This window comes from Schistocerca americana, chromosome 1, assembly GCF_021461395.2.
Source record: "Schistocerca americana isolate TAMUIC-IGC-003095 chromosome 1, iqSchAmer2.1, whole genome shotgun sequence".
NCBI classification, from domain to species: Eukaryota; Metazoa; Arthropoda; class Insecta; order Orthoptera; family Acrididae; genus Schistocerca; species Schistocerca americana.
The window spans coordinates 550,087,199-550,159,287 of NC_060119.1; the positions used below are offsets into that span (position 1 = coordinate 550,087,199).

Genomic DNA, 72,089 nt, shown 5'->3' on the forward strand with positions numbered 1-72,089 from the left:
CAATTGATTTTACACCTCCATCAGGCCATATTAGCTTCCCTTGCTTCCGGTTATTTTGCAGACATCTGCAAACGTTCTGCTGAGTGCTACAGACCATAATCTGTTTAAATACACGCCATCATCTCTTAGGCAGTTTTCACACAGGAATTTGTTTGGATCCATGAAAACGGTCCCAAGATGATCAAACTGTTCTTTGACAGCATATTTTATTTGGAAGATATATTTTCCTTTCACTGACTTCCTTTTTATGATTCTTTTAAGTATCAGTTGGGAACCAGCAGACACACACCTTCACAAACGAATCGTTTTTTTTTTTCGATAATAATTTCTTCTTCACTGCTGCTTCTTAATGAATTTGTTCCAACATGTATAAAGACAACGCTGAAACTAGTCTTGGTTTCAGAATCCCGTTTTGAATTCGTCTGTTTTGAGATTACCATATTTTTAAAATATTTGCCGAGTTGTTGTGTTCTAATTCTTCGATTTTGCAGTTGGGGGGACAGCAATATTTTTCAGCAGCGAATCATCAATTATTAGACACTCAATTTCTTTCCCTTGCATAGCTGTGGTCTTGTCTTTTCTTTTTCTGTATGCCATCATTTTCCATTTACATTTATCTACAGGTTTTTGGTTTGCTGAGTTTGTAGTAACATCGGAAACGCTGGCAGTGTTGGTTTTAACGTTCATAGGCGCACTAGTATTTTCGCGGACTTGCTTTTCCGCTTGATTTTGATCACACACACACACACACACACACACACACACTGGATTGCTTTTCGTGTATTAATTTATCATTTTTTGTTTTGTTTTTTGTATTTCAATGTCACTTTGTAATTGCTTTGCAGTTTCACTTTTCGAGTCCACTGCACTTAAAACATTGGCAGTTTCGTCACGCAAAAAGCCGTGCCATGTCAATGGAAAAACACAACTGATGAATTTCAGATTTACTTTCGCTGACTTTTCGCGTCACCATAAGTTGCACTTTATGCACGAAAAACCTTTCATCACTCGATTTTCACATTCTCTACACGAAGAGCTGATTATTTTTTCCTTTTGAACAAGACCGAGTTGTCACGACACTTTTCTCTAGGTGCGATCTTGAATTTTGTTTGTAAAAAACACTTGACTAAACTTTGCTCTTACTTAGTAAAAGAAATCTTGATTTACAGAACACAGCATTTGTAAATATTTCGCTTGTCGTCTGCTTTCTGCTGAACATTGTTATTCAAGGATCCTTGCTGTTAATTTTTGCGACCATCTTCTTCCCCATGTACAATCATACTCGATTAGCTATGTTCTTTCTCGTAAGTACTTACAGGCGTCTAAAGCTAGCGAAATGAGGGATGCTCAACTACCGGACCTACCGATAGATGGCTCTACCAGCTGATTACTGTCGTCTGTATTGCCCGCCATATTCGAATTTGGCAAGGAGTTTCTCTCGGTCTGTACGGTGTATAAGGAATTACGGATTATCGAAATGGTGATTTCTTGTTCCGCTTTCAATTGTACGAAGCGATGGAGTAAGGAGAGTGACTTACCATTTCACAGGTAATACGACTACCGATACAATACGATAAAAATACAGACTTAGTGCGTTTGCTAATTCGATGTTTTTGAATAGGTTTCCTCTAAAGCACCCGGAGCTACTAAAGACGTGGATTACTTCCGTGAAGCGGAAAGATTTTAATCCTACGTCTTGCAGTTTTCTTTGCGGAAACCGTTTCCGACAAGATGATTACGTAGTGAGCCCTGGAACGTGGAAGGTACGTTTGAAACCCGAAGCAGTGCCATCAGTTTCCGAAACATTTGATGCACCAAATAAACAGCCACGACGACATGTTGTTAGGATTTTTAGTGACAACGATGATTCTACATTTGAGGTAGCTAATTACTTTCCTTGCTGTGTGTGCGCTTTTTACTTTTGTGAATTTATTTCGTACGCTACATAGGTCTAAGCAATGTTGTAATACAGGTCCATATTTTTGTTTTTAGCGTTCTGTCATGGAATCCGTGCTCGATTTGCCGATTGCAGACGCTACTGATTGCGTGAAGAATGTTATCAATGAGAATTCTTCCGTGGAAACCATGTCCCACTTATCCAATGCAGAAGCTGCGAATTGTGTCGAAAACGTTAGTATAAAGATGTTTTCACTCCCCCAACGTTTTCTTATAATATTTTTTCATCAAGCCTTGAGTTATTTCAATCGTATATAACGAAATTATTTCCTTATTTAGAGTGCAGTTGGTTCTTCAGTAATTGATTGTGGTATACACTCGAAAGTAGAAATGGAAGACAAGGCGACCGAAACTTGCATTTTTTTTTTTCTCAGACATTGTGCACGAAATAAAACGTAAACTGAAGTGTGTCCGTGAAAAACTTCGAAGAAGAAAGTGTTTTCCATGGATGACATCGTAAGTTCATTGAAGGAGAAGGGGCATCTTCCTGACAAGTTACATAACTTCCTCAATCATCAGAAAGGAACACAAGTGGAATTAGTGTGCAATTTAGTGAACAACTCTGTCTCATCAAAGGGTAATAGATACACAACAAATGTGGAAATGTTTGCGATGACTGTGTATTTTTATTCACCAGCAGCATATGAATACCTGAAAAAATTAATGCCTCTGCCCAATACATCATTGATTTCAAAATGGGTGGCAAGTGTAGTCTGTGAACCTGGCTTCTTAAAAGATGTTTTCAAGTACATTGTAAGGGACCAGTTCAGCGATTCATGTCTAATTGTAGACAGTATGGCAATTAGGAAGCAAGTAGTTTGGTACCAAGGAACTAAGCAGTACACAGGTTTTTTAGACTTTGGTGGGGAAGTGCCTCAGTAAAAGAAGTAATAGAGCCATCTGAGGTTCTGGTTTTCATGCTTGTCTCTATTAAAGGCAAATTTAAATGCCTGATTGCATATTTCTTTATCAACGGTGCCCAGGCAAATAATCAGGGCACACTGATAAAATCTGCTTTAGAGAGGCTGCATAGTTCTGGCATTAGGGTTTGATGTGTTACCTGTGATGGCTGTAAGGTAAATATAAGCACTTTACGTTCACTTGACTGTACTTTAAATTTTTCCAAGGGTGATTTTAAAAGCTACTTTCCTCATCCTGTGGAAAAATACGATGTTTAGTGTATCTTGGACATGTGTCATATGATTAAGTTTGCCAGAAATGCTCTAGCAGAAGTATCTGCTATTGAGTCTCCAACTGGCATTATTAGATGGCATTTCATTGAGCAACTGAACAAGGTACAACAAGAAGAAGGTATGACATTTGCCAACAAACTCTCAGGACAACATATAAGTAGTGTAAATAGAAAAATGAATGTTTCATTAGCTGCACAGACTTTTGAGTTCTAGCGTGGCAGATAGTATAGAGTTTTTTAGGAGGGTTGGTGATCTGAATTTTAAAGGAAGTGAAGCAACAGTAGAATTTTTGTATTATATTGATAGGATTTTTGATATTCTGAACTCCAGAAATCCATTAGGTAAAGGGTATAAGAGCCCCCTGAGACTTGACAACAAATCTTATTGGCTTGGTATTTTCAGACACTGAAAATTGTATCAAAAGCTTAAAAATCATTGGTGTTCCATTGATGCTCCATGCAAGAAATGTTAAGTCTGCATTGGAATGTATTTATCTCTATGCTTTTCCCAATATGGCCAATAAAAATGCATTTGTAAATTTTGCTAACTGGGGAAAACTGTTTAAAACAAGTGACTGCGTGTACTCTGTTGTAGAATACTCAGAAACTGTTTCAGATGTTTGTGACTGCTGGGGATATGTGTCAGAAATATATACAGGCCAAGACTTTGCATTGTGTTAAAATTAAATTTGTAGATTACCCATTTCCTGCTCCTGCTCATGATTACCATTACGAAATTGGGATAGAGGATTTACATCAGACTCAACTTGTTTGTAAGATTGCATCCCTGTACTCCTGCACATGCTTAAAAACATATGGGAAAAAAAGCCCGCTGAGAAAATTTTAAACAACAAATCAAGTATAAGGCAGAAGTTAAATAAACTCATATTGTTTAACCATGTATAGTGCTCAAATTGGAGAAGATTATGTATTGGGACATTTCATGCAGATGGGTGTGACATTTTGACAGATTTTTTAAAACTATTTTGTCCATAGATTTGTTGTTGTATAATGATGAACTTCAAACGATGAATCACATTGAAGTAAAATTAACTCTTTACATCCTGTGTAGATATTGTAACAAAATTATAATTATTTATTATATAAGCTTATTTTAAGATGTTAGGTGTTACAAAATATGCACTTGCATTAAAAACAGGTGATTTGTGTGAAATTAATGAAAAGAAGTTCTGAGACTTATTTGACAGATAGCTTTCAGTGTGAGAAAATATTTCCCTCAATAACTATGTTAACTTGAATTTTTCACTTTAAGAAAACAGTTTAATCACGGAATGGGTGTGATCTAATGGAGTATGCAGTGGCCCTATGTTTCAAACAGTAATGTTTGTGGATACTCTGAAACATAAGAGCAATAAAATTGTTACTCTCTTAATTCTTGTTTTAATACTTCTTAGAATGAACACAATGTTCCAATTGATCATAAGCATTCTTATTACTTTAGAACCATTCTAGAATAACGGGGCCTGATTCAGGCAAAACCTAATTTTCTTAATTTTGTCTTTATTTTGCTAGGAAGTCTTTCTATTATATTTTCCTGTGTTGAGGGAGGGGGGAGGGGAAGAGAATGCAAATAGTCATATAGAATTATCTTTCTAGCACTACAAAGTACTGAATACAGTGATTACAGTTACACTTGGAAATCTAGGAAATTTAAAAAAATGGTTCAAATGGCTCTGAGCACTATGGGACTTAACATCTATGGTCATTAGTCCCCTAGAACTTACAACTACTTAAGCCTAACTAACCTAAGGACATCACACAACACCCAGTCATCATGATGGAGAGAAAATCCCTGACCCCGCTGGGAACCGAACCCGGGGAGCAGGAAGCGAGAACGCTACCACACGACCACAAGATGTGGATTAGGAAATTTCAGTATTCATGTTACATGCCTAATTTTCATCAACATTTACCTTAATTATACAGTTACACTTTTTGCTGATTTGAACTGTGTACTACATGTTAAAAAGATTTTGTTTGGTCATAGTAATAAAAGCATTTCTTTTTTTTTTTGGTCATGTCCCATATGGAACTGAAATTATCAAGTTACAATGACAAAGGAAGGAATTAACATTAACGAATCTTACTTCACAGAAATTATGTAACAATGGTTACACTTTTTGCAAGTTAACTTTAACATAAACCATTCAGTTTTCCATTAAGAGCGAAAGCAGTTGCATGAGTCACATAAAGAACAAAGTTTCCCATAGGGAACTAAAGAATTTTACATTTGAGTTATTGCAGACCCAAAGTATTGTGATCTTCATACTTCTATTTAAAAAAGTTTGTAACTCAAATTCACAGACATTTTGGAATCTGTACATACATGTGTGTAACAACGTACTTTTCATGTGTCATGTGGAACCTTTAATTTTCTGGTTTAAATATAATTTATTTCATGAATTACCTTTAATACTGACAATGTCTGAATGCAGTATTTGCCATTTAGAAGAAGAAATATTAGTGTACGGAATAACAAACCTCATGAAAAATGCGAGAGATTGTAATGTACCGAACTTGGAATGGCTCTTTATCAATAGCAGGTAAAAAGAAGGCTTCTATTAAATGTTCAACGAAACCAGTCAGTGCCTCTTAATTCACCATAGAGGTGATACAGTAATAAAAGAATTTACTTTTTTCAGAATTTCTGCTAAGTATTAAAAGTGTGAAGACCTATTCAATATGTATTTGCTTTACCAATAACCTGTAGTACAAGCACATGTATAAGCAGATAATTAAGGGAGTCAAGACTTATGTTAAAATTAAAGATACTGACTGGCATTACTTGCTCACAAAACATTGTAGTTGCTGTACAGTTTATGCTGTAAGTGGTGTACCCAATGTGATTCCTGGAGGACATAATATTCTGTTATCCTATGGGAATGCACTGCTGCCACACCTGTTGACAGTAAGTTTTGCTGTGGAATAGTTGTATCAGACGTATGTACCAGAAAACAAATCTCCATTGTGACACCCTCATGTTCTAGGTATGCTATTAGCTATTATTACAGGAATACTCTTCACATGGAGGAAGGAGGGAGGGAGGAAGGGGGGGAGAGAGAGAGAGAGAGAGAGAGAGAGAGAGAGATGGGATTCTGAATGTCTCAGGTTATTACATATTATTTACTGTACATTGTCCAGCAACACTTCTGTTGTTACTGGATAGTTTGTAATTTGGCACTACCTTTGTACCACTGGTATTGGCTAGTGTACTTTTGCAGATAAGAAAATCGACTGGACTAGAATGTCCTGTCAGTATAGGACAAATTCAGACAATATGGAACTTTTTACACTAAATTTGCAATATAATGTCACCCTTGTGTAACACAGATTGTAGCAGCCATTGGGGTGCCTGCGTGGGCAGCTTCTACAGCTTTCGCTTTCAGGTTTGTTTTTTGCTTGGGCCATATCATGACAACCAGTCATCCCAGTGATTGACACCATGTCAAAGACTGGAACCAAGATTCAGAGAAATAAATTTCCATGGTTGTAATTCATAGTGTAATTAATTTTGCTCACTGACATGTTTTGAATTCAATTTTAAAATAAAACCATGGTACCAGTCATTATTTGGGTGGCAGACTGGAAAATTACAGTTTTCAGACACCCCAACCTTAAAATTAACAGCTGTGATCAATGTTATTTTCAACAAGTTCCTTCACTTCCTACATCATCATGGATCAGTCCAATATAATATTATTACTACACTTGACTTCCAAATGATACAAGTTATGCATTTAAGAGGAGCCTTAACGTTGGCCTTTGTGTTTGTCTCATTTAAATGTATTTCTTGTCTCGTATCAAAAACTGAAGTATGTCAAAAACTGGTGCTTCTACCTTATCACTCAATTAAAATACACTGTGTCATATACAGGGGTTAATAAAATCATAGCATTTAAATTTCTGATCAAAGAGAGAGCCAAATTCGTAAGTGAATGTTGCAATTACAGTGTCAGCATATATGGAGATCGGTAGTGCATCACTTCAAATAAAGAAAAATAACAGTTTTTCCGTTTATAACTAAGTAATACTTTAATAGTTCTGTTGTAATTTCTGTTGTCAGTAAAGATACGCCTAAGCAAACGATGTCAACTTTTTTTCAAGACACGTCTTCACTGTTTTCCACACTTGATTTTCCGAATTATACCTGTAGTTAAAAGCTTTGGCAACCAAGGTAATTTGTTGAGCTCCATTGAATCTTAAATAGTATTTTAAAACGGGCAAATAAGTAAAGCACTCATAAAATTAATAGTAAACAATTTATAGGTCAGCTTGTCAAACTTCCAAAACACACTCGAATTTAGGAATTTCATAGCAGAACTGTCACTGTTTTTTCTCACTAGATTAGAAACCCTTCATTATGTTGATGTGTAAATATCTAGAACGTCCAATATAAAAGACTTATCAGGGCGCAGAACGAAAAACATTTTCATCCGTGTTTTGACACTTCGTTTTTCGCCAAACTCAGATATGGCAGACACTCAATGATATGATCTTTGGCCGGCACGCGCTAGAGCCATCTATCGGTAGGTCCGGTAGTTGAGCATCCCTCATTTCGCTAGCTTTAGACGCCTGTTAAGTACTTTGTGATGGCCATGTGAGACGTGGTTGTTTTTATCTTCGCGAGGGCTGGCGGCGATGTAGTGCTGGTAGCAAGTTAATTGCTTGTTTGTGCATGTGACACAGTGGTACATTTTGTATCCTCCTATTGAAATCTGTTGAGAGCAAGCGCAGACAAATACAATGCCACCTCAAACTGCTGAAGTTCCTAAAGAGGAACCAGCTGACACAACTCCTGCAGGAATAAAAGCTGTTCTTTTAGGACCACCGGGCTCCGGCAAGGGCACACAGGTGAGCTTCAAAGTCATTTTTACATATTAGTCGAAAGTCCAAAGTTTGGGATCCATTGTTCTTGGAACTGCTCAAACAATGAAATATTTATTTAATCAAGGAACGATTAGCGTCAGGTCGATATTATCAATTCACATATATTAATTTATACATTTGTAAAATGTGTTATTTGGGATACATGACCAGTGAATATACTAAAAGTGACTCGTTTATTTATGCGGTTTAGACTACGTATCACATTTATTAATACTTTTTTCGAATATTTTTTAAAGTGGTTTCATAATTTCGGCATGAAACGAGCTGCTTGGGTGATTACAAGATTTCTCATTTGGAAGCCATTGTGACAGATACGGCCAACTTTCGACTAGATATTTTATGAAGATAAAAAAGAAAATTTTGGATGCTCAATGGGATGACGGAACACGAAACTAATTTCATGTTGTGTGTCAGCGATGATCCAATTTTACTGTAGAATTATAAATTTAATATGTACTTACGCTATGCTTTCAGATTTTTATTTTTTGCAGGCTCCACTACTTAGGAACAAATATTGTGTGTGTCACCTGTCAACTGGCGATATGCTGCGTGCAGAAATATCCTCTGGCTCCCTTCTGGGAAAACAGCTGAAGAAAACAATGGATGAAGGTGAGCATTTTTATGAAACACATTGAAAATTCATTCGAATCCGAGTATGTATGTTGTTGCAACTGTTGTGTACAGTATGCTAACTCTTCGTGTGTTATTCTACGATATGTCCACTGGTAAATATAATCGCCAATTTCTTTAATGCTGGGCTCAGTATTAGAGTTAACAGACTATGGTTCAGAATTTTACATTATGGAGTTTGTGATGAAATTTTGTGATTGATGAAACCAAGGTTTAAATTTGAATATTGAATGCACTTATCCTACTCTCTTGCCTTTCACTGCCTAACTAAACCTAATAGTTGAATGCAAGGGCATGAAAAGCCAAGTATTCCAACTGGCGATGTTCAGAGATCAGTCTTTCTGCTAGCATCTGTATCGACCTTCATCCATAATCTGAAATGTGATGTTCAGTGTTGAGAGAGAGCACTCAGGGTCAGTGTTAGTTTCGGCCTTTACTCAAGTGGCAAGCTAAATTTTCTTTGCAACTGATTTGGTAAATCGAAAAGAAAGGAGGTGGCATTAGCTCAAAAACCTTTGGAACTACAGTTCAGAATAGGTTACAGAGACGCACATATCTTGCTCTTGTTGTTTAGCTTGTTCTATGGATCATAATTGTGACCTCTTGGGCAGGGGCCCACGTACCCATTACTATACAGAATAAGATACCATAAGTTTTGAAGTAGGAAAACATAGTAGAATAAGCTTGAAACCTCTGAAATTCATATATGGAAATGGTGGAAGAGTATTTATGCTATGGTAGCTTAATAGCTCAACTAAGGAACCTGACATCTGAAGATAAGAAATGACGGGGTATGTGTAGCTCCTCGACAACCTACTAAAAATAAGACATAAAGCAGGAACTATGAAATTCGAAAACAAAACCTATATTCCAGTGGTTATGGCCATCTATGAAATTCCCATGTGTATTGAGTCTGAGGACACTAACCTTCGCATAATCTTTCATGATTAAAAGTTGTGTAAAAAAACTATAAAAGTAAACCCAAATGACAATGTTGAAATTTAATTTGCATTACAGGCAACCTCTGTCAACTATTTCCCAATTTCAAGAATAATTGCTTTACTCTGAAATGCAAAACAAGTAATTCAAACTCGTGTATAAATTACTGGTTGCCAGCTAAAAAACTTATTGTCGGCCTTATCTTTACAGTTTCCCAAGCAGGAAATCTAAAATCTCGCTGTGACTTCCTTAGGAAATTTGCAAATAAAACATTGTCACTTTTCATTTCTCCTACTTTCATTTAGCTATTTCTTTGCATATGTTTTTACCTACAGCCACTTTTGCATTTTCATTTACTGTTGCCTTTTCATCATAATAAACACTGCACAAGCTCCCAAGCAAGTAAAGGGATACATAGCAGGGTTCTCGCGGAGTGAGGCAATGTTTGGCCACGAGAATGCCCATGCATACATGTGTTTTTTCCACAAATGTTTGTGCATGTCCTTTTATTCCTGTGCATCTGCTATTGTGCACAAAAAAGGAGACATGTTGGCATATCTTACGAGTAGTCCAGCAGATACAGTAGTCTTAGGCAGTAAGTTGTTTACATCACTGGATAGGTGGTAAGATTTGCACGACTAAATATCTCACTTCTTTTTGTACCACACTGGAAAAAATGGAAATGAGCATATGGCATTGTTGGCCGGGAGGCCCCACCCGGGAAAGTTCAGCCGCCAAGTGCAAGTCTTATTTCAGTCGACACCACATTGGGTGACTTGCGCACTGGTAATGAGAATGAAATGATGATGAGACAACACAATACGGAGTCCCCGAGCGGAGAAAATATCCAACCCGGCCGGGAATCTAACTCGGGCCCGCTTGCATGGGAGGCCCATTGCCACCCAGCTAAGCAGTACACTAAGGCCGAAGATGGATACAGTCTCACTTCTTCTTCTAATGTTATGGTTACGAATGTTACTGTTTTGAACCTGTGATTGATTCTTTGCAACAAACTTCATAAAGGAGTAACTGTAGGCTACACCACAGGTTATCATTATTACGTACTTCTGTACAAAAAATTCTTTTTTTCCTCAATAATGAGTTACCCCCAGAATATTGTACGATAAGACAATGGGAAAAGTCAGTCAGGTTTCCAACACTTTTGTCTCCAAATTCTGAAGAGAGAAGGAAGATTAGGACTTATCATCCTGTTGGCATAGAGGTCATTAGAGATGGAGCACAAGCTTGGATGGTTTCAAGGGTGGGGAAGGAAGTGATTTAGGAAAATCATGGAACCCCTAAATCTTGGTCAGGTGTGGGTTTGAACGGTCTTTCCAATGTGAGTCCAATGTTCTAACCACAAATTCTGATACTGTCTGTAACACAGAGACTGCAGGCTGGTAATATGTGATTTCCAGTTCAGGTTTTTTTTTTTTTTTCCTTATAAAAATCTAACTATATAAAACATTCTGCTTTATGTTTTCGTCCATCTTTAAGTATTATTTCTAATGGTGTGGTAAGGCCTTGTGCTCTGTTTTGTGTGCTGTCTAAATTCATTGGCAGTTAATTTTCAGATAACCACTTATTAAATTTCAGGGAAATATTATTTATATTTAGGTCCAAAAAATGTGTGAATGAAGGTATTTTCTTTGAAATGTGGTGTCACATGTTGTTAGATGGTGTCTGTGGTATATTTGTGTCTTTCACTTACCTACATCTACATATGTACTCCGCTAGGCACAAAGCGGTGTGACAGAGAGCACTATTTGCGCCAAAGTCAAATTTCTCCCCCTCTTTTCCACTTGCGGATTGTGTGAGGAAAAAACAACTGTCTGAATGCCTCGGTACGAGCTCTAATTTCCCTTATCTTTGAATGGTGATCACTGCGCGATTTGAAAGTTGGTGGTAATAATGTATGCTGTACATCATAGGCGATGATCGGATTGCGTAAATTAATGAGCAGCCCCTTCCATTTAGCGCGTTGTCTTTCTGCAAGTATGTCCCACTTCAAACTTTCTATGAGATTTGTAACATTCTCGTGATGGCTAAATTTACCAGTTGCGAATCTTGCCGCTCTTCTTTGGACCTTCTCAATCTCTTGAATCGGACCCTACTGGTAAGGGTCTCACACAGACGAACAATACTCTGACTGCGCAAACTGAAGTATTGTAAGCGATTTCCTTTGATGAAGGACTGCATCGCTTCAGGATTCTACCAATAACCCTCAATCTAAAGTTCGTCTTGCCCTTTACTTGTTTAATCTGATCATTCCATTTGAGATCATTTTGAATAGTCACACCTAGATACGTGACAGATGTTACCGCTTCCAAATACTGGGCATTTATTTTGTACTCGTACATTAATGGGGATTTTCCCTTCATACACAGTAGTTGCACTTACTAATATTGAGAGATAATTGTCAGTCATTACACGACGCATTTATTTTCTGCAAATCCTCATTGATTTGTTCACAATTTTCGTGTGATACTACTTTCCTGTAGAGTACAGCATCATCGGCAAACAGTCTAATGCCGCTGTCAGTGCCATCAATCAGATCATATATGTAAGTTGTAAAAAGTGGCGGACCTATTACGCTCCCTGGGACACACCTAATGTTATGCTTGTTTCTGTTGAAGTCTTCTCATTCAGGACAACATACTGCTCTCTGTCTGCTAGTAAACTTTCTATCCAGCTGCGTGTGTCATCAGATAGGCCGTAAGCACACACTTTTTGGTGCAGGCGACAGTGTGGAATTGAGTCGAACACCTTTTGGAAGTCGAGAAATATGGCATCAACCTGGGAGCCGGTATCTGGAGCCTGTTGTATATCATGCACAAAGAGGGCCAACTGTGTCTCGCATGACTGGTGTTTCCTAAAACTGTGCTGGTTTCTGCAGATAAGCTTCTCAGAGTCTAGAAAGGTCATTGTGTTGGAACACAAACTATGTTCCATGATTCTACAACAAATAGATCTTGGTGATATCGGCCAGTAATTATGTGCATCTTATTTTCTACCCTTTTTATAGGTTGCTGTGACCTGGGCCTTCTACCAGTCCCATGGAACTTCCGCTGCTCCAATGATCTCTGATAGATGATGGATAACAAAGGTGCTATATTTGTAGCATAGTCAACACTAAACATTATTTCAGCCATCCTTGCGTTTATTCAATAATTGAAAGGGGGAATGGTGCTGCAGTCCTCTACCAAAAACGAGTTTTTGAAAGTAGATTTAGAATTTCTGTCTTCTGTTTATCATCCATTACATTACCCATACTGTCAGCAACAGAAGGTATTGAATTATTTGTAGCGCTCATAGATTTTACATTTGACCAAAATTTTTTGGGGTTATTTTTAGAGTCTGCAGATAAAATATTGCTTTCAAATTCGTTAAAATAATCTTTCATTGACCTTTTGACAGCTGCTTTCATTTTGTATAATTTCTGTTCGTCAGCAGGGTAGTGACTACGTTTAAAACAACTGTGCAAAAGTATCCGCTTTCTCAGCAACTTCCTAATATGTTTGTTGAACCAAGGTGGATCCTTTCCCTCCTCCATATTTTTGCTAGACACACATTTCTCTAAAACGTGGTGGACAATACCTGTAAATTCCGACCAAAGATGCTCAATATCTTTGTGTCCTGTGGTGAATGCTTCGAGATAACTATGAAGATATTCATTAAAGACACTTTTGTTTTCCCAAACAAGAAAATGCTACACTGTTTTTTTTTGTAACTTCCACTGGCATAGAAGCCACGGCGACATTATGGTCGCTAATACCTTCTTCTAAATTAACTTCCTCAAAAAGATCAGGTCCATTTGTCCCCAAGATACCTAATATGTTCTCATCTTGAGTTGGTTTTCTAACCAATTGCTCAAGGTTGTTTGTTGAGAGCGCTCCTAGGATAACTTCTCACGGGTCTTTGCTTCTGCCCCCTGTGATAAACATGTAATTTTCCCAGTCAGTTGATGCCAGATTAGTCTCCGCCTATAACTAATGGATGATTTGGATATTTATTTCCTTTGTACTCAAGACTTTCCCTGAAACATTCTGTGACGTTTGTTATGGTTGCTGTCGGTCTGGAAAAACATCCTAATACAATGGTCACTCCTTGTCTGATTGGCAGCTTTATCCAGAGTATTTCACAGTCCGACCCAGTATCAATCTCAACTGCGTTTAAACAGCTTTCAACTGCAATGAACACACCACGTCCCATATCATCAGTCTTATCCTTCCTAAATATTGTCAAATCAGAGTTCAAAATTTCACTGCTATTTATGTCTGGTTTCAACCAGCTTTTGATACCTAATACAATATTGGCATTACTACTGTTTATTTCGGAGTGTAACTCGGGGATCTTGCTACAGACACTTTGACAACTTACTAACATGAGATTTAGCATATTTAAATCCTTTGGAATGACCTGTTCAGGTGAACTAACAATTTTTACAGTTGGCACACCATCAGTGTCACGAACTGGTAATGTTTTCAGGGCAACAGTTTGTTTCCCGTGGGGAGAAACCTGATCTAAAGAACACCCATGTGCACACTCCAAGTACTGTGCTACCCATGCAGCTGCTTCCTGTGTGTAGTGCACCCCTGGTCTTTCAAGGTGTGTAGTGCACCCCTGGTCTATCAAGGGGCATCCTACAACCTTCCGCCCCATAGTATAGGTTGAGGAATCTGCAACCATTTTAGTCACAGTCAACGTAGCCTCTGGTTTAGATTCAACTTGGGTTATAAAAGTCGTTCATGTGTTTTGTTTAAAACATACCATTTAGTTATTAAAGGTGGTAGTTTAGATAGTTGTTTATTTGATGTGTACGTCTAGTACGGATGGCAAGTCTGTATTGCAATACTATTGTTCTGATTTGGCCAGTCTTGTTATCGTTGCCTTGCATTTTTAAAGTGAAGGCTGTCGTGACAAATGGAACTGTAGTGGACCCAGTCACAACGTGATAATTTGCGTAAGAGTGGTGAAAGCCATTGAATATGTCATAATAATATACATAGTTCCGTCATCAGTTTATCATTTCTAGACGCTCAAATCTCCCCTACATTATAATGTCATTGTCCCATCACCACACTTTGACATTGCTTACTGGTCTCCTGTAAAGGTCTAGTAAACAAAACTACTGTGTGTTAATCACCAGCCACAAGAAGTAACTGACATATTATATACAACTGAAACATATGGGGGGGAAATCCCAGGCATCCTGTACGTAACATATGACATTAACACTTCAAGGAATATTTTAATAGCTAGTGTTGGTCACAAGATCTGAATTAAGTTGGCACTAAGGGTAGAAATATGTCCTGAATTATGGATAGTGTTTTAAGGTTCCCTTAGTGGTAAAATTGCATGTTTGTAGCATACTATAGGAAATAGTCTAAAAATAGTGAACATTGTTCTTCCATGGAGATAAGGATTTAATGGATTCCAAAATGGTAGCTGTGAAACTTGTGAAGATGCAGTACCTCATCAAATAGTATCCACTGCCCAGATACTGGAATCCCATTTAAGACAGATGGGGCTCAAATCATTTTCACAGACTCCTATTATTTTCTGCAGTTTCTTAACTCGCTTGAAATTAATGCTAAGATGGTTTATACAGAAGGATCAGGGCTGAGTGAAAAACTAGCAGACTTACTTACTGACTGATAGTAACTGTGATGCAGACTGAGACACGCGTGCGTACTTTTTGCCAGTTAGAGCCCATAAAATTATACAGTCTGTTACAGATAAAGTGCTCGCTTGAATTTAAACAATAGGTATTCAGACACCACACCTGCTGTTTGCACCTGCTGTATTAGTCTTTCATCTTTGCTCTTTATTATGTGAGCTATTTGGAAAGTAAACTCCATTAGGCTGCTAATAAAGTACTGGTATACTTAAAGCAAATTTATTAAAAGAATCTGAGAACCACACTACTTTTACTACTTATGTGTAATGGCTATTCACATTTAAGTATTTATTATTCAATTGTCAAATTCCTCTGTTTAAAATTCTAATGCCTGGCATTGCACCCAGATTGTGATATCTCCATGAAATTCTTTATCAGAAGACAAACCACTTTAACATTTGCATATTGAAGGAGCCAGGTATGGGCTGTAGGGCAGATGTTAGTGAAGTAAAATATAAGTATTGGATCCCCCCTCTCCCATGCATTTTTCAATATGGCACAGACGCAAACATTGGTCTTTGCTACTGGTCAGTTTGTTACAACAACCAGATTTTCTGCATGGAACTTGTGATATCCTTATTGGTTAGTTACAATCTAATGCAAAGGGATGGAAGAATCTATGTAACATTGTCAGACAATTAAGATACCATAAAACACTAGTTTTACGAATTTTGTTCTCGTCAACTTTCTCTTGCGTTAAGTCCACACACTTCATAGGTTTCATTATTGTCCAACAGTTATAAGATTTTCACCATTAAAGCTGTATTAGATATCACAATTGATATGATTTTCAATTGCAGCACAAGTTTTGTATGGCTGTTGTAAGGAAATGAAAGCAATGTTTTCCCACCATTGTAACTCAGAGTGCACTGACCTTTTGCACAAGGGTCTTGCCCACAAAAAATTATAAAAAGAAAATGGGCCCAGGCTGAAGTGCTCGTGTAGCACACAGCTTAATCTATCAGGAAGTTAGAAAAGTCTATACTGCATTGCAGGTAAAGTTTGCTCTGTTATTGAGATAGCAGGAATCAAGCCTACATATTTGCTGATGGCACTAAGTTTTCTAGTTATTAATCTTTGCTCTTATTTTCTAGTGAACCTATTTTACAATGACATTAAGCAGCAATGTTATACATACTGTCTTAACTCAGTAAATTGAGTTTAATTAATTTATTTATTTCAGGAAAACTTGTAAGTGATGAGCTTGTTGTTAATCTGATTGACACTAATCTTGATCGTCCAGAATGTAAAAATGGGTTTCTTTTAGACGGTTTTCCAAGAACTGTCCCACAGGCAGAGAAGGTAAAAACTGTAAAACTGATTTCCTTAGGCAATGGAGACTGTCCAAATACATGTTGCAAATTTTTTGTCTTCTTTCTGTTAGCTGGATAAACTACTGGAGAAAAGAAATACTGCACTAGATGCTGTTGTGGAATTCAGTATTGATGACAATTATCTGGTTCGAAGAATTACAGGCCGCCTAATACATCCAGCAAGTGGTCGTTCGTATCACGAAGAATTTCATCCTCCAAAAGTTCCCATGAAGGATGATGTAAGTTGAAGATTTGTCTGTGCACTTTTATTGTGAATGCATCCCACTCGATAGTAATAACTTTGTGACTGACTGTTGGATGAGGGGAGAGGATGGATACTGAGTGATGTACAATGTTCTTGTGTCTCTTGCCTAGCATATTAAATAGTTGTGTAGAGACTGACGGGAGGGAGTGGAAGTAGACAGACTTGTAAATTACGTCATCAGTGGTGGTGAGGATAATTATGAAGGCAACAGTGACTGTGAAGCATACATAGATATTGCTGTCACATATTTAACATTTTATTGCAACCACTGGATAAGTGTTCCGTTACAAACAGCAAACATTGTGAAGCAGTTCTTTACTTTTATCAAATTAACTCGAGGTAATTTTGTTGGAAGGGAGCACAGATTACATGCCTAACTGTATTATACTCCCAAGACTCTGAAAAACTTTATTAACATGTTGAACACCAACTAAGAATTATCTTTCACTTAGTGGTGCAGTTCCTGGCACCTACCGCAAATTAATTTGGGCAAATTGTTTCTACACAAATGTCGGCACAAAAACATTAATTAGAGAAGTTTTTGACTAAAGCCACAAGGCACATTTGCTGTTTGTTTATTGATTGTGCTCTTCAAATGAACAAGAGTGTCATCAGACATACAGTTTAAAGGTGGCTGACAGCACTAAAAATTCAAATGTATACTGTAGTACGTAAACTTACTCATTAGTTATCCTTTTCACCCATCTGGTCTCAGCATTATTCTGCAGCACCACTTTTCAAAAGCTTCTATTTTCTTCCTTTCTGAACTGCTTTGCATCCACATTTCACTTCAGTACAAGACTGTACTTCAGACAAATACCTTCAGAGAAGATTCTCAACACCAAAAATTTTATTTTATGCTAACAAACTTATCTTTTTCAAAAACACCATTTTTCATTATGGCCAGTCTGCATTTTATATCCTCTCACTTTTTATAATAGTTATTTATTTTTCTGCGCAAACGATAAAACTCTACTACTTTTCCCAATTCCTCATCACCTAATGTGATTCCCTCGCCTTTGCCTGATTTGATTACCCTTGTTTTACATTTGATGATTTATATTTTCAAGACACTATCCATTTCATAAATCCTCAGTCCTTTGCATCTCTGACACAGAGAAGGGAATTATTGGCAAAACTCAGTTTTATTTCTTCCACTTGACCTTTAATTCTATCTCTAAATTTCTCATAGGTTTCCTTTAGTGCTTGCTCCATGTAGTGATTGAATATTATGGATAACAGGCTGCAGTCCTGTCTCACTTCCTTCTAAACTACTACTTTGACTGTTGTAACCATAGTGCAGCTTTTGTGGGTATCCTTTTGTTCACTGTATTTTATTCATGCCATCTTCAAAATTTAAAGGAGTGTATTCCAATCAGCATTGCCAAAAAGCTTTCTCTAAATTTACAAATGCTATACTTGTAGTTTTGCATGTTCATAAATTCCTCCGGAACCCAGAGATCAAGTTTTGCCGGTCTTTCCATTCACTGTTGCTTCTCTGAAAGGCAGCATCCTTCCAAGCAGTCTCCATACAGAGGAACGAACAGGAAACTATTTTACGGCCGTAATATTTTAGGGTAATTCCACCATTAAAACATACAGTAGAGAAGCAGGAATTTAGGTAGTTGTATAAAAATATCTAGAGTGTGTGCGTCATGGTTATTTAATTTTTGTGAATTAAATCTGCCTATTATACTTAAGTGCGGGCAGTTTTTGCCCCCCCTTAGACATAGATGAGAACTTTTCTCATTAAAATATTTCTCAATGTGGCAGAAAGAAATGCAGTTTCTGACTGTTGGTACCACTGTATTGTTTGCCATTGTTGTTTTGAAATAAATCTCCTTTGTTGTTCGAGCAGTCGTACATTACTCGCAGTTCTAATAAAATGTCTCGTCAGTATCAGAGGTTTCTCACAGATGAAGAGGTGTCGGCTATAATAAATGAAGCAAGTGAAAGTGATGAAAGTGATCCATAAGATGATGATACATTTGTGAGATAAAACAGTGACACAGTAATTGAAAATGAGTCAAGTTCACAAGAGTTCATCCCCTGATGAACAGCATGCAGCTGCTTCCAGCATCATTGCTGCAGCAAAAAGCAGTAGGGAATATATTACTGTGCTTCCAAGGCAAGTACAAAATATAGTGAATTTTCATGAAGGTTTGATTTGTGGAGGCCTTACCTCTAGTGTGTCAGAATCTTTCAAAAAGTTTATAACTCCCAAAATAATGAAGATTATCGTGAACTGTACAAACCAAGAAGCTCGTAATAAGAACTTAAAACTTGCAACCATAGAAGGAATGTACACCTTCATTGGTATTTTGATACTCATGGGCACAAATGAAGACACTAGATGGCCTCTTGAGGACTCATGGCGGAAAGTACTGGGAAAGAATATCTACATAGCTACAGGGAGTTGTATTCGATGCAGAGAACTTCTGTCCCTGATTAGATTTGATGATAAAGAAACAAGAACTGAAAGACAAAAGCAGGATAAGTTTTGCCCCTTTGTTAAGTTTTCGACAAAATTGGCAAAATGTTTGTCAAATACTACATACCAAGTGCAGATTTAACGATCGATGAAATGCTCTCCCTATTTCGAGGAAGATGTCCCTTTAAGGTCTTTATGAAAGACAAGCCTGGGAAGTATGGCATATTGATTAGGATGTTATCAGATGCGCACACCTGGTATGTTCTAAAAATTGGGGTGTATGCAGGGATGGATGAACAACCTGCCGAGAAATGGAGTGCAAAGGCAATTGTTAGATGCCTAGTGAATCCGCTGGCAGGAAGTGGAAGAAATAAAACATATCGTTATTATACATCCATAGACCTAGCTGAGGAGCTTTACAATGATAAGTTAACTTTGGTGGGAACATTGAAGAGTAACAGAAAACACATACCAGAACAGCTAAAGAAGACATAGGGTCGAGATCTATATTCCTCTTAAGTTATTCACAGATCCGAAAACAGGCAATGCACCAGTTACCTTGATTTCATACATCTCCAAACTGAAGCGTACTAAGAATCTCCTACTTCTTTCCACACAACAAAATGATGAGGTGGGTGAGTCGACAGAGGAAAAAAAAGACAAACTCAGTCTCTACTACAATGAAACCAAAGGGGGCAGAGACAGCATTGATCGAATGACATGACATCATTCAGTGAAACGAGGGACGAGAAGGTGGCCATTATTTCTCTTTTCACCTTGATAGATATTGCCTGTCTCAATGCTGGAACAATTTTCGTGATAAACAGCCCAAACTGGAATAAGAAGCAGGATAATGTAAAAAAGCTGTATCTGCTAGAATTAGGTCAACAGCTTTTTAGGCTAGCTGTGGAAGAGGGAACAAAGATCATCATGGGTTTACAAAAGCCTGTCACCTCTGCAATGGAAAGTGTTCTATGGAAAATGCTGTTCAGCATTACTGCAACTGTTCAGTTGGTTGAACTTTATTCAGGAGGAAGATGTCATATCTGTTTGAAGAGTAAACACTCCAAAAAGGAAAAAGACAAGATGACAAAAGTGTCTATAATTTGTTGCAGGTGTTCAAAGTGTGTGTTCCACTAATTCTGCAAAAGCAGTCATATGCAAAGGTTGTGAAATTGAAAGTGGAAGTGAGTAGGAAGGAAAAACTAACGTGTAATTTCTGACTTTGATTTTCTGTTTTCTTATTTGAGGTTTGCTGTTGTATGTTCTTTTATGATTTCTTAATGTAAGTCTGATGTATATGAAAGTGTTAGTTTAATGATAAAAATTTCTCATATTCATTACTTTATTTATTGTATTTGTATGTTATAATGTCCCTGGTAACTATGGAAATTGCGTTGCAACCTAGTAAAGAAATTCCTAGTTCATTAAATAAACAAAACAAACAAAAATGTTAAAAAGTGTAAAGAATATGAGGGCAATTTTTGTCGTCCCCCCCCCCTTTCCCCTCCCCTTCCATGTGACAGATCCAAGCTTAGTGGTGCTAGTGTTAATGGGGAAATTAATGAAAAATTATATCAATGAGTACATAACGTGAAAGAGAATTCCTTAAAGTTTTGTTTAGTGTTAGTAGACTTCAACGTGGGATCCATTTGTCGCCATGCATTCACCAACTTTTCATATGTAACTGTCCCAACCACCACAATGATTCCTTCCCGTAAATAATTGATGTCCCCGATCTTTTCGCTGCACACATTTTTTATGTGACCCCAAAAGAAAAATACCAGTGTGGTTAATCTGGGCTTCGTGGTGGCCAAGGTATGGGGCCAGCCGTGCCTATCCAACTTCCTGGAAATAAAGTGTCAGGAGCTGCACGCACATTGTTACTGTAATGAGGTGGGGTGCCATCTTGTTGGAAAACCACAAGCCCCTTTTCCGTCTAGATGTCGTCCATTTGGGGAAAGATTCACTCTGTCAGTACGTCACAGTAAATATCCCACTTTCTTTCTACAAAAATGAAAGGGCCAATCACTCAATCTTCCATCAAGCTGCATCAGACATTAACTTTGGGAGAGTCGTCACAATTATGCTGAATAACTTAATGAGGATGCCCTGCCCCCCCAAATTTTGCAGTTATTACGATTAACTGTTCCACTAACATGAGATGTAGTCTCATCAGAAGACCTTTTAAAAAAAAAAAAAAAAAAAAAACCATCAATTCTGTGTAGAAAGTCAATAGCAAACTCATACCTTTTGATTTTATCAGTAGGCTTTATTTTACATAACAGTTGCAATTTGTAGACGTGCAACTTAAGTCTTCTACACACATCATCATCATACACAGTACCTTTAGCCTTTAGGCACTCCTAATTGTAGACTACATCTGGCCAATCACTTCTTTGGGCTCCGAACACACGAAACACAGATCTGTTCAACATAAACTTCAGAAGTTCTCGCCCTACCTGGTAATTCTGCTTTTAAAATGCTACCAGTTTCCTTGAAAGGCTTAAGCCAATGACGGATGGTTTTTGCTGTAGGTGGTCCATACCATACTGAGGTCTAAAATTATGTTGCACCGTTAAAACTGACTCACTTTTCACAAGCCAAATAACACACTGCGCTTTCTGTTGCGGAGTACCTATTGTTGAGTTGCTCTGAACTGCACTGCACACGTGGACTGAACTGAGAGAACAGAAGAGAGAAAAAAAAAAAACAGCGCTGGTGCCATCTCAAGGTCAAGGAGACCTGCCAACTGCAGGGGAACGAAACTGTAATAGTTGATGTTTCTAACACCACTAACTAGACTAGTGTTTGTCACTTTGTACAGGATGGGAGTGCCTATATTGTTGGCGACATCCCTAATAGATTTCGGCTTCCCAGTCAGTGTTCAGTTTTTATTGCGGAGCTTTACACTGTTCTCCAGGCTGTCCAATACGTCTGTCACCATAAGCAGCTACAGTATATTATATGCTCAGATTTGCTCAGCTATCTCCTCAACCTCCAAGCTCTTTATCCTGTCCACCCTCTGGTCCACTGGATTCAGGACTGTCTCCACTTGGTGGGGGGGGGGGGGGGGCGTCGTCTGTGACATTCCTCTGGATCTCAGGGCACATTAGCATCCACAGAAACCTTGATTGAGATGATGTGAGAAGTCTATGGTGATGAGTGGTTAAGCTATGCTTAGTATTACAAATGGTCATATGGTTTAAAAATAGTCGGACAGAAATTAAAGATAACCATTGTTCAGGTCATCCTTCGATGCCTACTGTCAATGCTTGTGTTGGGAACATCAATGAAACTGTGTGTGCCAGTCGAAGACTCACTGTCCAAGAGATTGTAGAAGAATGTAACATTTCAGTTGGCCCATGTCGTGAAATCCTGACACAATATCTTGATATGCATATCCATGCTACCAAGTTCTTCCCATGGCTCATGAGTCAAGACCAGAAAGACCTTCACCTTGCAAATTGTGAAGAGCTTTTGTATCGCGTAAATGAGGACAAGATGTTCCTTAAGATGAGACATGGGCTGTGACATTGAGACGTAGGTTGTCTTCACAGTGGGTTGGAAAAGGTTCTTAAAGATCATAAAAAGCTCATCAGGTCAGCTCAAATGTTAAAGCCATTGAAGAATTAATTAATCATGAATTTGTGCCACAGGGACAAACTGTGGATTAATGGTACTATCAGGATGTGTAGTGACACCTGCAGGAAAATGTGAGAGGGAAATGGCCTGAAATGTGGTGAGACAATTCATGGCTTTTGCATCACAATAATGCACCTGCACATTCATCCCTGTTGGTGCATGAGTGTTGCACAAAAAATGAAATTTCTGTGCTGCTTCGTCCTTCATACTCTCCAGACCTGGCCTCAGAATACTTTTTATTTCCAAAATTGAAAATCCTGTTGAATGGACAAAGATTTGCAACAACAGACGAGATAAAATTCGGAAACAGCATTGGGAGCCGCGCGTCAATTGTGTGTGTGTGTGTGTGTGTGTGTGTGTGTGTGTGTGTGGGGGGGGGGGGGGGGGGGGGGAGATAGTATTTTGAAGGAGACAGTGCACAATGAGCAAAAGGTAAGCATAGAAAAATATTGTGGACAAAGCTCTGGAATTTTCTGAACAGACCTAATATAGCTTGAATAAAATAGCTATGTGATGTACAGATTGCATTGATGGAGGTCAGTGTTGCCGCATGCAGCTAGCCACACGTGACCAGGCTCAGAAGCTACCTACAAAATTGGCTACATATGAAGCACATGGAGTTCACCAAATAACTGAAAATAGCTGGTGATTAGCTCCCACCACTCAGCTTGCTGAAACATCAATCACAAGTTATTTTAATCAATCACCGTATAGAAATAGTTGATGGTTTGCAGTGGCAGACTGTCATGTACATGTGCTGCTATTGATGATGTACACAACATTTCTCAGTTCCAAAATTAGTCATTATGAGTCTCAGTCTGGCACACAGTTTTAATCTGCCAGGAAGTTTATCAGTGCACACTGCTGCAGAGTGAAAATTTCATTCTTTTCTAACCCATTATGGTTTATAAAAGTAGTCACTCCTTGTTAACTGATTCTTCTGTCGCTTCTTGGTAGAACAACTCCATCTCCACTCAGAAGGTGAACAAAATTACTTTATTCCTTCTAGTTTTTGCATGTTTTAACAACTTTCATCACGCCCTTTATATGCACTTCACAATATTACAGAATTTAAGAAATTAAAACCCGAAAATCATTTCTGGCATTGTGGGATGTGTGTTCTGTTTACAAACAAATGTTAAATAATCACATTAGCTTGGTTTTATGCAAGGAATTGAATTTTGTATGTTACATCCGTATGCAGATACAGTCGATAGCTTCACACCATTAAGAGAATAATGCTATAGTGCTAATTTAGATTACAGGATAGCTAAATTCTTCCTAGCAGAATAAGATGTTATGCCAGATCTGTGGACATTTAGTGAAAAAATTGTTTTGTAATCAGTTAACAGGTGAACCATTGATACGTCGCTCAGATGATAATGTTGAAGCGCTGAAAAAACGTCTGGAAGCATACCATAAGCAGACGAAGCCACTGGTAGACTATTACAGCTTGAGAGGTTGGTATAAGAACATTTGTTTACTTTTGTGGAGTTTCACTGTGTTAATGTGTAATGGTTAAAAATCTAGAGGTAATCTGGTGTGGATGTGTAGTCTGGTGCAGTATGTAAGGAATCTTATCAGTTTTCATCTACATCTAAGTGATTACTGAGCCATTCACGTTTAAGTGCCTGACAGAAGGTTCAAACTACATTAAAGCTGTTTCTCTAGCATTGCACTCTCAAATAGCAAGCGAGCTCTGATGTCTGTTTTATTACGATGATCATTTCTCCCTAAGTAGGTGGGTGCGAACAATATATTTTTGCATTGGAGGAGAAAGATCATGTGGCAACAGAAAACGTCTGTTTCAATGATTGCCACCCCAATTCACATATCATATCCATGCTACTCTTTCTTCTATTTCATGATAACACAAAACAAGCTTCCCTTCTTTGAACTTTTTCTGTATCATCTGTCAATCCTATCTGGTGCTGAACCCACACCATGTAGCAGTAATCCAGGAGGAGGACAAGCACAGTGTAAGCTGTCTGTTTAATAGATCTGTTTTTTGTAAGTGTTCTGCCAATAAATTGCAGTCTTCGGTTTCGCTTTCCCAACAACATTACCTGTTTGAGCATTCTGCCATAAATTATTTGTTATTGTAATTCCTAAGTATTTAGTGGAATTTATAGCCTTCAGATTTGTATCGTTTATTGCAGAATTGAAATTTTGTGGATTCCTTTTAGTACTCATGTGGATGACTTAAAACAACTTTTCATTGTTGACTCAGTTGCGACTTTTCATACCATGTCATTTTGCAACTGATTTTGATCTTGTGACTTTGTAAGACAGTAAATGACTGCATCATCTGCAAAATAAATAAATAAATCCGAGGCCTGCTCAGGTTCTCTTTTAAATCGTTTATGTAGGTCAGGAACAGCAGAGGGCTTATAACACTTTCTTGGAGAATGCCAACTATACTTCTGTTTAAATCGATTACTTTCCATCAGTTACTACAAACTATGTCCTTGCTGACGGGGAAAGTACAAATCCAGTCACACTACTGAAATGATACCATTGAAACAGACATTTCCTGTTGCCACATGATCTTTCTCCTCCAATGCAAATGGTACCATTTGGTTAGAAGCCATTTGTGAGGAACGGTGTCAAAAGCCTTCTGGAAACCTTAAAAATATAGAATCATTTGACACCCCTTTTTGTGATAGCTCTCATTACTTCATGAGAATAAAGGGCTGGTTGTATTTCACGAGAACAATATTTCCCAGATCTATATTAGCTGTTTGTCATTAAATCTTTTTCGTCAGGGTAATTCCTGTTCAAGCTCTGTATATGTTCCAAAATCCTCTGCAAATGATATGGGTCTGCAATTGAGCAGGTTACTTCTGTTTCACTTCGTGAGTATTGGTGTGATCTGTGCAACTTTGACTCATTACGTACACAGCTTTTGCCAAGTATGAAGCTATTATATTGGCATACTATGAAAGGAAGCTAACTGGTATACAATCTGGGCCGTAAGCCTTATGTTTATTAAATGATTTGAGCTGCTTAATTACCCCAAGTAGATCTACTTCTAAGTTACTCCTGTTGGCAGTTGCTCTTTATTAGAATTCTGAAATATTTACTTTGTCCTCTTTTGTGAAGGAGTTTTGAAAAACTGTTTATTAACTCTGCTTTACTGGCAGTGTCATCAGTAATATTGACATTATCACACAGTTATGGTATTGATTACATCTTGCCGCTGGTGTACTTTCCGTACAACCAGAATCTCTTCATTTGGTCCCATAAACCCTCTCAATTAATCAATCCATTGTCGCAAACCAGTGTTTCCGGTAATCCTTCCAGGGCAAATAACCTTATGAAGACCCGTATGGTGCTTGCTGAGGTGGTAGATTGCAAAATCTCTTAAGGTTTTCTATCATATTGACAGTTTCGTGTTGGGAACTATTAAAAGCATCTCACATTGAAGATCACACTAAATTTTGTGCTTCTGAAAACTTCACCAATCTCATGGGTTTCAGATACTTTTAACATTGGCAAGCTTTTTTCATTGCATTTGCAACAATGTTCTGACCTGTTTTGTGTACCATGGGCAATCAGTACTGCCTCTTTTAATTTATTTGGTGTATATCTCTCGGTTGCCATTGATATTATTTCTTTGAATTTAAACCATATCTAGTCTATGCGTATAGTCAGACTGGAAAGAGTGGCGACTGTTCCTTCGGAAGGCAACAAACAGAATTTTTATCTGCTTTTTTAAACAAATGTTCAGCATATCTGGCACAAACAAATAATAATATAAAACATAATAACTTTAATTAAATGATATATTAACTGACAGTACAGTTCTAAAAGTTTGGTAACTCAAAAAGTTTTTTTTTACATGCCTAATCTTGATACGAGCATAAATAGTGGTGTGGCAGACAGCTGGTATGTTTTCTGATTCTCTGAGTCTTTGGCAGGATTGCAGATGTAACATCTGTGATAGCTGCATGAACACGATAGTGCAGATGTAGATGATGAACTAGTATCTGAACACATGATTTGTGATAAACTGCTACTGGAAAAAACAATCCAGTGGAGAGACCACCTACGGATGGGACTACCTCTCCCAACTCAGCGATCTGAGAGTTTGCAATCCCTCACAATGTTCGTAAAATGGCATTGTAAACCATCTTATTGAAAGATCACATCACAAAGAATTTGTGGCACAGCTTACGCCTCCGGCAAGTCTATTTACAGTCTTGCATTAACTGCGTTCTCTGAAGTATGGGCTATGACACTGTCCTTCAACAATCTACACCACACTTTTGCTTTTGGAGTATGATATTCACACTCTATCACCATGTGGGGAGAGGGGGTTCACTTCACTGTATGCGGCAGTTGTGCATGTTTACCATGCTGGAAGTGCGGGATATAGCCTCATCCCAAAAACAAGTGAAATTGAGGAATGCTTTGTTTTCATTCATTTTTGACAGAATTGACTCTATAAGTACCTTCCGTTGTGACCTGTCCTCAGTCTTGATTTTGTGATGAAACTCAGGTTGTTTGCCTGTAGATGCATCCTTTTATGGATTACATTGTGTACTGTGTAAAAAGGTATCTGTAACTGCCTATTTACTAGGGCTCCACTGGAAGACCATATGAATTATACAGTAGCCTCTGGAACTGTGCACTTGGCATGTTGGCCTGACATTAAAGCAAATATGCATTTCTTGATTGTTACCCAAGTGGGAACATTATTAACAAGCCATACTTGTGCTGAAAATTACATTGCACCAGTTTAACAGGCATTAGCTCTGTGAGAGAGAGCACACAGAACACCTTCTGCTGTAGAGTACACATGCCTACTGACGTGCATTTGTGTGAACAAAGCAGTTATACACATGTCCAAGCGGTACCAACTGCTGCAGGCAAACACGCAGCTATTTTGAGTTATCATACTTGCAGAAGCAAACCACCAATTAGTAACTCGATTACATGTCAAGTTATTGCATTTTATGTTGTAATATGTTTTACCCTGTCACCCTGTATTTTTCGTATATTTTTGGTGGATTTGGATGTTAACGGTATTCAGTCCTGCTATAACAGCCTTATGGTCACTAATGCTATATGCACAAGTAACCAGATACCGGCACACAAGTCACAAAGAAGGAGAGAAATGATGACAGAACAAGGTGGGAAGACCACTTGCAGACGGGACTCGAACCCCTGTCAGTCTAGCAACAAGGCTGACCAAACTTCGGACACAACACAAATGCAAGCCAATAGCAACCTATGCAACAACAAAGTGCAACGAACTTTAGACACAGTGCTATCAACAGGGCATGTACGACCACCGTCCAAATCGAGACCAAAGAAAAAAACCAGTAGTCAGTAGGATGGTGTAGATAGTAACAAACACTGTCAAAGTTCATGACTGACTGAGCAACCGAGGTGTGACATTATCCCAAGGGACACTATAGATCGGTTTAATCACTGGTGAGATGGTGGCACATTCACTAGGCAAGTGCAGCACTGTGGTGACACTGTCCCATATCGTCCATCAAGATCCATTTTCTCTGGCGGGCATTCAAATTCCACATACCTCGATACCATATCCACACCCCCTGAAACTGGTGCATATGGGTGTAAATGCCCCAGATGGTGCCATGGAAGGTGAAACATAGGTACTGGCAAAGGCGCAGTGTAGTCAGCTGTAGGCTGTGGGGAGGAAGTGCGGTCAGCAGTGTCAATTGGAACATCACTGGAGATGGGCATGCCAAGGGGAACCATTGATCCACAGGGATCCAGGGCAGTATTATAATGGGACACCCATGGGAGCAGCCAGGGGTTCTGGCCATTGTCACATTGGCACCAGGAGGCGTTGGAAGAGGGGGTTGGGTTGGGGATGCTTGTCAGAGGCTGAAGCTGATTGTGGTGATGGCGCTTGAGCCCCTTCTGCATTTGCGGCTAAGTAACCCGTGCCACGAGCATTACGCCAGGAGGGATGAGAGTGAGATGAGATGGTGATGGTTTCAGCTGGTGAAGCAATGTCTGAGGCTGCTGACCATGGAGGAGCTCCACAGGGCTGTGATTGTTAAATCGGTGTAGTGCCCAAAAACATAAAGTAAGGTTCACTGTAGTGTCAGAGGATTAGCTAGTGTTCTTCATCTGCTGCTTAAAAGTCCGGACAAGACATTCAGCTTCACCATTGGATGAAAGATGTTCGGAGGGCTACAGATGTGTTAGAGGCCATTAACAGCATAGAATTCCTTGAAGACAGAGGCCGTGAATTGTGCATCATTGTCACAGCCAATGTGTGAGGCAACCCTTTGATGGGCAAACTTGGGCTAAGGTGGTAAGGGTGTCCTCGGCCGTGGTGGATGCCGTGCTTATGACATACGGGTACTTTCAATAATCATCCACAATGAGCAACCACATAGATCCCAAGAATGAGCTTGCAAAATTGAAATGGATGCAGTCGCAAGGGAGGCGAGGAGTAGGCCAGGAGCAAAGGACTGAGGGGCACCTCATGGTGCCATCTGCATGTTGCACAACTAAGGCCCATTTTTTCAGTGTCACCGTTGATAACGACCATTACATTTTGCGACTTGCTGGGTCTTCATATGGAATATTCCCAACTACTCCAGTGGAGCAAACTCAATATCTGATGATGTAATTCTGCCGGAACAATTACTCGATGTGCATCTGTCTCAGTAGCCAAAAGAATGACATTATTCACAGCAGAGTCAGTGAGAAAGGTGTTTCCAATGTAATAAAAAAATTAAACCAAAAGCTGGAGTGTCACTGCCACATTTCAGCTATATGAATTTCAAATAATCAGACAAAGCTCAACCACTTTAGGCACTGACTCCCGCGACCCACTAACATTTAAAATTCAAAACTCAGCACTCAGTGATCTCTTTCAGAGAGAATTAGCATGTTCCCTTTTAAATGATTCTTGGTTTAGTGGCAAAGGAAAAAGCTATCACATTCTCAATAAACTTCTGATTGTTTCTCAATAAATAACTATTGCGTAAGATGACCATTCTGACCATTCTCTTTAATACAGACTACACATTCAGAGCGTCAAACGAGATTTCCAGAATTTACTATAATGTGACACTTATGCCGAAGTCGCACAAAAAATCCTAACCCAAATATCACTAAGTACACCTATGCTTGCGTACACCTATACAACCACAATAATATAACGCAATGCTACTATTCCTTAGTGTGTGCTTTAATCCTCAACAACAAAATAACTAAATGACTTAGCGTGAACATGCCTCTTCACATACACCATCCAAGGAAAATCTCACAAAAATATTGAAATACGGTTCAGCTACCATTGTGTGGCTATTAAGCAACACAATGCACCATTAATCACAGTTAGGAGAAACTAATCTCGCCCCTCAGTAAATCGGAGCTTTTCGTATACCTGGTGAGTCTACATGCTTACCAAAATCAGCGCAATAATCATTTTCTACCCAAGCCAAAAATCTTCTCAAAATACCTTTCTAAATGACTTAGAACTACTTTGAGAGATCCATCCTCATTGCAGACTAATTCACACATAAGTGTGAGCTGATCTCATCACTCTTGAGATAATCCCTCTAGAGGCTCATTACTCAAATGATACTTGGCTACTACTCCTGAAATTCTAAAAGGACAAGCCAAGAACCATTCTCTGCAAACAAATATATCACGCTAATTCTTTCTTTAACAGTAAGCACTTCTTCTTTGCAGTCGTAGGCAAACATTCATAGTGGCCAGCTGCATCATAGTTGTTAGATTTGCCACATGCCCCAATTCAGCAATCGGCTGTATGTTGCAAACTTGCTGACTTGACAGGACACAGCTTTTCTCGACCATCAAGTGTCACACATTTACGTTTTAACAAACAAATTTAAGAAAACTATTTAAGCAACTTAATCTCTTCATTCTTGTAACACATTAAAATCGATAAGAAGTTGAGGTACTTTTTTTTGGGCTGAAGATAGTTTGGTGCATTCAGAACTACCCCTATTCCTGAATACCAAGAGTGCTCCAATACTGTAGGTGGATGCATTGGCTGCCATAATCAATGGACGATTGTGAGAAGAGGCGAGAGGTAGGGTGGGGATGTCAGCATTGTTTTCAATTTGACAAAAGCCTGGTTGCAAGTGGGGTCCAAGTATAAGGGACCACATTTTCATACAACTGATTGAGATTGAGAACATGTGCAACGTGGGCCACCTAGGGTAAGAATTTAGCATAATAGTTGAGTTTGCACAAAAACACTTATAACTCGGGTAAGTTCATCGAATGAGGTAAAGAAGTGGTGGTGTCAATGGTCCGATTAGTAGGCCTGATTCCCTCTTCAGAGAGCCAATGCCCCAAGTACTTCACTCCTGGCTGAAAAAAATCTGCACTGCTCCAAACGATAACACAGGATTGTGAACAGGATGCTGAGGTTTTCTAAATGCTGCTGGCAGAAGGCTCCTGTGACGGTAAGGTCATCCAAGTAATTGATGCAAGCCGGAATATACTGTATCAGTTGTTACATAAATCACTGGAATATTGCAGGGGCTGAGAAAATGCCAAAGGGGAGTCACTTGTACTGACACAACCCAAATGGCATGTTAAGAGTGACAATGTTCTGAGACACCTCGTCTAAGGGTAGCTCAGTGAGGTTGATCTTGGAAAAATATTCCCCTCTATCCAGTTTAGTGAGATAGTCTTCTCGCCAGGGTATAGGATAGGTTTCTACCCGCGATTGAGCATTGATGGTCGCCTTGAAATCCACTAGAAGTTAAGATACCCATTCGGCTTCCGTATGGTGGCTAGGGGCATGTCCCATCTGCTAGACTTGATGGGTTTGACAGCCCCAGCTGCTTGCATACAATAGTTCCTGCTTCATGGCAGCCCGTAAGCCAACTGGAATCGGTCTGGTGCAGTAAAAGAGGCATGGTATCTGGCTGAAGGGTGATGTGCACCTGAAAGTGTAAAGAACACCCCCAAATCCTGTTGAGAGATGAAAACAGTGTGCAGAGGTCAGCCAGTTCCTGGAAAGGGACCACAGAGGAAAGCACCTTGACATCATCTGAGATAGAAAATCCAAATGCCATGAAGGTGTTGAGGCCAAAAATGTTGGTATCCAATGGATAGTTGATTACAAAGAACGTTAAAAGCTAAGTAGCATATTTGTAAATTCCCGTGATAGAGAACTGCTCATGACGAGGAATTGCACAGTCTCTATAGGCCACAAAATTGCACGAGGGCAAGAACAAGTCGTGTGATCCAGTTGCACATGAATCACCTGATTGATCAAAGACATGGTGGCTCCAATGTCCACATGAAAGTGGAAGTCCTGGTGAGATGTGCAAAGCATGAGAAACAATTTCTGCGTGAGTGGATTACTTTGGGGGGGGCTGCTGTCTGCAGCTCGTTTACCGTGCGCTTGTGTGGTCGCGGCGCCATGTGGGGGGGCAAATCGTGGGAGTGCGACATACTCAGCAGAGGTGCCCCTCCTTGCCGCAGTGTGTACAGGACTCCTAGTGGTCTGAACAGTCTGCTTGGGAGCGAGAGGAAAATACACTGGGCATGAAGCGAGCGGCTCCCTTAGCTGTCGTCAAGGGATGGCTGGAGGCTCAGGAATCAGACATCAAATAAAGACAAATCACAATGTTGCTGGAGCGTGGTGGTCATCCTTTGTGTACGACGCTGGAGTGGTGCACACAGTGGTGTGTGAACTGCGACTAGTTGCAGCCTTGTCATGAGTCATTCTTTAGCAGCCTGTGCGATTTTGAATGAATGAGCAATGTGCAAGTTGTCCTCTAATGACAGATTATCCAGTTTAAATGCTGCCATGTGAATGTCTTGTCAGGTGCCAGTTGAACCACTGCATCAGGAATCAAGGAGTCAGCATAGGAAGCCTTAGCAGCCCTTATTGGCATAAGTAAAATCACATTTTTGGCCAAGTCCTTGCAAGTCAGTGACCCTTGAGTAGTATGACTGTACCAGCTGTTTATAATATTGATGAAATTCTAGCCTGTAGGCAACCATATGATACTGCAAGGAATAATAATTAGTCAGTGGAACGCATGTCTCCTGAAAGAAAAGAGCAAGGGGGTCAGACAGAGTTGCCAGTTTTGGAAGGAGAAAAAAGTTGTCGGGCAATAAACAAGACAGAAAGAGAGAGCACTGCAATGAATAGCCTATGACTTGAAACACCATGAAATGTTGCTTCAGTTGATGCAAATGTGTGTCCCAGTCCTCCATAACATCATTGAAAGGAGGAAACAACAGAAGACAGAATGTTGTGTAAAGTCCAGAAGACTCTGGTCCGTATGGCACAGCGGCCTTCTGCACACAGTTTGCCCCGCCAAGAGCTGAAGAGACTTAAAAGTTCATCTGTATCTGCTGCTGGTGCATCAGCTGCTGCTGTTGCTCGAGAGGGCAACCAATTTAGTTTCCAGGCTGTGCAACAACTTCTTTTCCTTATCACCAATTGCTTTATCTGTGGGTAGCGGATACGGGCGCACGTCAGGAAAACAGGAGAGAAACAATTATGACAAAAGGTGGGAAGACCGCCAGCAGATGGGACTCAAACCCACGCTGAAATCGAGCAACAGGGCTGACCAAACAGCAGACCCAGCACAACAAGAGCAAGTCAATAGCAGCCTATCCAGCAACAAAGTGCAAAGAGCTTTTGACACAATGTTATGTAGAAGACCAAAGAGGAAAAACAATATCCAAGCAAAGTCTTCAACTAATAATCAGTAGTATGGTGGGGATAGAAACAAATGTTATCAGGCGAAGCACATGACTGACTGAGTGGTCGATGTGCAGTGGTATTTATGCTGGCCGTCAGGGACACTATGGGTCAGTGTACTCACGTGGCAAGATGGTGGCGCACTCACTAGGTGAGTGCAGTGCTGAGGCGATGCTGCTCTCTATTGTCCAAGGAGGTCCATTTGCTCTAGTAGGCTTCCAACTTCTGTGCTTAGAGGTCAAATAAGTTTTTGCAACCATTTACACTTCAAATGAGCTTCTGATCTAATTGATAAAAAATGCTTTTCTGAGAAAGCATTCAGTATGATTTTGGACGAAGTTTTATGCCTACCACCGACTTAAAACATATATTTTCACCTACATATAAAGGGTAAAGTGAAGTCGCCACCAACTATAATTGTTTGAGTGGAGTACCTATTTGAAATGAGACTAGCTTTCTTTGAAATGTTCAGTGACTTTATGATCAGGGTTGTCAGAGTTGGGGGAGGTGTTGGTAAAAGCAACCAATCGATAATTTATTCCAGTTGTCAAGTAGAACCTTTAACCATTATAACCCACAGTTTTACATAAATTGATTAAATCTCTGTACACTTGCACAGTTCTGAGTGAACAAGAACTATACAAGAGGATATTAAGAACTATTGTCACTGGAATCATTACAGCACCTGTTCTGTCGTACGGTGTTTAAGTAAGGAATTTGACAATGCCCCTAGGAAGTGAATGGAGAAACTAGACTGGATGTAGTATTGACCTTACTTTTCTGTAATACAAGTATTGCAAATCACCGCACCATTTTGCTTGGTGTAAAAAGTATATGTTGGTTACAACATGGGGTGTGTTGTAACCTTGTTAAATCCAGTTGGGTCGCTTAACTGATAGAAACTTAAGCATGTAATCCATACGACCTACATAATAATCTGTATGCCTACCTCATATCTGCATGTGAAATTTTAGTTGTTCAACAAACTTGGGTTAAAATTTTGCCATGGATATTGTCACTAATATACAAATGTGTTTAAGCAAAGTTCCGTAATCCCAGTAAGGATTGCTTTGTCCCACACAGATCTTTACGCATAACTGATGTTGCTTTTGTGTATAATTTTTCCGCATGAGACTGTAATGTGATCACAATCTTTGGCACATATCTTCAGGTATTGATGATCAAATGCTACCATTACATTTGTATTTCTGTATGGTGAGAGTAGTTATATGTGGCATTTCACAAGGAGACAAATGTGTTACGTTGTTGTTGTTGTTGTTGTTGTTGTGGTCTTCAGTCCTGAGACTGGTTTGATGCAGCTCTCCATGCTACTCTATCCTATCTTCTTCATCTCCCAGTACCTACTGCAACCTACATCCTTCTGAATCTGTTTAGTGTATTCATCTCTTGGTCTCCCTCTACGATTTTTACCCTCCACGCTGCCCTCCAATACTAAATTGGTGATCCCTTGATGCCTCAGAACATGTCCTACCAATCGATCCCTTCTTCTGGTCAAGTTGTGCCACAAACTTCTCTTCTCCCCAATCCTATTCAATACCTCCTCATTAGTTATATGATCTACCCATCTAATCTTCAGCATTCCTCTGCAGCACCACATTTCGAAAGCTTCTATTCGCTTCTTGTCCAAACTAGTTATTGTCCATGTTTCACTTCCATTCATGGCTACACTCCATACAAATACTTTCAGAAACGACCTCTTGACACTTAAATCTATACTCGATGTTAAAAAATTTCTCTTCTTCAGAAACGCTTTCCTTGCCATTGCCAATCTACATTTTATATCCTCTCTACGTTGACCATCATTAGTTATTTTGCTCCCCAAATAACAAAACTCCTTTACTAATTTAAGTGTCTCATTTCCTAATCTAATTCCCTCAGCATCACCCAACTTAATTCGACTACATTCCATTATCCTCGTTTTGCTTTTGTTGATGTTCATCTTATATCCTCCTTTCAAGACCCTATCCATGCCGTTCAACTGCTCTTCCATGTCCTTTGCTGTCTCTGACAGAATTACAATGTCATCGGCGAACCTCAAAGTTTTTATTTCTTCTCCATGTTACAATATCAGGAAGAAAGAGAGAACAGCAACAACTTATTTAGCTAATTTTGTTTACCGCAGTTATGGATTAATGTAAACAGTGCTTAATTTATTAGTAGCTGCTATAAACAAAACACTTACTGCTTTTTACTAGCCACATATTTGTCCATCCACTGTCATTGCAGAAGCAGAGTAGTAGCAGTAATTTCTTGCCAAGCTGATTACATCTACGAGCCGTTTTAATTTTAAATCCCATATCTGCATCATTATTTAACAATGTAAAATTGTATCCACAGCTAGATGAAAGCAAGGTTGTGGTTGTAATTTAACTATTTATTAAAATATTGTGGCCCTGTCACAACTATAATTCTAAAGCCATCATCCTGAACGTTTGATTTGGCACAAAAGTTCTTTGCTAAACAGAGCCCTATTGGAGCTTGTGTGACCCAGCCAACTGTAGAATAGCCAACAGTTTTATGTGAACACTGAATTCAGTAAGACTTTCACATTGTCATTGCAAGAGGTAAAAGTGCTGATAAGTCACAAGAAAACTCCTTGGGCCAAATGGAATCAAGCCCATGATATTTGGATTTGTCATCTGTGATTTACCCACAGAGCTAGTTGATCACCTTAGAAATCTGATAACATTAAAACTGAAGAGTTTGGGAAGAGCAGGCTTCCTTAAGTAGGCGGAAGCATGTGCTTTGAGAACATCTGTCTGGTGGTGTAACTTTAACCATTTTCTGACTTCATCTACTGGTCCTTTTTTTCCCCCTCCCCCTCACTTGGAAAGATGACATGCTTCTTATACCAAGTGATACAGAAACTTGGCAAAAAAGGAGCAAAAACTACTAAACTGCACAACATGTAGCCAAATAATTTATGACCAGGTTACTGGATTTACCAGGCATAGAAGTTGAAGTGAATAATCAAGTGATGCCAATGTCTTAGTTGCTGTTTCATATTTTTGTTACGCTGGTAAATTCGTAAAAGGGCTAAAATAGGCTATTGTGTTACCAGTTCGATGACTGTGTTCTTATACAACTCGAAAATCAGTCGCGCAAATAATGGAAGGGGTAAAAAAACATCAACCTGTTTTATCTCCTTCACTCCTCGACTCGATGTTCCGCACACGACTCCTTCCTGTGACAGTGACCCACCCTTCCTGTGGTATATTTCCCATATAGAGGAGGATATTGTCCAAAACCACTGTCTACACCTCTACTCCTTCCATTGTTTGTTTTCCATCTAGGATTCTTGAGTTTCATATTAACAGTGTTATGTTTTAAATGGAAGTTAACCAGCAATGGCAGATGAACTCTTCGTGTATGAAGAGTCATTCTCGTTCTGCCAATGGCATTGTCAAAGAGAGTTGAGGAGTGGGCAGAGGTTCAGGGCAACTTCTTGTCCTTGGTATGGAAAAAAACAACAGCAGCAGGAGATGGTATAACAGGAGTAGGTTTCATCATTAATGGGAAAGAAGGGCAGAGACTGAGTTCAGTTCAGTGCTTGATTATTCTCATGAAAATAGACAGCAAACCAGTGTCAACAACAGTAGTTCAGGTACACATGCCAATGCCACAAATGGAGATCATAATCTAATGATCATGAGTGACTGAAATGCTGTAGTAGAAGGGAAGGAATAGAAGACAGTGCTTAGAGAGAATGTGGGCTCAGTAACAAGAATCAGAGAGGAAAGAGACTTGAATTCTGCACTAAATTTCAGCTAGTAATAGTGAATATGCCATTCAAAAATCAGAGGAAGTGGAGGTATTCTTCGAAAAGGCCTGGAGGCACAGGAAGATTCCAGCTGGAGAACACCATGGTGTGTTGGAGATTCCAAACTGAGATCTTTCAATGAAAGATGTGACCAGGAGCATGTATCGACCCAGATTGCAATTTAATGATGAAAAGTAGATGGAAACTGAAGAGAATCACAGAAGTTGGACAGACAAATGTAGGTATAAGCAGGGTAATCACGAATAAATCATCAGTTACCAAAGGATTACTTCAGTTAGGGGCTGAAAGAAGGAAGTATGGAAATACTTAGGGAAGAATGAGCATACAGCAATAGATGTCATATAGGAACGAAATAAATAGAAAGTGTATGGAATCCGAGGCAAAATGACTGAAGAAGAAATATGTAGAAATTGAAATACAAATTGTTGTTCGAAGGACTGATTCAGCATATAGAAAATTCAATACAACTTTTGGTGACATTAAAAGCCAAGGCATTAACATTAATACTGCAGGAGAAATTTCGCTGTTTAATGCAGATGGAGAGCAGATAGATGATAAGGTACATTGAAGGCCTCTACAGTGGGGATGACTTGTCAGATGGTGTAGAGAAAGAAGTGGCAGTCAATGTGAAAGACATATAGGATCCAGTATTAGTCAGTTCAAGAGAGCCTTGGAAGACTTTTAATCAAATAAGGTGAAAGGCGTAGATCACATACCTTCAGAACTTTTAAAATCATTGGGGAACTAATAACCAAACAACTAGTCAAGTAGGTGTGTAGAATTTATCAGTCTGGAGATGTAACCTCAGACTTTCAGAAAAATATCCACACAACCTAAAGATAGTAAGATCAGTTAAGTGCAACAATTCTTTCAAAATCAGCTTAGCAGCTCATGCAGCCTTGTTACTGACAAGAATAATGTACAGAGGATTGGAAAGTAAAATTACTATTTGTTCATTGTCATGAATGTGGGCTCTAAAGTTCTAGATTAGTTAAGTCAGCCATCTTCGACCCACTAAAAATACGTGCCTGGTTGCTGCCAACATTGCCAATCTAACAGTACAGTACCCACACGTACCGTCGCATCTACAAATTGCTTGTTGTGCTGTATCATGCCAAAGTAGAAAGCCATGCTTGGTGCCACCACTTTGTGGCAAAAACATGGCTTGGTCTTTTGGCTGCACATCTATCCCCATTGGCTGCTGTAGTGCTGGGAAGTGGATGGACCTTGTTCCCTCTGTGCCCTGTACCCCTCTGTATTCATTCAGGATGTTGTCAATAAACTATTTTAGAAATGTCAGAGGAGCATTTCTGACTTTACACTTGACAATGGAAGCAAGACTTAATAAAATTAACCACCTTCATAAGATTTGTCAGCTGTATCCTTGTTTGCTACCTTCTCAAATGGCTTTCCTTTCATGCCTTTCAACTCTTATAACCGTCATCTGCTTTCTGTACAAATTGTAAATAACATTTTGCTCCCTGTATTTTGCACCTACTACCTTCAGAATTTCATAGCGTATTCCAGTCAACATTCTCAAAAGCATCCTCTTTGTCTACAAATGTTTTAAACACAGGTTTGCTTAATTTAACGTCTTCTGAGAGAAGTTTTTGAGTCAGTATTGCCTTTCACGTTCCTGCATTTCTGTTTCCCAAATTTATCATCTTCCTCAAGATTGGCTTCCACCAGGTTTTCCATTCTTCTGTAAACAATTCATGTCAGTGTTTTGCAAGCACAATTTATTGAACTGAATTCAGCAATCTTCACACCTGAGGGCAACTGCTTTCCTTGAAATGGGAGCTACTAAATTTGTCCCCCCCACCCCTCCCCCCCCCCCCACCCCCCGCCCCCTTCCATGGAGAGACAGTGTTGTGGTTCCTGTTCTTAAGCTTGGCAAAGATCTGTTGTCCCACAAAATTTAACTGCTGATTAGCCTGACAAATGTCTGCTGCAAATTACTAAAATGGATGGTGACCCATCAGCTCAGTTGGGTCCTTCAATCTTTGGACTGTTTATCTCCTTACCATTGCAGCTTTTGCGGGTTATTGTCTCCAATTGATCATCAGCTTTGATTAAAAACTGCAGATTAGCAGGCTTTTTCTCAGAGCCGCCATCTTCAAGTTTTCTCCGATCCTTGTAAGGCCTATGACAGCTTGGCACCATCACATTCTCCTTATGCTCCACAAGTAAGGCCACAGGGGCCCCCTTCCACTTTTTATTCACCAGTTCCTGTCCCATTGGTCATTGAGAGTCTGACTCGGTTCTGTCCTCAGCTCTCTGCTGACACAGGAGAATGGCGTTCCACAGGGCTTCCTATTAAGTGTCCCTTCTTTTCTAATCTCCATTAGTGGGCTTGTGGTCTCTGCCAGACAGTTTGTCACCCCTGCTCTGTATGTGGACAATTTCTGTATTTGGGCTAGCTCCCACTCAGTGACCTGCAAAACAGCTCCAGGGTGCCATCCAGTGCATTTCCATGTCAACACTCTTTCATGGTTTCCAGTACTCTCCCCTTAAGTCAAAAGTGGTGCATTTGTCTCTGTATTACAGTCCATCCTGATCCTGAGCTGTACCATGGTGCCCAACGCTTGATCGTGGTTACCCAGTTTAGTTTCTTTTCATCTTTTCGATGACAAGCTTACGAGCGTACTTGGTTGTCCCTACCCGCCATCTGAATGTTGCCCCCCCCCCCAGGGGGTCCACAACTCTTTTGTGGATATGTGCGTGGCGAGCACGGGACCCGAGCCAGTGCAGCTCTTCCCTTTCGGGGCTGCATACCTCCCCTTTCCACACACACACACACACACACACACACACACACACACTCACTCACTGCCAGCCCCTTCCCCTTTCCCTTGGTCCCTCTCTTTGGGAGTGTGTTTTGTGCCTACGTCCAGAGACGGATGCTTGTGACTGTTAGACGTTGTTTCTCTTCTTTTATCTCTCTACTGGAAAGTCTCTGTCCTTACTTTGTCATTCCCGTTTCCTTGATTCTTCTCTTTACCTTCTTCTCCGTTGCGCCGTTTGAGAATTCTTCTCTGCTTTCCTTTTTTTGTTCCTACCTTTCTCTTTCTTTCCTCCTTGTGCATGTCAGGAGGTCGATCCACGCATAGCCGGTGATGGGTAACGTGTAATCCCTTGGCCCAGGTAGACAAGTAGGACACGGACGTACCCCCTGGTAAAGGTCAGGCCCAGGGAGGGGTGATTACCCGAGCTGATACCTTCCGAACATGCCGATTGGTCCTTCTGTCTGTTTCTTGGGAGGTGTAACATTGTAACGTCCTCCTCACTTATCGACCTTAATGACAGTGAAAAATTAAACTGCGTGTACCTAATGGAAATTTGGGAAAAGCAATCATCACCGAAGTTAATCTGTCGGTAAAGAGGGAGGAAAGGGTTACATCTAAATGAAAGGAAAAATGCAAATGAAACTGGTGGAAATTAATTTTGAAAAGGGGTAAAGTTAATAAAGAAAGTAAATGTCCTGCCGTTACCTTAACAATTAACTAGCGGTAATTAGATATTTGAGATTTAGGGGAAATTACGGTCGCCAGTCCTATGGACAATTACTATAGTAACTGAAAAAGAAAGGTTATTACACATATAATTAGCACTAGAAGCGTGGCAACTGAAGGTTGACACGTGTAGTGTGAAAACTGAAAGTTTGTCAGAAGTAATAAATTTCGCTTCACTCTGACTTAATTTAGCAAAAGATTTAATAAAACCGGAAAATCGAAAGTTAATTTAGTGACTGAAGTTAATAGTGAGATTTCTTTCTGAAGCACGTCGAAATTCAGTAAAATACGGTTGTTCTTGGACTACCTCAACAATCATTTCAAAAGCTACTTGAATCTACGCAATTTAGAAATAAGAGATTTAACTTTGAACTTGAATTAAATGATTCTGAACAATTAACAATAGTAAAATTTAGTACGTACCAAGCTGAGCTGGAGTCACAGGTAAGCTAAAATATGCAAACAAAACTCGCACTCTTAATTTGTGCTTGTGTAATCTAAATATTGTAGCCAGCTATGAATACCTTAACTGAACTTTGAAATTAAAGCAGTGAAATCGAATGCTTTTACTTTAATGCTGGCGTTTCAATTTCAACGACACTAGACTTCATTCTGGAAAAGGAAGGGACCCTGCTTGGTAATGCAATTGGGACAATGAGCAACAAATGTTCATGCTAAGTTGCTGTAATTATAGTTACGAAAATGGAACAGTTTGAAAAGCTGAGGCCTGCCATACAGTTCTAAAACTTTACGTGCTTCCAGTCTTCCTTGTTGGTTGATTGAAGGTTTGAAGCCGTCGATTGAGGAGGTGGCGACAGTCACTCATTGTCAGCCGTCGCTGTTGCAGAAGCTGGATGTTGACGCGCCTTCTTCTCGACACGGTCACCAGGTGAAACGGGCTCTTGATGTGCGCCAGCTAATGCTTCCCGTCCGCAACACCGTGTCAGAAACTATCATAGCAAGTCGAGCGCAATTATATGCTGCCCAACCCCGAAAGCGCGGCAACTCGCGGGAGCGTCACACAACACACCTGCTCCACTGCACCACCCCAGCCAGACTCTTTCTGCTCAGCCCGCACTCCACGCGGAAGAGTTAACACTACCAAAGATCCTAAACACTTTCGTTCTCCACACGACCTATCGATGTATTCGTTCGATAGTATAGTTTTCCCTAGGCCAGACCCAGCGTATAAATACAAATAATATTCACAAAACAAACCAATTATACATCGACATAAATGCGTATATATACAAATAGTAAAACAATTACAATATACAAAGACACAGAAATGTTATATCTTCAGGTAACAAAATAAGGAAAAAATTTGCAGTGCAATAGATGGAAATAGGAGGATATGCATTTCCGGCGTCACAACATGAGGTGTGGACAATCACCTAAGGCGGGAGTGCCCTCAGAGAGGGCTCCCACTAGGAAGGAGCTTGCCATCGGAGACGCCGGTAATCGTGGGGGATACTTTCGCAATGGTTTTTCCTACTTCAGCTTCTGCCCACAAGAGAGAGCTAGATGATTCTCAGCCAAGGGCAGTTCTTCCGTCAGTGCCAAAGTTCAAAGTTGTTTCTCAGTCTGATGAAAGTCAAGACTTCTCCACAGTCAACCTTTCATTATTCAGAAAGGTGTCGACAGAATTGGAGGTCCTTTAGTCTTGTTCCCGGTTACGAAATGGCACCTTGTTGTTAGAAACAGACATGCTACACACCTTCCCTGTCCGAGTGGAAGTGCACCGTACTTTACATTCATTGCGCGGGGTGGTTTATATGACATCACTCAACGGATTACCCAATGAGGACACTAAAAATTACCTGTCTGATCAGGGTGTAAGAGTTGAAAAGGAATTGGTATCAACCCACACTCTCTTCTTGACATTTGACAGAGTTCAACTTCCATCAAATATTGAAGTGGGATATGAGAGAATTTCAGTTTTCCCTTGCATCCCCATCCCTACGTGTTGCTATCAGTGTCAGCGGTTTAATCATACCAGCCAGTCGTGTTCCAATAGGCCAAATGCGTTACCAGTGGCAGGGTTTGCCCATGAGGGTGATTGACCACCTCCATTTCCTCATTGCTTCAACTGTATGGGCGACCACGCTGCTTCCTCTAGAGATTGCCCTAGTTCTAAAGATGAACGAATTATTCAGGAAGTCCGAGTGAAGGAAAAGGTGTCTACCTTTTCTGCTCGTAAGTTATTTGCAAGTAGAAAGCCCACTGTGCTCCATCGGGTAAATATAGCGCTATCCTCACCTCTCGTCGACCTACTAAGGAGGTAACCACACAGACTTGCTACCTCACCTATAGCACCACGGTCGTCAGATCGGTCAGCCCAAAGATCATCTGTTCAGCATCCCCACTAGCACCGCTCTCTAAGGCTCAATCTTCCTTGGCTCCTGCTAAATCATAGGCTTCAAAATTGGATGCCCGAACTTCCAAAAAAAAGCCTAGTGTTGAAGATATATATTTTTTTTTTACCCAGACCTCACAACCATAGACTCCTCCCTCATCATACCAGCCAGTTGTGTTCCAATATGGCCTAGAAGGCTCATAAGAAACAAAGTTCCTCTCCTTCTCCACCATGGCATGTCTCTTCTACAACGCCACCCAGCAGTAGCCACCCTCTATACGGTGCCCCCCCCCCCCTCCCCCCCCAGGGGCTCCACTACTCTTTTGTGGATACGTGCGTAGCGAGCACGGGACCCCAAGCTAGTGTGGCTCTCCTTTCTTTCCAGGCTGCATACCTTCCTTTTCCACATCCTTCCCCATCCCCCCCCCCCTTCACCTCCACCTCTTCCCATCCCTTTCTCCCACTTTGGGAGTATGTTTGGTGCCTACGTCCGGAGATGGACACTCAAAACTCAAAACTGTGAAACAGTCTCTCTTTGTCCTTCTCTTTTCCTTACCTCTTCTCTTCTTCTCTTTACCATTTTCTCCGCTGCAGCATTTGAGACCTCTCTTCTTTCCTTTCCTTTCCTTTTCTTTGTCCTTCCCTTTCTCTTTTTTTCCTCCCTGTGCTTGTCTGAAGGCCGACCCACGCATTCCCATGCGTAGCCGGTGACGAGGTAATGCGTAATTCTCCGCCCCGGGTTGACAGGTAGGACACGTACATACCCCCTGGTAACGGCCAGCCCCAGGGAGGGGTGGTTACCTGAGCTGATACCTTCCGAAAGTACCGATTGGTCCCTCCGTCCGTTTCTCAGGAGGTGTGACCTGAGGTGTGAACAATCACCTAAGGCAAGAGTGCCCTCAGAGAGGGCCCCCACAAGGAAGGAGCGCGCTATCGGAGACGCCGGTAATCATGGGGGATACTTCCACAATGGATTCATCATCATCTACTATGTCTGCTCACAAGCAAAAGTTGAATGAGTCTCAGCTTCGGACAATTCTTCCATTGTTGCTACAGTTCTTTGTTGTTTCTTGGTTGGACGAAGGTCAAGATTTCTCCACAGTCAACCCTTTCATTATTCAGAAAGGTGTCGATGCAATTGCTGGTCCTGTAAAGTCTTGTTCCCGATTACGAAATGGCACCTCGTTGTTAGAAACAGACGGTGCCCTCCAGGCACAGAAATTGCTGCGTACTTCACTGCTACACACCTTCCATGCCCAGGTGGAAGTGCACCGCACTTTCAATTAATCACATGGGGTCGTTTATACACGCTCCCTCGACGGATTGTCTGACGAGGAAATTCAAAGGTACCTGTCTGACCATGGCGTAACGGCTGTTCAGTCATGAAAGGGGTTGACAAGAACATCGTTCCAACCCGTACTGTCTTCTTGACATTTGACAGAGTTCAACTTCCATCGAACATAAAAGCGGGCTATGAGAATTTCAGTTCGTCCTTACATTCCAAACCCTACGCGTTGCTATCAGTGTGAGCGGTTCAATCATACCAGCCAGTCATGTTCCAATCTGGCCAAATGCGTTATGTGTGGAAGGATGCCCATGAGGGTGCTTGTCCACCTCCATCCCCTTGTTGCATCAACTGTATGGGTGACCACACTGGTTCGTCTAGAGATTGCCCAATTTTTAAAGACGAACGGCTTATTAGTGAAGGAAAAGGTGTCGCCCTTTGCTGCTCGAAAGTTACTTGCCAATCGAAAGCCCACTGTGCCTCATGCAGGTAAATACAGCACTGTCCTTGCCTCTGCTCGGCCAACAAAGGAGGCAGCTACGCAGACTCTCACCTGCTCACTCTATGGCTCACCCTTCATCGGGTTCTGCTAAATCGTGAACCCCAAAATCAGACACCCGGACTTCCAAAAACGAGCCTACTCGTGAAGATTTTTTATGTACCCCAACTTCACAACCTTCGATTCCTCCTTCATCTCAATGTCTTGTTTCCAAGAAGGCTAATAAGAAACCCAATTCCTCTCCTCCTCCGCCACGGCGCGTCTCCTATACACCACCACCTGGCGGTAACCACCCTTGGCCGACTTGTGTATTGCCGAGGCGCACTGCTGGCAGCTGATCGCTGGTGGCAGGAGCTGCTGCTGAACAACCTATGGATCATGATCTTCTGCCTTCTGCTGAATGCCGTTCCACGGTGTTGGTCGCCAGCTCGGAGCAGTTGTTGAGTTGAGGGCAACCTTGGTCACCTTCTTCCCTTTTCTCTCCACCATATGTCAATTATCCATTGGAATATCCGCGGCATTCGAGCCAATCGGGATGAATTGTCGATCCTCTTACGATCCTACTCGCTGGTCATCGTCTGTCTTCAGGAAACAAAGTTGCGTCCCCACGATCGCTTTGTTTTCCCTCATTTTCAGTCAGTCCGATTTGATCTCCCCTCTGTTGAAGGCACTCCAGCACATGGAGGACTCATGAGTCTTCTCCATGATACTCTCCATTATCACCCAATCCCCTTAAACACTTCCTTCCAAGCTGTCGCTGTCCGTCTTTCCCTTTCTGGATACACCTTCTCTCTTTGTACTGTATACATTCCATCGTCCACACCAATGGCAAGAGCTGATCTCCTTCATCTTCTTGGTCAGCTTCAACCCCCTGATTTGCTGGTTGGGGACTTCAATGCCCACCACCTGCTTTGGGGATCTCAGCGTACTTGTTCACGCAGCTCACTATTGATAGACGTCTTTCACCAAGCAGATCTTGTTTGCCTCAACACTGGGGACCCTACATTTTTGTCTGCCTCTATGACAAATTTCTCATATTTGGACCTTTCGGTCAGTGCTGTTCCACTAGCTCGGCGCTTCAAATGGTTTGCTCTTGCTGATACACACTCGAGTGACCAGTTTCCATGTGTCCTTAAATTGCAGCCACAACTGCCATATATGCGCCCAAGGCACTGGAATTTTGCCCAAGCTGATTGGACACTTTTTTCGTCTCTAGCGACATTCGATGACCGTCACTTTCCTAGCGTTGCCGATGAGGTCACTCATATTACAGAAGTTATTCTTACAGCTGCGGAACGTTCAATACCTCGCACCTCCGATTTGCCCCGGCACCCCCCCAGTTCCTCGGTGGAACGAGGCATACAGCGACGCAATATGTGAGCGGCGACATGCTCTTTGCGTTTTCCGGCACCATCCTACTTTGGCCAACTGTATCCGCTATAAGCAGTTCCATGCACGATGCCGTTGCGTCATTTGCGATAGCAAGAAGGCAAGCTGGGACTTCTTTACTAGCTCATTTAACACCTTCACTCCCTCCTCGGAAGTTTGGAGTCGGATTCAACGGTTATCTGGCGTGCCTATTTTCTCCCCGGCCTCTGGGCTCACTGTCGCACATGATACATTAGTGGACCCTGTTGCAATTTCTAACTCATTGGGTCAACACTTTGCTGAGATTTCGAGCTCTTCAAATTACCCGCCAGCTTTTCTTCCGAAGAAACGTGCAGCGGAAGTGCAACCTCTTGCTTTCTCCTCTCAAAATCGCGAAAGCTATAATACTGTTTTCTCCATGCGGGAACTCCAACATGCACTGTCTTCTTCTCACTCTTCTGCCCCAGGACCGGATTGTATCCACAACCAAATGTTGCTGCATTTATCGTACCACAGTCTGCGTTACCTCCTTCGCCTTTATAATCGAATTTGGACCGACAGTACTTTTCCCAGAAGATGGCGGGAAGCTACTGTTGTTCCTGTTCCGAAACCTGGAAAGGACAAACATCTCCACTCTAGCTATCGCCCCATTTCTCTCAAGAGTAGTATATGTAAGGTTTTGGACGTATGGTGAACTGCCATTTAGCCTGGTGGCTGGAGTCCCGAAGTCTTTTAATACCTGACCAATGCGGTTTCCGAAAGCATCGTTCTGCAGTTGACCATCTTGTTGCTCTCTCCACTTATATCATGAAAAATTTTCTCAGGAAACGCCAAACGGTAGCAATATTTTTTGATCTGGAGAGAGCATACGATACCTGTTGGAGGACAGGCATCCTCCGCACACTTTAGAGGTCGGCTGTCCCTTTTTCTTCGTGAATTTATGGCAGAGCCCACATTTAAAGAAAACGGGGTACCCCAGGGCTTCATGCTAAGTGTTGTACTGTTTGCCATTGCCATAAATCCAATTATGGATTGTCTCCTTCCTGATGTCTCGGGCTCCCTCTTTGTGGACAATTTTGCGATCTACTACAGCTCTCAATGGACCAGCCTTCTTGAACGACGTCTTCAAGGATGTCTCGATCGCCTCCACTCTTGGAGCATCGAAACCAGCTTCCGCTTTTCTCCCGGTAAGACCGTTTGTGTTAATTTTTGGTGTCGTATGGAGTTTCTTCCGCCCTCCTCACATCTAGGCACTGTCAACCTTCCGTTCGCAGAAGTCGCCAAATTCTTGGGTCTTATGTTTGACAGAAAACTGTGCTGGTCCTCCCATGTTTCCTATCTTTCGGATCGCTGTCTGCGATCCCTCAACACCCTCCGTGTCCTGAATGGTACCTCCTGGGGAGCGGACCGAGTGGTCCTTCTCCGCCTCTATAACTCCTTATTGCGCTCATAATTGGACTATGGAAGCATAGTTTACTCCTCTGCTGGGCCGTCTATTCTTCGGCGTCTCGACTCTGTCCACCACCATGGATTACGTTTAGTGTCTGGAGCTTTTTACACCAGCCATGTGGAAAGCCTTTATGCTGAGACTGCAGAACCACCGCTGTCCAATCGGCGAGCTGTCCTTCTGAGTCGTTATGCTAGCCATCTGTCTTCCATGCCTGCTAATCTGGCCCATGATATTTTTTCGATGTCTCCTTGGATTTAGGGTATGCAGGCCGCCCTTCCTCCCTGCTCCCGTCAACTGTTATGTTCTCTTTCCTTCCGCTTTCCTAAGACTTTTTGACAACTTGGGGTACAGCACCGCCTTGGCTCCGGCCCCGGACCTGCCTGCTCCGTTAACTTTGTCAGTTTCCCAAGGATGGTACCCCTTCTCTTGTTTATTGTCAGGCATTTGCTGCTCTATGTGCACAAATGACGGATGCCGCATTTATTTACACTGATGGCTCAAAAACAGCGTTTGGTGTTGGGAGTGCCTATATTGTTGGCAACACCCCTATTAAATTTCGGCTTCCTGACCAGTGTTCGGTTTTTACTGTGGAGCTTTATGCTGTTCTCCAGGCTGTCCAATACATTCGGTGCCATAAGTGGATACAGTATATTATATAATCATATTCAGTCAGCTCTCTTCCCAACCTCCAAGCTCTTTATCCCATCCACCAGAGTCAAGACTGCCTCCACATGCTGCACTTCGGGGTGTCTCTGTGGCCCTTTCTTCTTGTCCTGTTATTTACTCTTGCTGCTGCCTCGATGTTCCTTTTACCACTTTGTTTGCCCCTTCTCCGTACTGTCCTGTTTATGTAGTCCTCCCTTGGATTCTGCCACCTTGGGTATTGGGGCCAATGACCTCACTGTTTGTCTATCAACCAACCGACCAGTTACATTAGTCCGGAAGTCTTGAGAGTATTTCGCCTGTCTCAAACATTTTGCACCCCCGGTGGAGTACTTTGTCATGGCTGGTCCTCCTATAAAGGATATCTGTGGTTGTGGGAATGTTGTCTACTCCATGGACTTTTTTTGACTTAGGTCTTTCTGCACTGCCTGATTCTTCTCGCAGTATCATACCTTCCATGTGATCTTCATCTGATTCATCTTCCCTTTCAATTGTCTTAATTTCCTTTATAGAGAAGCCCTCTATATTCTTTCCAATGTTCTGTTTTCTCTTCTTTGTTTAGTACTGGTTTGCCATCTGAGCTTCTGTGAGTCATACAGTTACTTCTCTTTTCTCCAAAAGTCTCTTTAATTTTCCTATCTTTCGCCTCATTTTACATGCTTAGACTGCCTTGCAGTTGTAGTCTTCCCTTGAAATGTCTTAGTTTAAAATCTGGTGCAAGACTCTGTCTTATATACTTAATGTGAAACCTTCCGTTGTCTACAGGTATCTTTCATTTGTACAACTTTCATTTATGATTGTCCTTAAACCAATTATTAGTGATGATTAAGTTGTTCTCAGATATAACATTTTTTCGGGGTAGAGGCAAAGTGATTAAAGCTGTTCATCTACTGCTACATGCTGGGTCTGGAGGGCCCTCAACCTTCCCCTCCAGTGCCTGTTTCCGTGGTCATCCCACTTTACTCTATTTTAATTGCTTTTAGGTGCAATGAGTCTTTTTTCCTGCCTCACCCTATTTTTTGTTTTAGGAGTAGCACTCCAGTGGATGCAAGACTTAAATTCGTTACCCTTGATACTAGCTGAAAATTCATATATACTTCCATAATTTTATCAAATTTCTGGCACACATCACGAACTACAGATATCTTTCATCTTGAACAAGAAACTGACAGCCTCGCTGTATAGGCCCATAATGCACACCCCCAACCGACCAACCAAATAATTGAGGATGTGGAGTGCAGGTGCTACTCTGAGATGAAGAGATTGGCACTGGAGAGGAATTTGTCGTGGGACACATCAAACAAGTCAGAAGACTGATAACCCAAGAAATGCCGTAGTCGTTGGTTGATTTGGAGTCGATAAGTTGTAGAAGGAAATTCCTTAATCTTAGGAAAAAAATTATAGCCTTAAACAAGACGTTAACATCATACAATGGTCTGTTTGCAACTGGCTGATAGAACTGTTATGCCTGGGATTTATGTTGTCTGTACAGGTAGCGCTGGGGTGTCATGCGGCTATGGATTCTTTGTGTTGGTAAACTCCTACTGTTGTCGTAAGTAAGCAGCAAAAGATTTGAAATTTAGAAGTGTGATATTTGGTGATTGTCTAACAAATTGTGGTCACTGCATAAATGTCTGGAGATGTTGTGATCATCAAACAGGTTCCTTTGGCTTTCTTTTTAGTTCAGTAATGTATAATAACAGATGAGCATATCCTTGCTTACTACTTTAGTAGTTCGGTGCTGGTGGTTTAGCAGGTATCAAAGTTGTCCAATTCTTAAAATGGTTAATATGAAAAAAAATTATAGGGAAATGTGACAGTTTTCATTTGTCTCTTAGTGCAGCCATAACACTTGGGCTTTCAATTGTTGAATTGAACTTATGGTTAATATCTTAGACTTCAAATGTATTGGTCCTAGATCGGGTGATGTAGCTCAACAGGTCAGAGGAAAACAATAGTATATCATTTCCAGGAAAATCATGCCTGGGAAACCACTCTGGTCTTCATTTCAACCAATATAGGTTGACAGTTGCTTTATTTACTATAACTGAATGTATCTCTTGTCTTCTCCAACTAGCCATTTCTGCTATATACTTTTGGTAAATGTGTAAGTTACTGTGATCAGATACAAACCTGATTCGTATTTTACAGTCTACCAACCTGCACAAGTAGTGGATGATCTGTTGTGTCATCCTAGTGTGTAATCTAGTTTGTCATTTTTTTTTTCTTCTGTCACCACATTGAACAATTACACACTACTATCAATGCGTTGTAGTTTGTGCTTCAGAATTTTAGAAATCTGATGTAAACGAATAGAAGAGAATGTTAACATAAAGATATTTTTGTTACCATCCTATGAGCGACCACACTTGCACTGGATTTGTCTAGTTTGCTCAGATACATATGGATCACTTATTGCCCCAAAAAATTTTATGTAATTGAGAACAGTAGAATATATTTTCTTGGATTTGGTTGCGTAGCTGCAGGATTTGCTAACACTAAAAACTGCCTTATTTGAAGATGTAATTATGTCACTATTGATCTTAAGGATATTCTGTGTTCAGTAAATTTGTTATGTCAAATTTTATTAAGTATACATGATTTTATTGCAGAACATTGTTTATTTTTGTGTGTCAGTAATGCATACATCGTATTTCTGGTTGAATGTGTTTACTGTAGGATGATCTATGAAATTAGTGAAAAAGTTAAATCCTGAAAAAATTAAGTACCAGTGTCTTCATAAAGTTAGGTAATTCTAGCCATATGCTATGAATAATATGAATAATGTTGTACATCTATTGCATTGCAGTTGTTATTATAGTTTGAGGCCAATGCAACAAATGTTGCCACAACATTGTTGTGCTATTAGTAAAGAGAAGTGATTAGAAATATAGAACCTTTTTCTTTCTTTTTCAGGTATACATCACAGGATTGATGCCTCCAAATCTGCTTCAGAGGTCTTTGATAGCATTGATAAAATATTTCTTCGTTCTTCCAGAAGCAAGGATAAAGTTATGTTTGTATAAGGAACATTCGTAGGACAATGCTGTAATTTTAATGATGGAAGTATATCCTGTTATTGAGAATTTAAGCCATATAGAAGCTGATGGGAGTCAAAATTTTATTATTCATGCCGGTAACTTTTTAAGTTACAAACATGACCATTTCTGTCAAAGCTATCGCACTGCCATGCACAATTAAGACTTGCAGTGTCTCTTATATACATATATTTTAGTTTTGATTGCCTGTCACTATCTCCTAACATTCAAAAAGTGAGAAATATTTTTCCATGTTTATAGTAACGTTATTTTATTACTGGTCACATCAAAAACATATTACGCGAGAACCCGTGATACCTGAAGCATATTTTGAGTTTGTTGTTAGACAGTGAATGAAGGATTTTTCAACTGTATGATAATTTACTTTTTGGTTTGTGAAAGTTTCTCTTTAATTTACACAAGATTGTACTTGCCAGGCCTCAGATATGACTTGTTTTGCTGGTATTAACTGTATTGCTCCCACAAACTAATGTGCACTCAATCTGTGAATCTGTAGTAAATGAAAGCATAGGGATATCTTCCTATGAAACTTTGCTCAGTTTAAAATAAAATTAAGAAATGACAGCAGTTGTAGAACTAATCATTAAATTTTAGTTCCAATATTTCAATTTGGTTGGTAGTCACTGTGAATACTAAATAAAAAAATGTACAGTCAAAAGTGATTATGAGTAATGAAGGGACTAAGACATGAGTCACGCAATGATCCATGTTTACCATTGTTCAGCGAAGGGCTCTTCTGACATTATTTGTACCTGTTATGTGGGAAATGGTGTAAAAGTATCTGATAAAATAAAATGTATCAGTGCTTCTTTTTACTAAGTGCTCATGCTTTTTCTTCCTCCCCTAACATATGATAACTATTATGAATGAATGTTAAATCTGTCTCATACAGAAAGAGTGTTAGCTGTATTAATTTTTGATCTCCTGCAACTTTGAAAGCAGTTGTTTCTAAAATAATAAAAGTAAGTTATGTGCTTAAAGTGACAATCTTAAATTTAGAAGAATACACTGACATGATAAAATACCATTTACAACAGCTGATAGCATGTTCTCAGATTTGTTTGTGAAGCAGATGTTTTTTAATTAAAAAACAGTTGGATAAAAAAAGTTCACAGCATACAATCAGCCAATTGACGTGTAATCCACAAACAAATCTTCCTGGTAGAATGTGAAAGAAATGTTGATGAATTGTTCATGAAGCAGATGTTATTGTGTGGTGACCGGTAAGTAATCCAAACCACTCTCCACACATTTAGTAGTATATTGTTTCTGTAAATGAGCTTGTTGTATTCTTAAAGAAATTGAATGATTACTCAATGTGTGGGATTTTCTGCTTAAAGCAAGAACCCACCCACGAAACACTGTCATCTGTAACTGTGTATTTTGACCAACACTTCTGCAAGATCCATATTAAGACACCTAAGTCTGTGCCTTTCATTATCACTGTACTCACGTTACTTACATGCCACCACAAAAAGATGCACTGCTTTCTGCAAGATAAGATTACTGCCATGTCAGCTATGGTGCAATGTGGCACTGTGATATATCAACCTGCACTCCCATTACCCGTCAACTGAGGGAAAAATTGCGCAAAACCGTGTTTTGAACTCAGGCTAGTACAATGTGAAGTTCTCATGAGTCTACAGATCAGACATTTTCCACACTTTTTCTAAAAAAGAACTGATAACATTCAACTGATACAGTTTCACCTCTGTCATGAAATAAAAATTCTTATCAAGCAAAATGTGAAGATTGTCATCATGACCTAAAAACAAATACTGAAGTTCTTAGTTATGTAGCTGAAAAGATATCAAATCTATTTTATGGAATTTACACTTTGATGCAACAAACTATAATAAACAACTCTCTCTCTCTCTCTCTCTCTCTCTCTCTCTCTCTCTCTCTCTCTCTCTGTGTGTGTGTGTGTGTGTGTGTGTGTGTGTGTGTGTGTGTGTGTGTGTGTGTGTGTGTTTTTTTTTTTTTTTTTTTTTTTTTTCCTTCCCCCTAAATTTAAAACCATATTACAAGCAGTTTTTTGCCAAAAGTGCACAAACTTTTAAAATAATCATAACTTTCAGTGTAATTATAATTTCATTATTTCCATTTCATATGTCTTTAAACATTTGTTAATACGTTGTTCAATAATACCGAGAAGATATTCTAATAGTGTAGAAGAAATTGGCTTTCAACAGTAAATATTTTGTCTAAAAGGACATGAATGTCGTTATCTGTTGAGCTCAGACGAACTAAATGAGGGTGATTTATATATTCTTCATAAATACAGTTCATATAGTTCTTATTATTTTTACTTCCTAATTCCAACTGCTGCTCATTTCTAAGTATGCCCTGAAAATATTGTGACCTTTGTGTTTAACCTTTTTTGGGTGCAGTGTTCTTCAGTCTTAAAATGGCAGGGTGGTCTGAGTGGTACTGACCTCATAGCAGGTCACAATAACATTGCAGGAGGGCAGCAGGTACAAAGAACCAGGTCCTCGGCCATTGTGGAATCATAAAGCCAGTGGAAACAACAAGATTTATTCAGCAGAATTCATACAGCCATAGTCAGAGGTTTGCACAGATGCAGGTATCCATAGTGATTGTTACCTTGTGAATATTATCGTGAGCAGTTGCAGGTATCCACAGATAATCTGCAGATATCTGTAATAATAACTGTGTTGTAGTTGAAAATTAAAGAACAGTATCAATCTCATTATATGCCTTTTGTCGAATTGTTTTACCTGTAGTCAATGCCAGAGATTTCATGAATCAGCACAGCATGTATGTTGTAATGTTAGTTGAAAACTTGGTCTATAGACATTCTTGGAATATCTGCAAGGCACAGGTAAAGTGGAAGTCTGTTTCTGTCCTTACCTTCTGGCTATGACCCGTTTAGCTGCACCCAGGGAACCTGCACTTTGTGACTATACATTGCTGTGACCTTATCTTTCATGCAATCTGTGAACCGCATTTGGGTTGACGGCCATTGTCATTGGCTTCCCGAGAGGTGAGAGTTGCAAAGTTTCTGGTGCCTCCAGTTGACACTTTGCAGTGATTCAGTTGCCACATAACGAATGTGTCAAAATAAACAGTTGTGAGAGTGCTTTAATAAAATGAACATCATGGACCTAATTTCTCTATTGTGAGTTCACATTTTTGTGAGAAATCAAACTGTGACTGTAGATTTGAATAAAATTTGGTTCTATGTTTGATGGCAAGGAGAAAATCAAATATACAGTAGCTTGTCTGTGTATAAAATTGTGTTCTTACATCAGACACACAGTGACTTTAAATTTGTTAAAAAATGTGTGAGAGACTGCACAAATTAGTGTTGTTAAATTTTTAACAATAAAATGAGACATACAAATTCCTCAAGTCCCACCAAATTTGATGGTAGTCCCATCAGGAAATACTTGTTGATCTTACCAGCAAAAAATTGTACCTTTCGTTGTTACATTTGGAAATAAATTTCAAGATGGCACATTTGCTTATTGGTTTGGGGGCAAAGTTCGGCTCAGTGAGTGCCAAGGAACTGCTACCCCATGTGACCACCTATTTGAGAAATTTAAAGGAAACTGCAGATTGTTTATGTGAAGCTGAATGAGGAATATCTTCAGAGGGGCAGGAGAGACATTAGAAATAGATTTATGGAGTGTTTTATGTCTTAAAATAAACTACATGGGAGGGTTGCACATTACTTTAATAGTGAAAAAGAAAAGGTTGAAGTTCCAGTGTTGTGCAACAGATATTTTGAGAGTGAGATGGATTTAAAAACGTTATTCAGGACTGTGCAAAATGTTGTTTGTTCTCGACAGAGATCCAAAGATTGTTGCAACACTCAATCAATAGAAGAGACTTTTATATTTGGCACAAATTCTCAATGTTGTGCTTGAGTGTATGACTCAATGAAGTGTCAATAAAGAGAACAGTGATATACTGGTGATTAATAAATTAATTTTGAGATGTCAAAGCTTTCTTCAAAAATTTCTGCCTTCAGAAGTGCACACAGAAATTGTTGAAAGGAGATGTGGACACGCATTGGAACAGCAAATTACAATGTTTGTGTGGATTAGCTTCTAGTGGTTCTCAGTTCTATCACTTGTAGCCAAGAAAAACATTTCTATAGATTTAAAAACTGAACTATACGAAAATCACATGTAAACAGTAAGTGGGAAATAAGAATGTGCGAATCCACATTTCTAAATAAAAAGAGGAAAAAAAAACTTAAAATTTCTTGGGAGTGTCAGGAAAGTTGGAGCTATAAGGTATGGTACAAATCATGTTGCAATAAAGTGTTCGTAGTTGAAAAGTATCACAGCTGAGGTTCCTGCAAAGAAACAGAAACCTGACGGATGTTTCAATGAGTCGGAAGACTTGTTGGAAGATGAATCTGCAAAAGACGTCAACATTGCCACAGATGAAATTTTGAATTATGTCAATAACTCCAGTTTGTGGAAGTCACAGATGTGAAAGCTTGTACCTGTATCTCTCCAACTAGCATACTTTATACACTGCATTCCAGCATCCAGCTCACCATCTGAGAGGAACTACTCTACTGTGGGACAGATGAAGCAGGACTGATGCACGTCTTTAAAGCCACAGTTGATTGATATTATTTTCCTGAATACTTATCTTCCAAACTAAGTTGGTACCAGTACAGCTTCTCAGAGTTATCAGAATTCAATATAAATTTTTCCTGTATTACTTCTTTTATAGTCGAAGTAGTGTTAGATGGAAAAAGATAATATTTAATCTAAAATTTGTCAGTCTTTCTTGTAATTTTTGCATTAAAGATCTCCCACAAGATAGATTTTTCTATTTTGACTCTTCCCAATGAGGATATTCAGCTTCAAAATCAGACTTGTGAAATATTATGGTGGTAAAAAATTGTTCCACAGCACCTCTGCTCCAAGGCAAAAGCCTTTCGTCAGAGCAGTGGCACTTTAAATTGCTTTACAAAACTTTAATATCTGCAGATGTGGATAAGGGTGATGCAGTGCAGCTGCAAATGGCATTTTTCTATCTGCTCAGAATTCTAGCTGTAGTAGTCAACCCTCAGTGGTGCATGTTGACCCTAGGTGGTGGTGCTTACATGGCTCAGCAGACAGCAGCAAGAGACAGCCGCTGATAAAAAATCCCAGGCTTGTCAAGTGGCTGCAAGAGAAACACAGTGCCTGGGTAGTGCAGCAGTCTTGTTGATGCCAATCACACAGTGGCAGCAAACACTGGTGTGGGCCTATCAGGCCATTAACTGCAAATGCATTGATCAGGCAGCAGCTCACACCAGGGATCATCAGAGTGCTGACTGTGAATCGGGAACCTCTCTTACATCTCCAGGAGTTGACTCATGTTGGCCAGGAGTAGACTCCAATCAGCTATAGAGAGCATCAAGACTGGACGTGGCCAATAGACTGAGGGACAGTGGAGGCAGCACCTAGTTGTAATCAAGACAGGATGGCCGAATTCGGAGTCACTAATGTGGGGTGCTTCTTGATGTGGGCTGCAGTCTGCAACAGGTGCTGCATGGCTGGGGTGGTTTGTATTTATGGCCGCTCAGTCCAGCTCTCTTAGGACTTTGGCCACATAAGTGGCGCAGCACCAGACTTTGACATGATGTAATCCAGGTTACCACTGCAGCGCTCTGGACTTCATAGCATGCTGCGTCGATGATATTCCAGCCTTGGTAGCAGATGGCAGGGTCTGGTGTGTGGTACCTGAGCTAACTCTCGTGCTGACCATCCTGTTACATAGGTCGCATGTCATCTGTGACAAAGGAAGCCTCTTAGCTGAGCAACAACACCTGAAGAAATTGTTCCATAAAAATGGTGCAGTGAAGAATAGATTAAAAGGTGGTTCAAGAAAAGCAAAGGTGCAGTTAACTGGGAACAGGAGCACTGAGACATGAGACTTGCTTTGCCTCCTTACTTTGTATCACTCTCACCCAAAATTGTCTGACTGAATGGAAAAAGAAACATCAAAATCATGTTACGAACTTCTCCCAAAATGAAGACACTCCTTGTGTTTGCGAAAGACCCACCAAAATGTGACATAACTTCTGAGTGCAGCCATAATTACAATGGGCAAAATCAGCACTGTACCTTGAAACACTGTGAGGAACACATCCGGTGGGACTGGGACACATACAGAAATCAGCAGTGGCATAGCACAGCATAAAGAAATACCACTCCCCTCATTTTAAGAACACCAGGTTTCTATGCCAAGCAACCAGCTATTGAGACACCATTGTTAAAGAATCCATAGGAATGAAGAGCCACAAAAATCATGTCCAAAGGGGTGAAGGTTATCGCCTTAGTTCGCTTTAGCAGCGAGCTCGGCATTATTATCACACGAGATGCATGTGGAAAGTCCATGCAGAGATTCAAGCACAGCATCTGGATCATCTGCCACCCTACCCCTCCCCCTGCCCACCAGCTGCAGAGGATGCATGGTGCCGTAATGCTGCACCCCAGCAGGAAAAATGGGACATCAGATAGGCTTTTCTTACATTTTACCAGTCTATTGCTTACTGTGCTGATATTACACCTTTTCTTTTTGGCTACAGTTCCACTTTCTTCATTTTGCTTTTATCTTCTGCTTCACTCTTTGGTCTATGAAGTTTTAACCACTGCTGAAGATCCAAATGAAGCAAAACTAAAACGCGAAAGAATTATTTCAGGAATCCTTCTCTGCTGATAAAATTTTCATTGTTGTCAAAATAAATTAGTTGTGCAGCCATTCTGCTCATGTAAGTAATAGCAAAAAATATAACTATGGGCCACCTGCCCACATTTCTTACAGCACTGTACGAAGTGCTTTCTCATTGATGGTGTCTCTCCCGGCTTTGGTCTCGTTATAAAGGTTTACACTAGATGCCCTTTGTTTATCTCCTATGTCAGCTTCTATGGAGATATTACAATGCAAGCCTGATGCCAGAGTCACAGATTTCTCTGTTTTTAGCAACATGGGGACTAGATTACAGTATTTCTTGAAGCCAAAAGGTAAACTATGGATAGCCCTTCCATTACTGGAAGTAAATTCCAGTGGAACCTCACTCTTTTTTTTTTCTCAACAAAATAAATAATTTTTCTTCCTCCCCTCAGAACTCTTCTGTCAAGCCAATACTTGAAAGCAGTTGTCTGCCATCATATTTCAGCCTGAATGATACTCAAACAATGGAATGTAACAATATTATGAAAAGGAAAGATGAAACTCACCATATGGCACAGATGCCGAGTCACAGATAGGCGTAACAAAAAATCTGTCACAAATAAGCTTCCGACCAACAAGGCCTCTGTCAAAAACAGGAAAAAATACACACGAAACTGCAGCCTCTGGCAGCTGAAGCCACACTGTGAGCAGCAGCAGTGCATGATGGAAGTGGCAACTGGGTGGGGTTGATGAGGAGACTAGGACAGGAAGGAGCAGAGATAGTAGGGTAGGGTTGGGGAGCAGTGAAATGCAGCTGGGGAGCACGCAGAGACAAGGTGGAGAGAGGGTAGGGCAGCTATGTGCTGTCGGGAGGTCAGACAGAGGGCAGGGGAGGGGGGTAGTGGAGGAGGAGAGAAGTAAAAAGACTGGGTGCATTGGTGGAATGATGGCAGTGTAGTGCTGGAATGGGAACAGGGAAGGGGCTGGATGGGCGAGGACAGTGACTAATGAAGGTTGAGGCCAGGAGGGTTACGGGAACATAGAATATTTCGCTGGGATTGTTGCCACCTCCGCAATGCAGAAAAGCTGATGTTGGTGGGAAGGATCCATATTGCACAGGCTGTGAAGCAGTCATTGAAATGAATGATGTCATGCTGGGTAGCATGCTCAGAAACAGGGTGGCCAACCAGTTTCTTGGCCACAGTTAGTCAGTGGCCATTCACGTGGACAGAAAGCATGTTGGTTGTCATGCCCACATAGCATGCAGAACAGTGGCTGCAGCGTAGCTTGTAGATCACATGACTGATTTCACAGGTAGCACTGCCTTTCATGGGATAGGTGATGTTTGTGAGAGGGTTGGAGGAAGTTGTGGTGGCAGGATGTAAGGGACAGGTCTTGTGTCTAGGTCTATTATGGGGATATGGGCCATGAGCTAAGGGGTTGGGAGCAAGGGTTGTGTAGAGATTCTGTAGGTTCAGTGGATGGCAGAATACCATTGTGGGAGGGGTGGGAAGGATAGTGGTCAGGATATATCTCATTTCAGGCCATTACAAGAGGTAGTCAAAATCCTGGCAGAGAATGTAATTCAGTTGCTCCAGTCCTGGGTGCTACTGAGTTATGAGGGGAATGCTCCTCTGTGGCCGGACAGTGAGACTTTGGGAGGTGGTGGGAGACTGGAAAGATCGGGCACAGGAGATGTGTTTTTATCAAGGTTGCGAGGATAATTAAGGTCTGTGAAGGTTTCAGTGAGACCCTTGGTATATTTAGAGGGGGACTGCTTGTCACTGCAGATGCGACGACCATGGGTAGCTGGGCTGTATGGAATGGACTTCTTGGTGTGCAACAAGCGGCAGCTGTCGAAGTGGATGTATTGCTGGTGGTTAGTAGGAGTAGGTTTAATATGGATAAAGGTACTGATGTAGCCATCTTTGGGGTGGAGCTCAACATCTAAGAAGATGACTTCTTCCATTGAGGTGGCTTTTTGGATTGAGTAGGACCAGGTGAAGCAAATGGGGGGAGAAGCTGTTGAGGTTCTGGATGAATGTGGATAGGGTGTCCTCCCCCTTGATCCAGGTTGCATAAGATGCCATCATTGAGTCTCAACCAGGTGAGGGGTTTATGATTCTGGCTGTTTAGGACCAATAATTCCTCTAGCTGGCCCATGAATAGGTTTGCATAGCATGGTGCCCATAGCCATACCCTGGATTTATTTGTAGGTAATGCCTTCAAAAGAGAAGTAATTGTGGGTGAGGATATAGTTGGTCATGGCGAATAGGAAGGAGGTTGTTGGTTTGGGATCTGTCAGGCATTGGGAAAGGTAGTGTTCAATAGTGGTAAGGTCAAGGGCATTAGGGATGTTAGTGTAAAGGAAGGTGGCATCATTAGTGACGAGCAGGGCACCTTGTGGTAAAGGGACAGCAACTGTGGAGAGTTGGTGGAGGAAATGGTTGGTATCTTTTACATAGGAGGGTAGGTTCTGGGTAATAGGTTGCAGGTATTGGTCTAAAAGAGCAGAGATTCTCTTAATGGGGAAACAGTAACTGGCCACCATGGGGCATTCTGGGTGGTTGGGTTTATGGACTTTAGGAGTCGTGTAGAAGGTAGGAGTGCAGGGAGTGGTAGTGGTGAGGAGAGACATGGACTCTGGGGAGATGATCTGGGATGGGCCTAAGAACTTTTTCTTTTTTGCTACCACCTCTCCCCTGCCTTCTATCTAACCTCTTCACTGCACTCAGCTGCCTTACCCTCTCCCCACCTTGTCCCTGCGTGCTCCTCAGCAGCACTTTGCTGTCCCCCACTCGTACTGTACTCTCTCTCCCCCACCCAGTTGCCACTTCCATCACGCACTGCTACTGCTGCTCGCAGAGTGTTTATTTGCGATGAAGGCCTTGTTAGCTGAAAGCTTATTTGTGACAGTCTTATTGTTGTGCCTATCTGAAACTCGGCATCTCAGCTATATGGTGAGTAGCAACTTTGCTTTTCACAAGACTGAATGATAAATAGGTTCATATTGTTGCAGAACAGCATCTAAAAGTTTATTTGATTTGCTTGGTACACATTCACAAAAGAAGCACATCCCATCGAATACCAGTTTCTCCTGTTACTGTAACATTTTCTTCAGAACTAATATGTCTTCTTACAGTTACGTGCAAAAATATAAGGCATTCTTGCTGCTTTTGCCCCACCTATAGGTCCAGGTAACTTTCAAATAATATTGTGGCCCTGAGACCTATTTTCTGTGCTGGAGGGAAATTTTGTCTTTGCACTCCTCCTAATATATTAATGGTCATTTTTCTCAAGTACTTCTTCCTCATCTTCCACTACTTCTAGATCAACCCACCAAATTGCAGCCATCACCACAGTCTGGGTCCACTTTGTCTTCAAAATTCCCTTGAACTTTACCATCATCCTCTTCATAAAACTTGTTTTATATTTCTTAAACATGTTTCGAGGCTGGGAGATATATATCTTACTGTGGCCTGCCACGATCAGCTACAACCCATCTAAAATAATAATACTGCTACAAAATAAATGCAGCTAGACATGGTAATATTCAGTGAGCGAAAGCAAATGTTTGAAAGGTATAAAAAGAAAGCAAATGTACTTTACATTCTAAAGTAGCTTTGTACTTCTTATCGTGTTATGTTGTTTACCAAAACAACTACTGTTGAAATAAAATATATCAAACTGAGCAATCAGCACATACCTTAACAATGTAGTAGTGATTCCAGTACTCAAGATACAAAAATTAAAAGGGAAACTACTTGCAGAAGGTACCATTGCTGTCAATTTGACAGAAAATGTCATAGTTCACCAATTTGATACGTTGTGCCCAGTGGAAAGTTAAGTAATACCACTGACCACAGCTGGATAGCGGTTTTGCACTTAGCTACTAAGTAAATAAGTCAGTTGCCACCAGACGGCACTGCATTCACTTTTTCTTCCCATTTTTCTTAACAGTACCAATTGCACAACGAAAATATGTGTAAAATAGGTTTTCCTTTCCTTCATTTCTATTTAATTTATAAAAGGAAGATATCTAAACTTTATACATATTTCTCATATCTGCAAGGAGAGAAAAAAAAACTGCCTCTCTTGCAGAAAATGGACTCAGATCTTGTAACTTAAAAAAATGGATTTAAACTTGTTGGTCATTAATAGCTTGGTCTTCACTGCCCTTTCACAAGATCATGGTACTGGTGAATGAGTAGTAGTCTGGTTAAAACAGAAAGCAAAGGCCATATAACAATAGCTGTAGTAATAGAAAATGTCACATACAAATACCATTACATCTGGTCAAACCATTGTCACATGTTAAAAGAAGTAATAAAACATTACAAGTCAATTATAAGGCTCGTTGATCATGGGACTATAAAGATGAGGCATCCACTAAAAACACATTAAAACTGCTGTCCAATTAAACTAGACATGAGGTCTGATATCACACAAAATAGTAATAATTGTCATGCCATTGTTTCATCATAGACTAAAATGGAGCATAAGCCTGTCAATAGACCAAAGGCTTCTCACTTATCAGCATACAACTCGCAGGTTGTAATGCTGCAAGCATTATATTCCAGTGAGTTGCCTTGCAGCTCTGTGGTTATGGATAGGACTGGTTTGGAAGAAATCCGTGACCAGCCTAATAATGTCTGCATGGTGGGCCACATCCAATATCTTTAAATAAAGCAGCCTAGCTGAGCCAATACACAATTCTGCCATAGTTAAGCCACATGTGGATGAAGGTTCTATAGAATGTGACCAAGCTGTATCGATCTGCTCCCCAATTCGTACCACTAAGACATTTTAAAATGTTTAGAGCCTTCTTCAGACATCTACATTTCAGGTCATGAGGGTGTGACAACCATGTTAAACTCTGAACAAAGATGAGACCCCGAGAACCTCACGGAGTCTTAAAATCCAATATGGTTCTTCTCAGCTGGACTTCCTGTTAGGGAAAACTTTAATGCAAATTATTAAAATACACACATACCGTTTTTTTTTTTTTTTTTTTTTTTCCTGTGAAGAATTTAAAACCAACGGTATCAGCTAAAACCTCCAGTCTCTCAAAGATCAGCTGTAGTTGACTTGTAGCAGTCGTGAGACTGGAGGAAGGGCAAAATACTGCTTAGTCATATAAAAATAAGTAATAATTGGCTGGGTTCCATACTGGGGAAGAGATACTATAAATCACTATAATAAGAAGGGTGACACTCAAAACACTGCCCTGTGGAAGAGCATACCGTTGAGGGGATGGATTGAAGTATGAAGCACCAACTCGATACAATATTGTTCTGCAAAGGAGGACTGCAGAAAGATGGGGAGGTACCTGAAGGAAAAAACCATTTATGCAGTTGAGGGAAGATCATGTGTCTCCAGGTGGTATCATAGGCTTTCTCCTGATCACAAAAGATACCAATAAACTGCTATTTGCATAGGATGACTCTTGTATCTCACCTTCTAATTGAAGGATATTGTCAAACTTGGACTCATATTTCAGGAATCCAGACTGGAAATGACTAAGTAAACCCTTAGTTCCTAGGGTCCACATTAGGTGTTGGGTTTATCATCTGCTTAAGGATCTTTCCTATACAGCTAGTGAGTATGCTGTAACTATCTGAGGATAACATGCCATTCCCCGGCTTTAGAAGTGGTATCAGAATCACCTCTCACCATGGATCTGTGTAACAGTTACTCACCCCATATTTGACTGAAGAGACACAGGGCGACTTGTTGCCTCCATGCTTAATTGTCTTAACTTGCCATATTGAGTCCTATAAGGTCCTGGAGCAGTGTTACGAGCATCAATTAGTGCTGACTGTAGTTCCCACATGGAGGAAGGGCAGTCATATGGTTCAGAGTTGTCACACGAAATGTCTAGTCGCTATTTCTCCATGTGTTCCCTATGCTGGTGGAATCGAGGATCCGTGTAATACATGGATGTCGCATAACAGAGGTGTTGTACCAATGTCTGCATTATTTCCCTAGGTGCTGTGTGGAGGACACCATTGTTTGAAATGGCATATAATGGGCCTAGAACTTTTATTTCCTCATACCTTCCGAATTGACTCCCTTACCTTCATTGCTGGTTTCGTACGGTTAATGGACATGTAAAATTCTCTCCACACACTGTTTTCTCTACTTGACGATTCACCTAGCTTTAGCTCTCACCTGCCAAAGGGCTGCGAGATTGCCTCCACTTGGTATGTTCCTAAACTGACTTAATGCAGCATGCCTATCTCTTAGTGCTAAATGACATTCCTAATTCCACCATTAACAGCTTTACCTCTAGGTTGGCTAGAAGATCTAGGAATGGAGAAATCAGAAGCATGGTGCACCATGTTCATGATGTGGTCCACCAACTCTTGGATGCTGTCACAGTGTTGGAATATGGCAGTTGACTGTATACGGGCCATTCCATCATTTTGAATAGCCACTTAGGTGGCCTCTGTTCGGGTGTTGTAGTCACTGCTAGATGGAACCAGGTGGGAAAGTGGTTGCTGGAGTGTAAAACATGGGCTACTTCCCACTTAATGACACCTGTGAGGGCAGGAGAGCATAGGGAGAGGTAAATAGTGGAGAACAACTTGTTGCATAGCCCTGAAAAACCTTTTTGCCTCTATCTATGGTATCCACCTGATGACCAAAAGCTACTTGGCAATGAAAGCAACAAATAGAATTGGATACATATGAAAGGACTCTTAAGACATAGGAAACCAGCCTTGAAATATTCAGCCAACATAGGTGTATTAAAGGTTAGTACCAAGGTAGGTGTTTTTTCTAACTTGCTATCCACCAGTTTGAACACATTTCTCACACTGATTATACCTTCGCTTTGCCATACTGCTAAAAGTTCATTAGGGGCTAGATGCACAAGGCCACTACTTGATATGATACCTCTGCTGTAACTGGGTGGGGAAGAGGTGATACCTCAGTGAGACTAGCTGATTTCTAGTTCTATGCCACATAACAAAACAATACATTTGATGTCACCTCCAGTCTAATCTATTGTTACACATTGTTAAGAATGTCACATGTGGAGGCAGGTGCCTCATTATTGTGCTCCATGTGAAATATATCAATATACATTTATACTCTGAAAACCACTGTGAGGTGAATCAGAGAGGGCACTTTCAATTGTACCATGTCATGGTTTCTTCCTGCTCTTTTTCACACATGGGTCACAGGAAGAATGACAGCATAAATGCCTCACTAAGAACTGTTTCTACCACTAGACAAGACTAGATGGCTGCCTAGGGCAGCAAAATTTATTTCAAATAAAACAGTGAAAAACTGACCAAATAAGAAAAAATGAAAAAGAAGAAAACCTAAAACACAAAATTGTTTTCAAAAGCATACAAAGGTCACTTGTTAAGTCGGTACTTACTTTTACAAAAGTAAGCACATTGCCTCTACTTACCCCAAAACTAAAGCAGCAACTGTTAAGTACAAAATGGAAACAAACATGACCTTGATTCATCTGTATTCATTGGCCTGCGATCATGTTGTGACTTCATACCAAACCTTCCTCAGTACCTATTTTTTTGTTAACGTCTCTGTCAGTCAGTTCTCAAGTGCCAGTTGTATTAAGTGGCTCTGTAGATGATTTAGTTCTACTGTGGACAATCAAACATATATTCACAAGCTAGATTTTGTACTTCTCTTTCCACCTATCTAAAAGAAGATAAGTGCAGATCATTATACCCACATATAAAAATGAGTTGGTGCTTGAAAGTCTGTTTCGTGAGTCTTGCACACAAGAAAAGAACTGCATTACATCTTCTCAAACAAAGTGGCTGGCATTTTCTTAAAATTTTACAAATACTCAAATAATAACTGATAAGAGTGTGTCATGACTTGTGTATTGACGTAATTGTAGAAATGCCTTGTGCTAGTGAGCTGTTGTCTCAGTATAAGTTACACACAGGTGCATACTACAATCTCTGTGTGGCATATTGCACTTTGCTGACAGTTGCAGTTACAGAAGTAATGTATGAAAGGACATTTTTTGCTGTAAAGCATATAGAAACTAGGCCTTCTGCAGTGTTGGGACAAGAACTCTTCGAAGATTTTGAAATCTTGAATACTGAAACAGGTTTTCTTAATAATGTGATTCTTGAAGTTTTCCCGGCGTTTAGAATGTTCGATGAGAATTCGGGATTGCAGCCGGATCGTGTTAAAGTGATCTTCCGGCCACCAGCGAAGATTAGTGCCCTTCTCGGTCCAGTAAAGGACGATCTGGGTTTGCAGAAGGCTGGGATCTATAAAATTCCTTGCCAGTGTGGCAAAGCTTACATCGGCCAGACACGCACAGTACATGAAAGGTGTGTTGAACACGAACACCACACTCTCCTCTCGCAGACCAGTAAATCGACCGTAGCTAAGCACTGTATTACCACAGGACACGCTATGGATTTTTCTGCCACGAAAATCTTGGCCCCAGCAAAAACTTTCTGGGATTCAGTAATTAAAGAATCTGTGGAGATACGCCTAGCACAAAATCTTATAAATCGTGATGGCGGTCTTCAACTGGAAAAGGCTTGGGACCCAGTGATCTCTCTAATTTCCTCTGAGAGAAGACATTTTATTCATAATGACACGTCAAGCGACATCTGATGTCTATTTTTAGCGACGCAAGCGCGCATTCCGACAGAGGGAGGACATGTAGTTTTCACCTTACACATGCGCCTGCGCGCCACAGATAGAACAGTAGCTCCAGAGGGTGCGGATTTCGATAGAGGATGCTCCTGTGATGGAGGCCAATGTGCATGCGTTTTCGCGCCAATTTTTTGCTATAAAGTTGACTCCGGAAACTTGCAGTCTCCAGTGACGGACACTCACCTGAAAATGGCTGGACGATTGCCAGCCGAAATATCGTGGCAAGAAGTCAACATGATCCGGCTGCAATCCTGAAATCTCTTCGAACAATGTTGTTGATGTGTTTCCTCGTAAAGTTGTGTTTGAGTATGCTGCATCATCCAAAAATTTGACAAAATTGTTGATTGATGAGTCAAATTTCAACGAAATTCACCTGATTCAATAACACAGTAGATACAAACAAATTTGGTACTTTGGAATGCTCTCATGAGTACAGCATAATTTCTAAATTCAAGGAAAATTTCATTCACCACACTCCTTTATTAGTTCGTTTTCTTGCCATTAAATAAAATAACTGTGGTGGTGGTGGTGGTGGTGTGTTGGGGCTTATGGGCGCTCAACATCGAGGTCATCAGTGCCCTGACACACATTAAAAGGAACGAATGTGGACAGACCTAAGAAAACTAAAGCACACGCTCAAAGAAAGCAGGAAAAGAAGGAAAATGCTACATAAGAAAGTAAAACCTAAGGAAAGGGGAAACATAGCAACAAGAATGTCACAGGAAATTGTTATTGGCTGGCCACTTACATAAAATATGGGCGAGCTTGTCACACAGTGAGCAAATTAAGATCCTCTCCCTAAAATCTTTGTAAAAACATTTGAAATGGCACAGAACTTTAACACTTTAACCACATTGGTCCGAGTGTTGCCTAAGAGAGATGGCAGGTCTGCTGGCAAGTCAGCCGCGACCAACTGGTCAGAAAATAAAACGCAATCCAATAAAACGTGGCGCACAGTGACCTGGACGCCACAAGCACTACACATTGGAGGGTCCTCTCGCCGGAGCAGGAAGCCGTGCGTCATAGGGCTGTGGCCTATTCGAAGCCGAGTGAGGAGAACCTCATCCCGTCGATGGGGCTGAAAGGAAGTACACCACACACGCGTTGTGGGCTTGACTATACGGAGCTTATTGTCAGTCACTTCCAGCCACTCATCCTCCCACCGACGCATGACCCGTGAGCTCAACAGCGAGGTGAGTGCGTGCAAGGGGATAGCACACTGAGATACTTGTGGGGCGAGACACGCCTCCTTGGCTGCGAGATCTGCCCTTTCATTCCCAGCAATGCCAACATGCCCCGGAACCCAGCAGAAAGCTACAACCTTCCCCAGTCGCTGTAGTCGGAGGAGGGCATCCTGGATGGTCTGGACAATTTTGTCTGCCGGATACAAACGTTGCAATGAGTGAAGGGCACTGAGTGAATCGGAACAGACAAGAAATTTAGGAGAGGAAGAATGTCTCATGTGCTCCAGTGCCCGCAAGATCGCAAACAATTCTGCATCAAAGACAGTAAAAGTCTGAGGCAGTCGGACCTTGAGGACACGATATGGAAAAACAACTGAGCAACCAACAGAATCCCCTTGTTTAGACCCACCCGTAAAAACAGCTACATAGTCGTGGTGTTCAGATAAAATGGCAGAAAATGCTGCATTAAAAACGGTGGCAGGAGTGCAATCTCTCTTGTACTGCAATAAATCTAAAATCACTCCGGGCCTCTTCAGTAACCAGGGTGGCAGGCGGTTAAAACCTTGGATTTGGGGTTGTACAGACTCCACACCGAGGGACTCTAGTACACGTTGCACACGGATCCCAAACGGCAACGTAGCCCGGGGACGGCGGGAAAAAAGGCGGTCCAGAGGTGGATGGACAACAAGATGGTGAGCAGGCGATCTGGGAGCTGCAAGAAACTTACAAGCCTGGCGCACCAGCAGGAGCTGCCGCCGGATGGTAAGTGGCGGTTCGCCAGACTCAGCACAGAGGCTGGGTACAGGACTGGTCCGATAAGCACCCGTGGCCAGTCGGATCCCAGCATGGTGAACAGCGTCATGGATCCGCAAATAAGATGGCCTCGCTGACCCATATACTGTGCACCCATAGTCCAGCCGTGAACGCACAAAAGCTCCATAAGGAGACGCGCCCTGTCCGCGCCCCAAGACCTGTGGCTGAGGCACTTGAGGATGTTCAGTGCCTTCAGCGTTCTGGCTTTCAAGTCACATAGGTGTGCCAGCCATGACAACCTGGAGTCAAAAATTAGGCCCAGAAACTGCACTGTGTCTCTAAAATGTAGTACAGTATCCCCCATATGCAAGGCAGGCAAAGTAAAAAGATGACGAGAACGATTAAAATGAACACAAACACACTTTTCGGCAGAAAACCGAAAACCCGTCTTTGCAGCCCACTCCTCTAACCGCCGCACTGTTAGCTGCAACTGACGGCTCACGGTTGCAACACTGGAGGAGGAACAGAAAACAGCAAAGTCGTCCACAAATAAGGAGCACTGTACTGGACTCCTCACTGTAGACGTTATACTGTTGATGGCTATGGCAAAGAGGGTAACGCTTAAAACACTGGCCTGGGGGACACCGTTCTCTTGCTCAAAGCGATCAGTGTGTTACCAACGCGGGTCCGAAAAAACCGCTGAGACAGGAAAGACCGAATGAAAATGGGGAGGCGGCCACGAAAGCCCCATTGATGCATTTGTGCAAAATAAAATAACTGATGCCAAATTTGGTTGCACTAGTATACTTAGTTGAGTTCTAGTTTAAAATGTAAAACACATTCTTCTTATTCATGCTAGTGTGGAGAAATGAGTGGACTTGAGGAAAAAATGAGTGACTGGAGACATTTGTTGTTCTCGGTCACTTTTGAAGGAACTGAGAGCAAAGCATGAAAATTAATAAATGTCCTCCGGAAAATGAAGAAATATGGTGACCTTAGTTTAATGATTAAAAATGTAATAGATCTGCTTTGTTGGATGTTGGTGTTGGAGGGTGATAGTGGGGAGACCAGTACTAAAACAAAAGATGTCATTTTCAGTTCTCGTCTAGAGCAGCAAAACACCTAAGTGTGTGCTATAATCAAGCTGAGCTTGCCTTTGTGGACGCTATGGGAGTGAAACTTAGGGGTCGCCTGTTCCTAGTTTCCTCACTTAAAACTGTACCCCGTAAACAAACATGATGATTGGTCAGCAGCTGTAACTCTGGTATGCGTGTTGTTCCACTCTTGGAAGTAGGTCCGACTTATGTATTAGATATCTTACTAGTATGTCATTGTAAATGAAACTTTAGGACAGTCTGATGTACAGGGTGAGTATAATTAAAGTTAAACTTTCACAACACTGTAGAAATAACACCACTGGTCAGAACGATATCAAATTGCAATGGAATATTAACGGAGGAGGAAATCGTATCCCAGAAGAAAAAAATAGTGTGAATTGATCAATAGATGGCGCTGTATGTGTCAGAATACGTGAATGAAAACACCTGTCATGTACATCACCCATTGAAGCTTTTATAAACACTTCGGGTACACCGCTTTTCCTCCTTTCGCGGCTGCAATGTTCGCCATGGCTGTCTCAATGCAGGATCGCGGTCTGCTCATAAAGCTGTATTATAAGAATGATGACTCCATAAGTCGCTCTGCAGAAGTTCTGGACACTGAAAGATTTGAAAAAAGGCGTTGGTCCGATGATTGCTGTGGGTCTGGATAAAAGATGGGTACTTTTGATGTGCGACCTGGTAGAGGGTGGAAACGACTTGATTCTACATCAGTGGGAGCAGTGGCCACAGCAATGCAGGTGGAAACGAGTAGTGGTGTGCAAATGTGTAATGCACGGAGAATTTCCCAAACATTGGACATAACTGGACTCGCATTCGGGGGGGACGACGATTCAATCCCGCGTCCGGCCATCCTGACTTAGGTTTTCCATGATTTCCCTAAATCGCTCCAGGCAAATGCCGGGATGGTTCCTTTCAAAGGGCACGGCTGACTTCCTTCCCCGTCCTTCCCTAATTCGATGAGACCGATGACCTCGCTGTCTTGTCTCCTTCCCCAAACAAGCCAACCCCATTGGACAAACCTATGAACATGGTGCGTAAGATCCTACGAAACATCATTCTTTGCTATCAATTTAAAATTACACATGTGCACAAGTTGCTTCCTGTTGACGTTGCTAGCAAAAGAGATCTTTCCTTTAGAATTCCTTGCCTGCATGGAAGTGGACAATGAGTGGTCATGGCAGATTTTGTGGACAGACGGAGCCCACTTTCATCTGACAGGATATGTAAATACACAGAATTGTCAAATATGGGCAACGGAAAATTCACACGCAAATCAACCAGTAGTACCATTTCTTGCTGAAAATGTCACTGTGTGGTGTGGGTTTACGGCATCATTTATGATAGGGCCATATTTTTTTTGAAGAGACAGGTGCTTCCTGCCCTGTTACCTGTACCGTCACTGATGAGTGCTATCTACATCTACATACGTACTCCACAATCCACCATACGGTTCGTGGCGGAGGGTACCTCGTACCACAACTGGCATCTTCTCTCCCTGTTCCACTCCCAAACAGAACGAGGGGAAAATGACTGCCCATATGCCTCTGTACGAGCCCTAATCTCTCTTATCTTATCTTTGTGGTCTTTCCGCAAAATATAAGTTGGCGGCAGTAAAATTGTGCTGCAGTCAGCCTCAAATGCTGGTTCTCTAAATTTCCTCAGTAGCAATTCACGAAAAGAACGCCTCCTTTCCTTCAGAGACTCCCACCCGAGTTCCTGAAGCAGTTCCGTAACACTCGCGTGATGATCAAACCTACCAGTAACAAATCTAGCAGCCCGCCTCTGAATTGCTGCTATGTCCTCCCTCAATCCGACCTGATAGGGATCCCAAACGCTCGAGCAGTACTCAAGAATAAGTCGTATTAACGTTTTACAGATGAACCACATCTTCCCAAAATTCTACCAATGAACCGAAGACGACTATCCGCCTTCCCCACAACTGCCATTACATGCTTGTCCCACTTCATATCGCTCTGCAGTATTACGCCCAAATACTTAATCGACGTGACTGTCAAGCGCTTCACTACTAATGGAGTATTCAAACATTACGGGATTCCTATTCATCTGCATTAATTTAAA

The 72,089-nt window shown here is 40.9% G+C and overlaps 1 protein-coding gene across 1 annotated transcript; it reads left to right on the top strand.

Annotated features, from left to right (window-relative positions):
• Positions 1-7,754: 7,754 nt before the first annotated feature.
• LOC124605990 (adenylate kinase) lies at positions 7,755-52,464 on the top strand. Its single transcript, XM_047137956.1, has 6 exons — positions 7,755-8,020; positions 8,548-8,665; positions 16,489-16,607; positions 16,690-16,857; positions 24,305-24,419; positions 51,507-52,464. Exons 1-6 carry the CDS (start codon positions 7,913-7,915, stop codon positions 51,614-51,616), a joined length of 738 nt encoding a protein of 245 aa, XP_046993912.1. The 5' UTR covers positions 7,755-7,912; the 3' UTR covers positions 51,617-52,464.
• The last annotated feature ends 19,625 nt before the right edge of the window (positions 52,465-72,089 follow it).

Coding starts and splice junctions, on each gene's coding strand:
- LOC124605990 (XM_047137956.1), top strand. CDS start 7,913: ATGCCACCTCAAACTGCTGAAGTTCCTAAAGAGGAACCAGCTGACACA. Junction 16,858..24,304: donor AAGTTCCCATGAAGGATGAT/GTAAGTTGAAGA, acceptor TTTTGTAATCAG/TTAACAGGTGAACCATTGAT. Junction 24,420..51,506: donor AGACTATTACAGCTTGAGAG/GTTGGTATAAGA, acceptor TTTCTTTTTCAG/GTATACATCACAGGATTGAT.